Below are 72,089 nucleotides of genomic sequence, written 5' to 3' on the forward strand. Positions count from 1 at the left end.
TACGCAGGCCCTAACTTCAAGTGGGTTGCAGGCAAGAGAGCCGGGCCCTCCAATGCTCATGTGTGCCCCACGTATTTTTATGAATTTGTATTTTTTATTGTTATATGTATTTTTTACGAATATACAATACTTGGCATAATGTGAATTCAATTTGCTTGAAAATCCTCGTATATGCCTTCTTAGACCCTTGTCTGCAACAAAACATACAGATCTGAAGGCCTTCCCAAAGTTACAGAGAAATCGGGCCCTTGGTTGCAGGTGTGGGATGGAAAGTGGATAGAATGCTATTTCATAAGAACACTGTAATAGTTACAAGGGACTTTTGAAGCAATGTTAGCTAACAATGAAATGTCGTCTGGAAAAATCGCTACACTTTGATAACAGACTTCGTTTCGTGATAATTGGCAACATATATATATATATATATTGATCAACGTTTAGCGATATTCATGGTAACTGGTATGATTTCTTATGAAATGGTCAATCCTATTCTAATCCCATACCCGGGGGGCTCAGTGGTAGAGCGCTTACCTCTGTTGTGTGGGGACCGTGGTACGATTCCGGCCAAGTAAGTTTATGGTGGACAACATCGTGTTCGTGGGTTTGCTCGGGCTACTCCCACATTCTTATTCCACCAAATTCTTCCATCATCATTCATTTGCCTTAATCATCGTCTTCCTTAGCCTAAAGGCCGTAATCGTAGGATGTTAAAGATTTCATTTCTGATTCCTTACCCGAAACCCATTTCAAGCTTTCTCATCTCCACAATATTCAAATTTGAATGGGGGGCGCGCTGGCTCAGTGGTAGAGCGTTCACCTCATGTGCTAGGGGTCCCTGCTTCGATCCCAGCTCGCGCCGTGTGGACTTGTGGTGGACAAATACCGTGCTCGTGGGTTTTCTCGGGGTTCTCCCGTTTCCTCCCACTTTCTTCATTCCACCATTTCACTCATTTCTCATTATCACCGTCTCCTTTAGCCTAATTGGCATAAGCGTGGGACGTTAAACTTAAAGATTTCATTTCATTTTTTTTCAAATTTGAAATATAGAAGTCGGCTTCGCGTCACCCTGTAGTTGCACAGTAGGGGATTCGTATGGTAGAGTTTATAGTTAGAAATTTCTAAATCTTCATTCAAATAATTCACTTTCATTTCTGCAATTATACTCGGATCAAAACAAGATACGACTAGACATTTGGAGAATCAGATGTTGCTGCTGTCTATGTCGTGAATATTCCGCTTAGGCATCCACTGTACTCTTCTACTTCGGTTGACAAGCGTTTCTGGGCATGTGTTAGAAGGCGGCAACAGTGTAATGTTGTTGTCCCTTTAGAGAAACCTTTCACTTGTAACTACGACCACAACGTTTATGATTGGTTGCTCTCTCGGTAACCTTAATAATGTTTAATGAAGAATGTATTAACGGGAATTGGAGATTTCAGGATTGGAGGACAGATCATTAACAAGATCAGTTGAGTTGATTTTGAGTTTAACGTCTCTTTTCAGCAACGAGGCTATATGAGACGTGGACCTGATTAACGTGCAATCCGAACCACACCAAGCTCCCACCGGGAATCGAACCCGGGACTCCCATGCCAAAGGCGCGTATTAACAAGATCAGGTATGTAGATGATACAGTTATTATAGCTAAAACCGAAGGACGACTACAGGAGATGATCACAAAATATTTGACATTGGGAAGCTATATGGAATGGGAAAAAACATCGAGAAATCGAAAGTCATGAGAATATCCCGTGGAAATACACCCTTATGGGTCAGAGTAAAACAGAGGGAACTTAAAGAGTTCGAACATATCAAATATCTGGGAAGTATTTTGACGAAAGACGCGTATTGCACCAAACAGATCAGGCCAAGAATTGCTATAGCCAAAGAAGCATTCAACAAGAAAAATCACTCTTAACTAGCAGCCTTATTATTGGATTAAGAGTCTTCATCCCGGCAAAATTAAAATACCGCTAATTTTACAGTAATTATGTGATATCTTCAAATAGATAAAAGATAATTGAAATATGGAACAAGAGCGCCATAGACAATATTATTTTGCGTGAGGTACCGTTATCACAAGTCACCTAGCGGCTTTCCGTTTTCAGCTGTTTAGAAACGCAAAAATAAATGCCGATTTTCAAAATGGCTCGAAATCGAAAGCAGATAAGTGAGTCGTGATAACGGTTTCTCGTGTAAAATGATATTGTCTAGGGCGCTCTTGTTCCACATTTCGATTATCTTTTATCTATTTGAAGATATCACATAATTACTGTAAAATTAGCGGTATTTTAATTTTGCCGGGATGAAGATTCTTAAGGAAGACATTGCTTAACTGCTATATATGAGTATTGGATTTTATGGTTCTGAGACTTGGACATTACGAAAGTTAGAGAAGAAAGATTTCAAGAGCTTCGAAATGTGATGGAGGAAGATGGAAAAGATAAAATGGACAGAAAAAGTAACAAACGAAATTGTTTTAAAACGGATAAGAGAGAAGAGGACGCTTTAAGCAAGTATCCTTCGTAGAAAGGCCAATTGGAGTGGACACATCTTTCGAAAAAGATGTCTTTTTCATACCGCCGTGAAAGGAAGATGGAAGGAAAACGAGGAATAAGAAGAAGAACTACTTATCGATAATTTGAAAAATAAAAGAAAATATTTGGAGTTGAAAGAGGAAGCTGAAAATCGAGAAACATGAAAGAAACACTTCCAGGTCCAAACTGAAAATTAAGAAAGAAAAAAATAGTACCAGGACCTGCCAAATGGCAGAATAATAATAATAATAATTTTAATAGTCCCGTGACGTAGTTTCCACTTGATAACACAAATTTCCACCTCGTTTTGAACATTCAATTCTTTTCTAGTAATAAATATCTTGTTAGTTACGTAATTGATTCGCACAGTTAAGTTCTAATACTGACAATCTGAAGTTAGTGTAAGCATGATTGCAAATTGGTCACTCTCTAGATGGAAATTTAACTATTTCGCTGCCACCTTGATTTCAGTATCCCAACCCAATGTGCCACCTACACTTTTGCAACAAGCTAGCTACATGTAGCGAAAACTAAGCGCACTACAGAAAATGACTAGGCAAACACTGTGTGCCACCAGAATATAAAAGCTCTATACCTGCTAGAGGTCTGCATGGGCCGGAATTTATAATGTAAGGCCCGACCCGAGCCCGAATTACAGAAACGTAATCATTAACGCAAAATTGTATTTTTATTTACAGGAATTACAATTTTAATTTCGCAGTTGTGCTTTAAAAGTTCTACAGAAAGAATGGTCCAATAAATATCATTGTACAGTATCTTTACAAAGTTAGGCCCGAGAAGTATGATTGTATATTTAAAAATTTACTGCCCGGGCCGGGCCAGAAGTGATATATGCTTTGCAGGCCCGAGGGCTAGGACCCAGCGCGTGCAGACCTCTAATACCTGTGTGCCATTTTACAGAGAATGTTTAGAATAAAAACTATCTCTTGACGTCAATGGCACACAGCAATAGGTATGAATGACGTAATATGGCGTCAAGTGGTAGCGAACGAGTTAAAGATTATCTTAAGAGTCTTCATCCCAGCGAAATTAAAATACCGCTAATCTTACAATAATTATGTGATATCTTCAAATAGATAAAAGATAATCGAAATGTGGAACAAGAGCGCCCTAGACAATATTATTTTACATGAGAAACCGTTATCACGACTCACTTATCTGCTTTCGATTTCGAGCCATTTTGAAAATCGGCATTTATTTTCGCGTTTCTAAACAGCTGAAAACGGAAAGCCGCTAGGTGACTTGTGATAACGGTACCTCACGCAAAATAATATTGTCTAGGGCGCTCTTGTTCCATATTTCAATTATCTTTTATCTATTTGAAGATATCACATAATTACTGAAAAATTAGCGGTATTTTAATTTCGCCGGGATGAAGACTCTTAAATGTAAATCTTGCATATCTCATAAATACAAGTTTGAGTGGAAACTTCACACTCAGACATAAAGCCAACTAAGATGGTTTTCCACGTGATGATCCATCTATAACTTTTGAATATCTACTTCTTTTTGACTTCCGTAAGTTTAATTGTATTGTTCCATACTAATAATGACCAGATTATGTGGTTGTTATGTCTTCTTACGAGCTCATATGTTCACAGTTCTGTAAAGCTCACTCCGAAAAGCGGTGCGAAATTCCATACTTTTTCTTCCGAGAGCTTCCTGACAGTCTCGCTTGTCGAAAGTTGCCGAAAATTATCCTTATTCAGCTCCGTCGCTTCGTTTCGAACTTGGGTATTACATTAGACTGTTTCTTCTGCTGGGAGCGATGGCAGAGTGGTCGTATCTCCGACCACTCTTATGTGCTAAAGATAAGGACAGGACGGACTAGCCTTTATGGTGTTGAAATTAGTTTTTAAAAAATATCATCCCACGATTATGCTCTTTAGGGTAAAGGAGACAGATGACTAATGAAAGTGAATGCCTGTGAAATTAAATTTTTTGATGCTCTCGCACCGGACAACAAACCCGGGACCACGTGAACGAAAGACATACACGCCGCTATAGCAAGGCAACAAACAAGAGTTGGTCTCTTGAAGTTTCTTTCGAAATGCGGAGGGACAATGCAGCCCCTCCCTACTTTGGTGGTAGTATTACCAACCACGGTCACTATCTTACACCATTAATTGTGGCCCAAAAGTAGGTATACAGTCCCTCACTGTATTTTATATCATTTCTTATTTTTATCAAATAGGTAGACCTAGCTTCTTTATTATTTGTTCTTAACGTCATTTTACTTATAATTTAAACGCGGAATAGTCGAAGCGAGTAAATCGATAAACTAGAATGTTATGCTTGATCAATGCAGCAATGTATACCTACTTTTGGGCCACCCTGTAGATTCACCAAAAAAAAAAGCCTTGACACATGACTAGTGGCAACATTCACTGCGAGCTGTCAGAGACCTTCTCTTGATGGCTTCCCTATAGTTCCTAGACCAGCGAGGAAGGCTCTCTACGCTATTGTTGAGAGTTTAAACTTAAAAAGTTACTATTGCTTGCCTTATGTTTATACGGCTCATTACAAAATAGATTGCATATTAATAAAATAGAGCATACCTAATGATTAGGGACATTATTTTGAGTTTTAAGTATAAATACTTAATGGACTGTACGCCACTGGTTTCAAACACTAATGCTCTGTCAAAAGTGAATCCGCAGTGTAACTTGGAATTCGAATTATATGAGTTGAATCCTACCGAAAATCGAATCTAGCCTTACCGCACCACAAGTGAGAAAGTATGTCACTAGGGCCTGTAATATTCTAGTTACACCAATGGTGACCCCTGGATATTTTCCAGTTCAGCTCTTGTAGTTACGTCCCAGATCAAAATAACATTAAATACAGATTAAGAATCTGGGTACCGAGATTTCGAAATGTTGCGGTTAAAATCTATTGGGGAACTGGTTCTAGACTTCGTTTTTGGTTTAATCTGTAAACCATAATACACGCAAATACTTATGTTCAAAAAAATCAAATAAATGAAATGAAATGTTTTTTTACTTACCATGGTTACTCTGGCTAGGCTAAAGGAGACGATGATGATGAGATATGAATGAAAATGGTGGAATGAAGAAGGGAAGAAATGGTAGAACCCCAAGAAAACCCCCACCCCACCCAACACAAGTACATACTGATCATGTGTAAAGAATGTTTCTCGAGGTACATTGGAATGTACATGATAGGTACGTGAATAGAGCAATCATGTGAAATACACATGTAAGGAATAAGGTTACTTCCGCCCAAAAGTACGTGCATGACACATACCGAGGAATGTATCTATTATGTGTATATCACGTACCGTGTATGTACTTGACACATTTACTTGGCATTGGCATGTGCCAGGAATGTACTAGGCATGTCAGTAATGTTCCTTAGGGCAGTGCTATGCAACTGGGGGTGCGAGTACTTAAATACTAAAACCTTAACGCTTCATTTTTACGTTCGAATTTAGAAGCTTGTACTTTTAAAAAAAGCCAAGCAACTAACTCTGAAAATATATGCCCTCCTCCGGCATCTGTGTGGCAATTTAACTATCTATTAAAATACTACAGCAACATTTACGAGCAGAGAGCAGAGCAGAGATTTCTTGGCGGTTTTTGTGGTTGATTTAAGTACCGGGCTTGGGCCCTTGCCTGATTTTTTTTTTTTTTTTTTTAGTGCTAGCCATATGCTAGCTCCCTTTTAGAGGGCTACACCCTCTCTTAGGTGTGAGAAGTGAAGGTAACATGGTAAAGATGTAACGCATGGGTGGGCTAAGAGTAATTTATTTATTTATTTATTACTAGAACTACTACATTAAGATCGTTTCGATCATATAGAAATGGGCGTGAATGATGTGGCGAGGTGCATACACAGGATAACACGTGGGTGATGTTAGTTATACAAATGAGCTTATCTTCAGCCTAGGGGCTGCTCTAGGCAATGATGAAAACGAATGAGGCCCATGTTAGTAAATAATGGTAATCACTGTGCTGGAAATGAGGGGTGAATGAGAGGAAGATGTTCATGAATGACGTAATCAGCAATGATAAGTAAAGCGGGATCTAGTGGTGGGAGAGTATAATGATATAATGTGAAGAGAAGCGAAAGTGGAGGATGATAGTAACGATGAGGTGTTGGATGAAGTGCTAAGTAACGCATTGTATCCAGAAGTAAAGGATGACGAGTTTCGAAGCGCTTGGTGATATATGTGAGCCGCAGTTTTTCAATGTAGTACTGTAAGGTTGGAAAGGTAATTAGATTATACAGATCTTGTGTGGGACTAGGTAGCTTAATACGGAATGCTGTACGGAAAGCATGGCGTTCTAGGATGAAAAGCTTATTGTAGAATTTTGTCGGGGCAGCTAACCAAGCAGTAAATCCGTATGTGAGGACTGGTCGTAAGAATACTTTGTACGTATTTAGTATTGTGTGTGCTTTAAGGCCCCAAGTGGTACCAGTCAATCGTTTCAAGAGATTGAGTCTATTATAGGCTTTAGTGGTAACATTTTTCAAGTGTTGCGACCAGGTAAGGTGGCGGTCGTATGTTATTCCCAGATATGTAACAGTATTACTGAGTTGAATATGCACCCCATCAACCCGGAGAGAGAGTTTTCGTGGATTTCTACGGAATTTGGAAGTTTGTCTGGGTGGTAAGAAAACTATGGCCTGAGTTTTCGCTGCGTTAATAGTAAGCCTCCAGAGAGTACACCAGGTGTAGAAGCTTTCGATAGCAGTCTGTAAGATAGTATTGATCTGCTGGATAGTTGTTCCAACTGCTAGAAGGGCCGTGTCGTCCGCATATTGAAAGAGGTGTACTTTGTCTGGTAATCGAGGCATATCAGCTACATACAGAAGATATAGTAAAGGAGATAAAGCCGACCCTTGTGGTACTCCAGTGAATAGAAAGATAGGGTGTGATAAACTGCCACGTACGGAGATATAGGTGATACGGTTGGTAATGAAATTATATATGAGACGGATATATGAGATAGGAAGCTGGAATTTGATAAGTTTATATATGAGCCCAAGGTGCCAGACCTTGTCGAATGCTTTCTCCAAGTCAAATAACACTAAACAAGAAGGTTGAGCGGAATTATAATGTTGTGTGATGAGCGTTGTGAGTCGGAGTAGCTGATCGTTGATAGAGAAGGCTGGCCTAAAACCTGCTTGAGTGACTGGGAGTATGTTATGATCGGCGATGAAAATATGTAATCGTTTAACCAGAATGCGCTCTAAGATCTTACTGAAGGTGGAAGTAAGTTGGATAGGTCTATAGGATGCAATATTCTGCGGCGGTTTGTGTGGTTTAGGAAACATAAGCGTCTTTGATGTTTTCCAAGCTAAAGGAAAGTAGCCAGTGCGCAGTATGAATGTGTAAACATTCGCAAGAAGAAGCAGAAGTGAGATAGGACTTTCTTTGATATGGCGATATGTGACGTTATCGAGACCTGGTGCAGTATTTCGCTTATTATGAAGAACTTGTGAGATTTCCTGAACAGTGATGGGAGCAGAGACAGTAGCATTAGTAGGTAAGATATGAGTAATATTTGGTTGAAGTTGTGGCGATGAGGTGTTAAGTCTTTCTGCGGCGTGTGGTGCGTTGTCAGTTGACGGTGTGAAAATTTCTTGTAAGTGGTCTGCAAATGCATTCGCTTTATCTCGATCAGTAGTAATAGGTGTATCGTCTAATAAAATAGGGTAGGGTGTAGTAGTAAACTTCCCACACAGTGCATTAAAGCGAATCCAGAATTTTGTAGGATGCGATGTTTCGGAAAGATTGTTGCATGTCTTCACCCAGGAGCGAAGTTTATATGCTTTGACGTAGTTGTGCACTGTCCTTTGGAGTTGTTTGTGATGTCGGAGTGCTTCTGGATTGCGAGTGCGAAGATAGTCTCGATAGAACTGGCGTGAACGTTTGATCATAGTGATGTATTGAGGCGGAAGCTTAGGTTGATAGGGAACGGATTGAGTGGTTGGAATGTATAAGTTGCTGGCTTCTTGGATTGCAGAGGTAATGGTGTCTACAGTCTGATATAAATCATCGCTTGTGGTGGGTTCGGTTAGATCTCTGGTGAGGTCTGAAATATGTGTACGATATTGATCCCATTTAGCTCTATCATAACGCAAGCTCACTCGCAATGGTAACGAAGAACTAGTTGTAGTTAAATATGGTTTATAGACGAGCTTGATGGGTGCATGATCGCTGCCCAGAAGATCAAGGATTTCGACATTGCAGTGTGAGACAAGATTTGCTGAGGCGATGACTATGTCAGGCGTTGTGTTTGAGATGGGACGTGTAGCTTGCGGAAGATCAAGAATGATTCCAGTAGTGTGCGTCGTTATAAAGTTAACAAAATTGGTCCGGTCACCATCGCTGCGGCTATGCATATTGAAGTCAGCCATGATAATATATCTATTGAAGGTGTTGGAGATATATTGTACGAACTGCTCAGGTAAGGGATGGTTTGGTCTTATATATATAGTTGCCAGTGTGATTATGATATTTTTGCAATAAACAGTGGCAATCAGGTATTCGGGAACAGCTGTTGTAGTATAGTGATGTTGGCGAAAAGGGATGTGAGGAGAAATCCCTATGGCCACTCCTCCATTAGCTCGAAGTGTAGGTAGAGGGTTTGCAGAATGAAGCATGGTATATCGTGGTAAACGACAGGAGCGAGAGCTTGTAAGAAATGTTTCATTAAGTAGGAAGACTGTTACATGCTCTTCGAGAAGAAGCTGTTCAAATAAAATTTTGTTCTTTGGTAGTGACCGGATGTTGAGAAAGAGAAAGGTTAAAGCCATGATATTAATCGATAGTAGTAGCATGTGATTTATGGAAATGGACAGTATTGCCGGAATATGTTGCAGTAAAGTTGACATGGAAGGTTGTTTTTGCTGCTATAATGATTTGTTGTAGAATATGAGGCCGAATGAAAGGATGAATATTTTGCAGAGCGAGTGTCAGAAACGTGAGTAGCTGGTCCAATGAAACAGGAGCGTCAATTGGATGTGGAGTGGTTTGAACTGGTGTCGGTGGTCGCAAAGGAACGACGAGTTCAGGATGGTCCTGAATAGGGTCCGGCTTTGCCTTACACTTATAACTGTAGGCCGGATGCTGTTCATTACAAGTGGCGCATTTTGGTGGTAATTGCAAATTGTTACAAGTCCGGGTGCTATGTGGGCCAGCACAGTAGCCACATTTACTTATGTTTTTACAATCAGATGTCTGATGAGCATTGTAAACCTGGCATCGCTCACAGCGGATGGGCATAGGAACTGGTGTTCGTGATGGCTCTACTCGGTGTTTATGGTTATAAATGTAGGCTCCTGATGCCAATAGCTCATCAATGGTGTCTTGGTGGTTTGTGAGAACACGAACCATATAAGTAGGGCCTTGGTCGTTTCGAATTCGTAGAACTTTCGTAATAGTATGACCTTCTAGCTTGAGCTCCTCTTGGACCTCTTCATCTGTATAGGAGGGGTCAACCCCCCGAATCACAACAGATAACAACGGTGATCGTTTCGGTGGTGGAGGCTGTTTACGTGTGGAAGAGTTCAGTGCTTGAATCTTCGCGTTGGAACCAAAAGTGTCGATGGGGACTTTGTTTTTGATTGTAGTGAGAAGAGTCTGATCCGGTGTTTTTAATATGATACCATTCCTCGTATGGACTATTTGTGATATAGCTGCTCGAGGTAGGTACTTGCGAAGTTGGATGGCAACAAGCTTCGCATTGTTGAATTTCACGTCAAAATTTGTGAGCAACATTGAGTAAACTGAAGGTGAAGTAGAGCCGGCAGCATGATTTGAAGATGAAGCTGTGTCCATTGGAATTTGGCTAAGATCCGAATTAGACGCGAGATGTTGCTTTTTCGGAGGTGGAGATTGCTGAAGTCGTTCGGCATAACTGTCTGTCTGTTCTGGAGTATGTGGCGATCTGCTGCGGACAGAGCTAGAAGAGATGACTGAAGTTGCAGAGGCAACTGAGGCTTGAGAACCTCGCCGCTGCTGCTGAGATTTACTGATTGTGGAAGAAGCGTGACTTGGATCCCTGCGGGTCCTCAGCTTCGTGTTGCTCTCGGTGGGTCCAGCTAATACTTGCGGTAATCCTGTGTGCTTGCCTTTCATCGTTTTGCCTGATCCTAGCCGTGGGTCCGCCATCGAAAATCCGCCCCTGGGCTGATGCCCAAATGTCCAGTAAATCGAAAAACCAAAGAAATAGCAAGGTCGTCAACTTAGAATCAGGTACGTCTCTTTACCTCCGTGGAGGATTATAATCAATTCGACGGTTGTTTTCTCAACCTCAAAGAGGCAAGTAATCCAACCGTATATGAGAAGATCGCGACTAAAATAAATCAGTAGGGATGGAATAACTAAGTGACTTGGTTATTTTTCTTCGCCAGCTACGAATACCCTATTTTTTTACCTGGTTAGAGATTCCAGGTGGCCAGTTCGCCCTTGCCTGCCCTTTTTTTTTTTTTTTTAATGCTAGCCCGCAGGCTAGCTACCCTGTAGAGGGCTACACCCTCTTTAAGGGAAGGGTTGCATAGGAAGTATATGGATGTGGAGCGACGGGCGTTGGGCTATGAGACTTTATTTAACAATTACTACAGATATCAGGTCATTATGGTCTTTGCGACCATAATCATCAGTGAGGCAAAGGGTATACAAGACATAGAAAATATACACCATACATACATTATAGATTACAGAACAAGTTGATTAAAAGTATTTTAGTTGCAGAGATGATCATGAGGGATGAAATGAGTGCAGATGACGCCACAACACGTAGGGAATGTTAGCAGAACAAATGCGGGTTATCTTCTGCCTAGGGGCGACGCTAGGCCAATGAAGACGAGGGAGGCCCTGTTAGGTACAGAGGGTAATCACTGTGCTTGATGCGAGGGAAAAATATGAGGAAGATGGACATGCAATCGATGATCCTGCAATAGCTCTAGGTCGGGATGATTTGGCGGCAAGGTATAACAGTATAATGTAAACAGCAAATTTAGGGGGAGATGGTAATAGCGAGGGCGAGCAGATGAATTGGCAAGGTAGTGCATAGTGGCGAGGAGAAGTGGTTGCTGCTGCATATATCGGACAGTGATGAACTTGAGGCGAAGAGATTCGAGGTGGTAAAGTAATGTAGGGAAAGTAATGAGTGAATAGAGGTATCTAGTCGGACTGGGAAGAGAAATGCGATAGGCAATGCGGAAGGCATGACGTTCAAATGTTGCAAGTTTGTAGTAGTACGAGGTAGGAGCTGAGAGCCAAGCGGTGAAACCGTATGTAAGGACAGGACGGAGAAATGCTTTATACGTGTTGAGAACCATGGTTGAGGTGGGGCCCCAGGTAGTGCCAGTGAGGCGTTTAAGGAGATTCAGACGATTATATACTTTGGTTTTGATGTAATTAAGATGAGGAAGCCAGGTGAGATGGTGGTCAAAAACTATACCAAGGTAAGTAACAGTTTTGGATGGACGGATCGCTGTATCTTGAATTTTTAGAGAAAGAAGTGATGGATTTCTGTGGGTCTTGGAGCGTTTGCGTGGCGGCAGAAATACTATGGCCTGTGTTTTCGAAGCATTTATGGTGAGGTTCCATTTATGACACCAGTGCGAAAAACGATTCATAGATTCTTGTAAGATGAGGTTGATATGGTTGATGGTGCGACCAAGTGCAAGGAAGGCTGTATCATCTGCATACTGGAAAGTATACACGTCGTCTGGAAGAGAAGGAAAATCGGAAACAAATAGTAAATACAGCAAAGGGGACAGAGCTGAGCCTTGTGGGACACCAGAATTTAGGAAGATAGGATGTGATAGATGATTGTTGATATTAACATATGTGATACGGCATGCCAAGAAGTGAAAAATGAAGCGAATGTAAGACATGGGCAATTTAAGCTTGATGAGTTTGAAAATAAGTGCAAGGTGCCAGACTTTATCGAATGCTTTTTCTAGGTCGAACAGAACAAGGCAGGATGGACGAACGGAATTATAGTGATTTGTAATGAGAGTGGTTAGACGTTGAAGCTGATCGTGAATGGAATAAGATGGGCGGAATCCGGCTTGAAAAGAAGGAATGAGATTACGTGCGTGGAGGTATGGATGAAGTCTGTTGACAAGGATGCGCTCAAGAATTTTGCTGAAAGTGGAAGTAAGTTGTATAGGTCGGTAGGAAGAGACTGCGCTAGGAGGTTTGTTTGGTTTCGGAAACATGAGGGTTTTGGACATCTTCCATTCAGCGGGGAAAAAGCCAGTTCTGAGAATAAAAGTGTAAATAGAGGCTAGAAGAAGAAGTAGAGAAATAGGACTTTCTTTGATATGACGATATGTGATGGAATCAAAACCAGGAGCAGAGTTTCGTTTATGCTGCACGACTGTTGTGATGTCTGTAACAGTGATTGGAGCTGTGAGTTCATGCTGCGGCAAAATATGATTCAGATTTGGTTGAAGGATAGGATGTGCGGTGTTGACATGATCGACTGGATGAGCAAAAATGTGGTCATGACGGGATGGTGTGAAGATGTCTTGTAGATAGTCAGCAAAGGCGTTTGCTTTAGCTTGGTCAGATGGTGCGTGACTGTTGTCGATGATGAGAGGATATGGGGTTTTGCTGTACTTGCCACAGAGTGCGTTGAGACGTTTCCAATAACGTGAAGGGTGTGCATTGTCAGTAAGGTTATTACAGGCTTTGATCCATTGACGGCGTTTGTATGCTTGAATGTAGTTTTTGACTGAACGTTGCAGTTGATGGTGAAGTTGAAGAGCTTCGGGGTTTCGTGTTCTTATGTATTCCCGATAAGCTTGCCGGGAACGTTTGATGTGAGTGAGGTAATGCGGAGGTAATTTAGGCTGATAAGGGGTGGAGCTGGTGGTGGGAATGAACAGTTCTGATGCATGGGTGATTTCTGAAGTGATCGTTTCAATATGTGTGTAAAGCTCCTCTGATGAAGTGGGAGGGTTCAAATGAGCTACGGCAGTGGTAAGATAGTTGCGATAATGATCCCAATCAGCTTTCTCGAAACGTGGAGTTCGAATTGGCGGAGGTGCATCGTGAGGTCGAGCATTTCCCATATGATATGAGAGCTTGATCGGGGCATGATCACTACCGAGTAGGTCCAGAACTGTAAGGGTGATCTTAGCAGCAAGTGTATTTGAAGTGATAGCAATGTCAGGTGTGGTATTTGATACGGGTCTAGTAGGAGTCGGAGGAATGTGGAGAATGCCAGTGGTGTGAGTGGTTATATGATCTGAGAATTGTATGCGTTCAACAGGAGTGCGACTATGATAGTTTATGTCAGCGAGGATGATATAATTTTTATAGGTGTGAGAGATGTGACTAAAAAATGCGAGTGGAATAGGATGACCTGGGCGAACGTAAATAGTAGCGAAGGTGATCATGATAGACTTGAAATATAAGGTAGTGATTATATGCTCTGGGAGGTGAGGAATGGAACAAATGTGATTGCGATGAGGTATGTGATTTCGAAAACCTATTGCTACGCCTCCATTTGCCCGTAATGCTGGTGCTGTGTTGTCGTGACGCACAAGCGTATAACGAGGAATGCTACATGAGGTGGTTTTCGTAAGAAATGTCTCGTTCAACAAGAAGGCTGAGATGTGTTCTTCAAGTAAAAGTGCTTCAAATAAAGTTTTATTCTTGGGCAGAGAGCGGATATTAAGGAAGAGAAAGACTAAATCCATAATGTACAGAGTTAGACGGCTGTTTCTTGAGGAGATGTATGGAAATGGACGTAGTTGTTCGTATAAGTGGCGTAGAAGTTAACGTTGAAAACAGATTTAGCGGCCTTGGTGAGTTGCTGTAGAATGTGATTGCGCTGAAAGGGATGGATGTTCTGTAAAGCGAGAGTTAAAAATTGAAGGAGTTGTTGAATGGTAACTGGATCGGTAGTTTGTTGGCTGGGAGGAGGTGAAGAGTCTGGGATACGGAGTGGAACTACTAAATGTGGGTGTTGTTGGTCAGGTTGTGGTTTATTCTTGCACTTATAGCTGTAGGCCGGATGTTGGTCGTGGCAGGTTGGACATTCGGGTGGCCGTTCGAGATTCCGACAAGTGCGTGTTTGATGAGGGCCTGCACAATAACCACAAACTGGTGGATTCTTGCAACTAGCTGTGCTATGATCACTGTAAGTTTGGCAATTTTCGCAACGCACAGGAAGAGGAGCAGGCGAGCGTGAGGGTTCGACCCTGTGCCGACGATAATAGATGTAAGCGCCAGTTGTAAGCAATGAATCTATTGTATTTTGTGAGGCAGTGAGTACACGTACCATATATGTAGGACCAGCATTATTACGTATACGCATGACTTTATGGATGGTGTGACCTGCGAGTTGGAGTTCTTCTTGTATCTCATTGTCAGAATAGGATGGGTCGACCCCTCGGATGACGACAGATAGGAAAGGTGGACGTCTAGGTGGCGGTGGTTGCTTCTGACGTGCAGAAGAAAGAGTGGTAATGGTAGCATTTTTACCAAAGATTTCGAAAGATGCCTTGTTCCTAACTGTGATGGCAAACTGTGGATCTGTGGATTTTAGGATATAACCATTTCTAGTTTTGACTACTTCTGTGAGTGGTATACTTGGAAGATATTTCCGAAGTTGTAGGGTAATGAACTTTTCGTTACTGAATTTAGTGTCGAAATGCTGGAGAAGGAAGGAGTGAAGTATAGGTTTAGGAGGTTGGTTTGTGATCGAGTGTTGAAATTGAGGAGTAACGGTAGTGCTTCTGTCTCCGGTTTCCATGTCTGAAGGTTCTGAAGTATTGTCTCTGTGTGGTTTCTTGGCCTGATGGTGAGGTTGTTTAATAGTTTCTGAATAGAGTTGCTGCTGCCTTGGAGACCTGGATCTAGTGGACACATTTGAAGCAGTGGATGCAGTTGAACTGCCCGACTGCGATCGCTGTCTAGTGCCCTTATCCTTTCTTTTGACCACTGTCGTGGTCGAAGCGGACGGAGTGACGAAAACAGGGGGTAAGCCAGAATGGCGTCCATTCCCCAAGGATCCAGTAGGAGCATCTGAATCTCCCATCCCAAGAAACCAGTGTGCTGGAATACCGTAACGCAGTACAATGAATATATGAGTGATGAAGTGGGAGTTGATGAAGATAATGAAGGTGGGACAACCCGTTTGGATAGTTGTCCAGGGGGGGACAGGTCCCCTGACTCGATCTGTAAAACCAGCTGCCCTTGGCTTGATGAGTCTGGCAGACGGTTTTCGAGAAAGAGGCAGTGAGAAAAGCCCAGGATGAGGAAAAGGAAGGATATAACAAAACTCGTCACCATGCAAGTGGTGGCGCTTCAGAGCAGAACTCTGGGAAAGTATGCCCTTGCCTGATTTTTTTTTTTTTTTTTTTTTTTTTTTTTATAGGCTAGCCATGGGCTAGCTACCTTTCAGAGGGCTACACCCTCTTTTAGGGAAGGGTAGTGAAAGGTATAGGAGAAGTGAGGAATTTATGGATGGGCTATGGGGTTTTATTGATATTTTTATTTAATCATCTTTTATTTGAGGTCTTTATGATCTTTTCGATCATAAACATACAGCAAGGTAGAAGGAACTTTATATGTTTATATAACTGTTAACAAAACGAAAAAATATAGTTAATGTAAGAATACAAAACAAAACATGACAAAAAAGAAATAAACTATCAAATTTGAAAGTATATAACAACGGAAGAATATAGTGAAGAAATGAACTCATAACAATATGCAATAAAGGAAAACTAACGAAATTGGAATATAAACTAACGCATAATTTGAAATTTAAGCACTGATGGAGATGAGAGATGAAGTGAGGTGCACTGGACGCCACAACACATTATGAGGACTGTTAGAAGGACAAATGCAGTTATCTTCTGCCTAGGGGCTGCTCTAGGCTAATGAAGACGTGGTGAGCCCTGTTAGTAATGATGGAATCACTGTGCACAAAATGATGGAAAAATATGAGGGAGATGAACATGCAGGCGATAGTCGTCAAGGAGTTGTCGATCGAGGTGGTCTGGTGGTATGGTGTAGCAGTATAATGTAAACAGAAGATGAAGTGGGGTATAATGGTATCTAGCGGGAGCAGAGTGAAGTGCAAGGTGATGCATTGTGTCAAAGAGAAGAGGTTGATGATGTGTGTAACGTTGAGTGATGAACTTTAAACGGAGTGCTTCAAGGTGATAGCGGAGAGTAGGAAATGAGATCAAGGAATAGAGATCACGAGTCGGACTTGGCAGAGAGATTCGGAAGGCAATGCGAAAAGCATGTCGTTCAAGAATGGCTAGTTTGTCATAGTAGGAAGAAGAAGCGGAAATCCAAGCCGGAAAGCCGTACGTAAGAACTGGTCTAAGAAAGACTTTGTAGGTGTTCAATACAACATTGGCTTGAAGACCCCAGGTAGTACCGGTTAGGCGTTTGAGCAAGTTCAGTCGGTTGTAGGCTTTGGTTTTGACACTTTGGAGGTGCGGTTTCCAGGTGAGATGTTGATCGAAGATAATGCCTAAGTATGTGACAGTGCGAGTTGGAGTGATGATTGTATCGTGGACAGTGAGCGATAGGAGGGAGGGATTGCGATGAACTTTGGTACGTTTTCGAGGTGGAACAAAAGTGATGGCTTGAGTTTTGGAGGAATTTATTTTGAGCTTCCATAGAGAACACCAGTGAGTGAAACGATTTATAGCGGCTTGTAATGAAATATTTATGGCTTGGATGGTTTTGCCTAGAGCAAGAAAAGCAGTGTCGTCAGCATACTGGAAGAGGTGAACGTCGGGAGGCAGCTGCGGAAAATCTGCAACGAACAGAATGTATAAGAGAGGGGAAAGAGCAGAGCCTTGAGGGACCCCACACATAAGAAAAATAGGATGTGAAAGCTGCTCATTAATAGCAATGTATGAGATACGACATGCTAGAAACTGGTAAATAATGCGAACATAGGTTAGCGGAAACTTAAATTTGATGAGCTTGAATATGAGTGCTATGTGCCAAACCTTGTCAAATGCTTTTTCGAGATCAAAGAGAAGAAGAACGGAGGGCTGAATGGAGTTGTAATGATTGGTGATAAGAGTTGTGAGGCGGAGTAGTTGATCGTTGATTGAAAATGATGGTCGGAAACCGGCTTGGTGTGATGGGAGTAGTTGGCGGTCAAGTAAATAGGGATGTAGGCGTTTGACAAGTATTCGTTCGAATATTTTGCTAAATGTAGACGTTAACTGTATGGGGCGATAGGATGAGACATTCGATGGAGGCTTATTAGGTTTGGGGAACATGAGTGTTTTTGATACTTTCCAGTCGGTAGGAAAAAATCCTGTTCGGAGTATAAACGTATATATAAATGCCAAAAGTGTCAGTAGTGCTAGAGGACTTTCTTTAATGTGTCTGTAAGTAATAGAATCGAAGCCAGGTGCAGTGTTTCGTTTTCGCTGGATGACAGATGAGATTTCGGCAACTGTGATAGGGCTAGTGAGAACATGGTCGGGAAGTGTATGAGTGATGTTCGGTTGCAAAGATCTAGTGTTAAGATTGATTTGATCGACTGGATGAGGCATGTCTGGGTTGTCCGACTCGGATGGAGTGAAAATTCCCTGCAGATAGTCAGCAAAGGCGTTTGCTTTATCTGTGTCTGAATGAAGTGGAGTATCATGTAGTAGAAGAGGGTATGGGGTCCTGGTGTGTTTACCACAGAGTGTATTGAAGCGCTTCCAGTACAGAGTAGGATGAGCTGTGTCTGAAAGATGATTGCAGGTTTTCACCCACTGACGTAATTTATAAGCCGAAATGTAGTTATGAACTTGTCTTTGGAGTTGACGATGAAGGCGTAGAGCTTCCGGATTGCGGGTGCGCAAGAATTCTCGATATGACTGACGTGAGCGGCGAACAATAGCCAGATATTGTGGTGGAAGTTTCGGCCGATATGGAGTGGATTCAGACTGTGGAATATATAGAGAGGAAGCCTGTTGAATTACAGTGGTGATTGTATCAACCTGGTGTGTGAGTTCATCTTCTGTAGTTGGGGATTCGTAATCTGCCAATGAGTTTGATATATAGGAGCGATACGATGACCAATCAGCTTTATCGTAACGTGGTGATAGACGTGGTGAAGGTGATGCTGTAGGAGAAGTAAGGCGGGAATGATAAATGAGCTTGATGGGCGCATGGTCGCTCCCCATTAAGTCCAAAACAGTTACTGTACAACGGGTGATAATAGTGTTGGAGACCAATGCTATATCCGGTGTAGTATTACTGATGGGACGAGTTGGGGACGGGAGGTCCAGCAGAGTGCCGCTGGTATTGACTGTGATGAAGTCCTTAAAGTAATCGATTTCTGCTTGAGAACGGCTATGAAGATTGATGTCGGCAAGAATAATAAAATGTTTATATGATTGAGAGATATGTGAAAAGAACTCATGCGGAATGGGAAGGCCGGGGCGGATGTAGATTGTGGCTAGGGTAAGAGCGATGTTTCCGAGCTCTAACCTATAATCTTAGCATTCAAACCTTTGATTTACGGTTATTTGTGATTTCACGTTTATAACAAAGACAAATATTTTTAAAAGAGTGTAGTTTAAATAAATTACTGAAATAAATATTTTTCACAAAGTTTATCCTTTTAAATTATTGTTCAAAGGCCTTTGCCTTTAGTAAGCCTTCTCCGAAATACATGCAAATGAATTGTGCTGCCATCTTTGGAGCTCTTTTAAAATACACATATATGTTTCTCGACAATGAGATCTCAGAAACTACAGGCTCTAGAAAGATGACGTTTTCACTGATCGATTCCAAATTTCATGTAGATTGTCCAGTTCTAATTGAATATTTAAAAAACATGGGCACTATTTCTTTAGTACATTTTTACGGGTACATTGGAAGTGTTGAACTTTCAAAAAAATAAAATAAAACATCACATCCTAATCATTACACATTCCAACACCACACTGTTGTATATAGCGGTTGTATATGTCTCCGGCATTTGTTTCATAGCCAAATAATAATGGAAAAGGAAGGATAACCATTTCCTGAAGGATGTCTATATTATCAGGCTGAATTTCTTTAAGGAGTTAGTTTATACTTAAACTTACGTCTTCCCGAAAATTTTATTTAACGTCTAGTTTTAACGTACAGGTTTTGAACTAATTCTCTGCTGTGTAACGTCACAATATAACCATCAATGCTAATTTTATGAGGACAATTCTGCCAGTGGGGTTTAGAATGTTACAACCTAGAGAACGCATCAAACGTCAGAAAATTGCAAAATGACACACACATTACAATGTGGCTAAACTCAGAAAGTGGCTATAGAAGTGAAAAGCATATGGCTAAAAAGCCACTATTGGCTCTTTGGAAATTATGTGACTAACGACGTTCTCAAAATGGCCAGATCTCGTCACAAAGTGGCTAAATTGGCAACCCTAGTCGCAATACGAAGCAACTTACGCACAACCATGCCATGGTACATGGGGTATGTGCCATTCACATTCCTCACATTCCAGTGAAGCATGTAAAAGTACCTTTCAAGTGTCAGAAATTCCTCGAAAGGCACGTACCTAGCGACACGTGCTATGCATATGAAATGTACATTTTTCAAGTACCAGGTACGTAAACGGTACATATGGAACTTAAATGGCACGTTCCTAGAATGTACCTGGTTGGGTGGGACACACGGTATTTGTCCATCACAAAGTCACTTGGCGCGAGATGGGATCAAGCCAAGGACTCCATGCACCAGGTGTAAACACTCTACCACTAAGCCACTCAGAGGCCCTTCAAAAAAAAAGTAATAATATTTAAAACATACAATACAGTACTATTCTAATTACTTAAAGCAAGATGTTTATTTTACGTATTTATCAACCTTGATTATAGAAATAAAAAATAATGTAAGCACCATTACTAATACAATCTAACATAAAGAAAATAGGCCTACTACGCATTGTGTTGAACAAACAGACAATGAGTTATCAAATAACGCCTACAACCGTATCTGTGGCGCCCTAGCTCTATATCCCAGTGTATTAAGGTCTTTCGTTCACGCTATCATACATTTGTGGGCTATGAAACAGATCTCGTCGTAAGTAGGCTATGCCTAGTAAAAAAAATGTAGGATCACCAATGGAATAAAAGCCTTGCGAGGCAATTAAAGACAGAAAAAAAAAACTATTCATTAATTATATATCCATGTTTATTATAAGCATTTAAAAAAAAATAAGAAAAATGGAACATAATTTTGTGTGTAATGAGATGTGAAAGCCAAGGATCTTTTCTACCTACAGTAGATTCAAATTAAGCCTATTACAGATTTCCTCGTAATCCCATAGAATGCAGTATTTATAAAAATGTAGTTCGTGAAAGACCAATGGATGGCAGCACAGAAAATATTTGCACTGTGAATAAAGATCTAGATGTTCTGCTACAAATGATATAAATATATTAAGTGTGTCGGAGGTAAATTATTACTGTATCTGAAATTTAATTATAATGTGACGATTGTTCTAACCAAAAATCTGCTTCAGATTTAAAATATTTTCAACACTCACTGTACGCTAATGTTGATAGTGGACCTAGGTTGTGAGTACCGTCATCGAACGTAACTCTGGTTTCCCTTCAAATCGTATAAATCTTTCGCCTTTTACTAAAGATTTCCGTGGAGGGGAACAAAAGATGAGTCTATAACTAATTTTTTTGAGTGGCTCAGTTAGCACTGAGCCCTAAAAACTATTTCAACATAGTACTAAATAAATAGCGAATGTAGGTTGTGTCTTCCTCTGATTTTTCTTCAACTCATACGTAGAGGTCTGTGCGGATCCGCAACATCTCTGTCCGCATCCGCAGATACTGAGGTAGCAAATATATATAACTTACATATTCTATAATACACGTAGTTTTCTGAATCAAACGAAACAATATATTATATCAGTTTCCTAGTGATCAAATACCAACTACGATAAATAAATTGCAATATAAACCGTGCAGATACAAATTAGAAATTAATGAACGATTTATGTACTTACGCAAGATCTTCAAATGCAGATATCGGACCAAAATAATGCCACGTAGGTAATATCCCCTCAATCGACTAATTTTAGAACACGTCACTAAGTTTTTAAACTTCATCATTACTCATAAAAAAAAGGGGACATTTGTTCTAAACACAAAGGCGAAATAGAAATAATCGTTATTAAGAAATAAACATTAATCACAGGACCGCGAACACATCCAAATATCCCGAACTGACACTAGCAGCAGTAATTGCACTAAATTAAAAAAAAAAAATGTGACGAAACTAACAACGCAATACAATGCATTCTTTCACGACAAGCTCCTTCGCGGCTAAGCGGTTAGCGTACGCGCCTTTGGCGTGGGAGACCCGGGTTCAATTCCCGGCGGGAGCTCATGTGATTCGGATTCCACGTTAATCAGTAGGTCCACGTCTCATATAACCTCGCTGCTAAATGCGACGTTAAACTCAAAATCAACTCAAGCTTTCACGACTACGCTTTTACTGAAACTAGAAGTGAAAATAACTTCGAATACAAATACGAAGTCTATACCGTTAATTTGGGAAGAGGCAATAGCGGAAGTTTAGAATTTACTGCTTTTCTTTGCAGCCCCCCACTCATTGTTGGACACATTTAGGGTGGGAGAAACAACGCATTGGTTGTTCTTTCTTTCTTTACCAGAGGCCCAGAACATACATACATATACACATACACACAAGAAGAAAGAGAGAGAGAAACAATTGCTGTTATAAAACTCCAATCCCTCGGAATGTTCATTGAGATCCGTGCACCTCTCCGAAAAGAGAAATCTGTGGGGTCGCAAATGTGCATTCAGTATCTGCTGTACTTCAAAGGAAACAGTGAAGAAGATTTTTTTTTTTTTTTTTTTAAGAGTGAGGGAGAGAGAAAGATGAGCGTATGATGTGACTTGTTTACTATTTCGGTGACCTACGCGCTTCTCCAGTTTGTCACAAAAGGCAAAGATAATTCTGCTGACCAGTTTTCAGTTTATATAAGGGGATGTGGGGTTTTTAATTAGGGTTTTGGTTCCTGACCTCTCAGGGTAGAAAAACTTTATTTGAAGACATTTCTTCCTCTTCAAGGCGAATGGTCTGAAAATTTTCAGCTTTATCAGAGGGGTTTTGGCGGCAATTATTTTTTTCTTTTTTACGGCAAATAGCGGTACTTGAGGAGTAGCGATGGGGCCTGTCGTTTCTTTCTGTTTAGGTCAGAGATGTCATTAACCTACAAAACGGCTGCTAAAAATATTGAAAACAGCAATAAAAGGACACTCTCTCGTGTCATTTTTTGTCCTTTTGCTGTCACTGAGTCACAAGCTTCAAACACACTTGTATTTTGATTTTAGTATTTTTCAACTGGTATTAAAACTTTTAATTCAAAACGAACTTTTCTAGTGCTCTTTCCACCATTATCAGAAAATTCACAGCATTTTTTTAGGTAGAAAAATGTAGGAAAATTTATCCGCTATCCGCATAGAAAAGAGATATATATCCGCATCCGCGCAGACTTCTACTCAAAGGCTATAATTATTTCGGGTTTTACTGAAGATTTCAGTGGAGGGGAACAAAATTCGCGAGGCTCAGTTTGCATTGAGCCCAATAATAATATTTAACATAGTAGTTGAGTAAACATCGAATAGTTACGGATTTCCTTTGGATTATTTTTAATCTTAAGTAATGTCCTTTTAAAGAAAGGTGGTAATGAAGAAAACAGATCAGCAACGTCATTTTAGATATTGCTTGGGGGCAAGACAACTCGATGTAATACATACCGATATTTTTCATTGGCATCTTATTGGTTAAAATTTATATAAATCTCAATCTTTGTGGAGTAATTGTCCTTCCTGGAGTACCAAATAACGTCCAAAGGGAAACCCACTCACATAATATATTTCTTCACCACAAAGCCTACTTTATGCAAGCAGGGATCGAACCATTGACCCAACGTAGCAGAGGTAATCTCTCTATTGCAAACTCCTCTTGCAATATACTTAGAATCAGTGGTGGAGCAATAGGATGATCAAGCCTTCCCCTTGGAAGCACTAGCAATGTCTCTACTAACCAGTGGCGTAGGGAAGGTGGTGCCCAGAGCCCCCCCCCCCCAAAAAAAAAAGAGGTCCGACAATGTACTTTGGTACTTTGATATTCGTAATTTTTTATATATTTTTATGTTTATATATTTTTTGTTTGTAATTTTTCTATATGTAGCTATAACAGCACTTCCCCCCCCTCCCCAAACACACATCCTGGCTACGTTACTGCTACTAACTAAATTATTGAAAAACGTAATTCAAGTCGCTAAATACTCTGTGCTATCACATATTTTAAACTACTCTTAATGTAATAAAAAGCAGGATAATTCAAACATTGCCAAAATATGAGTTTATAACAACAGAAAATAAACGTAATGTTCGTTATGAAACTATATTCGAATTCTTTTGTTTATAAACATAGTATTTAGAAATTCGGGGCATAATGCAGTCGTTTTGACGTATGATTAGCGTCATCCTACAGGTCTGACTACTGCAGGAAACATGTTAATCGAACTCTTTAAACCTCTCTTTCTTCTCACTAGCTAAAGTGTCTGTTCTTCACACGGGAAGAATAATATTTGAATCCCTTTATGCTTTAGAATTTATTTCAATGAAACTCTAATTATAAAAATACAGAAGATGATCTACTTTTGGCATAAATGTTCGAAAACATTCTATCCGCATATAATACGCCTTTTGTCAAATTGATATGATTAAAAAAAAAAAAACAGCTTGAAGTGGGTACTAGCTGTCATCCAAAAGTCATTTCAAACGTGTCAGACGTTTTTCCGACCCCGGAAACTATGAATTAGACACAAATCTCAGTCTTTTTTTTTTTTTTTAACATTTTAATTTTCACCTTCCCCCACCCTCTGCTGATGGAATAGACTTGGACTTAAACGCAATTAGGACTGTCACTATTCATTCCTGCGAACTCAAAAACTGATTGCACACTAATATCTGCCATTTTTGCATTATTTTAAAATATCACTTGTTCCAAGTCTCAGCCCTTGGGATGTCTTTACTCCCACATTTTCTTTCTGATTGAAAGTCATGTCTATCAAGTTTGCTTAAAAGTTCTCCAAATATTCCGCTGGAATATACATTCATACACATACAGGGGCGCCCTAAGAAAATTTTCTACAGGGGGCCCCATCTCCATGGTTGCTATATTACGTCTGGTATTTCTAGTATTATGTTTACGTGGTTTGCTATATTACGCATACATTTTCGTGAGCCAGGGGGGCCCGGGCCCCACCCTTCCCTACCTTCCGGGTGCCCATGTACACATACATCCAAATATATATGTAGACCCTATATATGGATATAGATAGATAGATAGATAGATATAGATAGATATAGATATAGATAGATAGATATAGATATATAGACATAGATATAGATATAGATAGATATAGATATAGATATAGAAAGATGTAGATATATAGATATAGATAGATATAGATATAGGTAGATATAGATATAGATAGATATTGATAGATAGATATAGATAGATAGATATTTTATTGTTATGCTGTTGTCGTCATGATATGAAAGTTTGATCCTAATTCCTCTATTTGTGTTCCTTTTGTTGCAGATAGATCATGGCTGCTCCATTAGAAGTTTGTACCAAAGAGGAACAATCAGAGGCCGCAATCCGTCAAAAACTTTCGGCACAATACGGGAACAGTGTGTTGCTGCAACGAAGTGTCTACGAATGGATTGAAAAATTCAAAAATGGTCGCAGAAGTATTATGCACGAGGAAGGAGCCAGACAACCATTTACGGCCATAAATATTTCAACCCATTCGTACACACTTCGTTGCAGCAAGACACTGTGGGCCTTATGCAGAGTCATTTTGATACGTGATTAGTGCCATACTAAAGAGTTTGACTAACATATGTTTCTTGCAGTAATCTGACCTTTAGTGTGGGACTAATGATACGTCAAAACGACTCTGCATAAGGCGGTGTAATTTCAAATTGATTCAAATATGGAAGTGGTGAAATACCGTTAAATTCATTTTAATCAACTTGGTTTCAATATTCTGAAACCAAATATGAAATAATTGTTTTATAACAAGTTATGGTTATCATTTTATAGAAACTTACACTTACACCATATTTAGGATTCTGCTATAGCAAATTGGCAGCTGTTACAGAACAGATAATGATAGCTGTCATTTAAATCAGCGGAACATCAGCATAAAGTAATTATTTCATACATGATCTCAGGACTTTGAACTATGTTGGTTGATGTTCTGCTTGTATGTATCGCAAAGTTGTGAATTGTAGTTCGAATTGTAGTTGTTTAGTTACTTTCTAAATGTAGTGGGAAGTCAAAAGAAAAATATGATTTTGATAAAGGTTATAAATTAAAAGAAGATAAATGTACCAGAATAACAGATTTAATTTATTTTGAATAATCAGTGAACACATTAAGTATGACAAGAATACCAAACATTGTAAGTAAAAGTAAATGAGCATCAAATGCTAACCTGCTTTTGAAAAATACAATTTCGGGTTTACAATTCTGGACAATTTTTATATTGTAATTACATTTATGTTTATGGATTTTGAATTAAAACATTACAGTTACATTTAACATTAAAAGGGATAAAATTATCAAACTTTTCGATGTTGTAACCTTTTGAAACTGTGATGACAAGTTATGTCAATTATAGCACCTACATTTCCACGTCCAAATTCATACTTCGTTCGCTGAAATTGGCCACTAACGAACTCATAATTTATTTAAAAACAACAAAATATAAAAGATGAATATTAAATAACGTGTACATATCAAAAGATTTATAATTGCATCTTGTATTCTTAAGTTCACAATTGATAGTTTGTCTTGAATTCAGTTCTGATGAATTCAACGGAACGAAGTTTGAATCTGGTTGTGGCTCATGTTTATGTTTAGAATATAATATATAATCATATTCAAAACTAAAAGTGTTTCTTCCCCACAACTGTCGAATTTCTCTTATGTTCTTACTACATACTCTTTCATTAATGTCTTGTTCAGTGTTGGGAATAATTACTGTCACAATATCGGATACAATGTGTTTACATATGCCTCTTTATCGTGTCAGTTGTCAGGACAGATTCTGTGCAAACAAATCTAAATGGATAATGAATTCCAGGAATTTTTTGTATGCTCCTTTTAGGCAGAATCTTAAATTATATAACTAGATATCTGGAGAATTAGTTGGATCACAAATTGAGAACGGAAGCTATGATGTAGATTATGGTAGTATCTTACAATAAATATCTCGATTAGTAATCAGCGTATCTGTGTTTGGTCGTTGTGGTTATGGAACGTACTCATTAAATGACAAGATTTCTCAGATTGTAAGAGGTGGATGCTAATTAGTGTCACTGTTACAGTTTATATATTCTATCTGCTAATATTGGGCTTAGTTAACTCAAATCTAATATTCAATCTATTACCTTTTTAGAATATGAAAAAGAAAAACAGATCAAGAGCTTGAACTTCAGGTATGATTTAGTAGTAGTTGCTTTGTACCAGGACAGAATCATGGGTGGAGCTATGGAGGACATAGGAAACATCGCCCTCAATTTTTTGACAAAAAATAAAAATGCCACAGTAAGAAAATGGTCAAAAATAAGTTATTCATATTAATTCCACACTCGTGCCCCCCAGCAGACAATTCCTAACTCCGCCCATGTACAGAATCTATATTCTATGGAAAAAAGGTTTTAAGTTTTATATATTTAAGCATAACCATTCTTGATATTTTCGTGATTTGCTTTTTTTCTTTACTATAGAAAGCGAGTGCTTACGTTCTCGCAAATCCTTTACAGACCTTTTTATTAGGCAGTTAAATATGACCACATTTTCCATCATATGTTCCACGAAAGATTGAGCGTATACGATTAAAAGTTGAATGCAATTTACAGATTACATACAACATTAAAAGCAATTTCAATGTTCTATTCAACAGCGTTGTTTTAAATTTTGTTTGGGGGAGAGAAGACCTCGATGTGAGGAGATTTTAAAGTTTTTCATAAAAATTTATATATAAATATCAAGCTCGGAGGCAATTGTCCTCCCTGAAGCTCCAAATTTCTCCCCTGGCTCTATTTCCATTCAATATTGCGTCGAAGAAAACAAATAAAATGCAGTAGTCCTAGTTTTCCTACACATTATTATTATTATTATTATTATTATTATTATTATTATTATTATTATTATTATTATTATTATTATTATTATTATTATTATTATTATTATTATTATTGAAATGTTCACTTCCATCCATACTCATAGAACTATCCGAGTGGTAACTTTTACGTAACAAAATTAAAACTCATGAAAACTAATATTTATATGCTCAGAGCATGAAAATATAATAGTATCATTGTTTTAACACAAGAAAAATAAATTCAAAATAACATGATAGAGTGCATACTAGTGCACGTAATTTCTCTGAATAAAATGTTATTGCTTCACTTCGGAGATAGTAAAGTATATTCTATTTATGTATAAAATATATGGAATTATCTGATGAATAATTGAATGAAGAACAAAAGAACTATTAACAAATGAGCAACGAAAATTACTTTTTTGATATTCAATCGTGTATACGGAATTTATGTCAAAGTAGTGCATGATATAAATTAAAGAGTTTTTAAACTCGTCATTTTAAATAATTACCTGATACAATTGTGACAATTTTCATATTCAGTTACTTTTTAGATGTAGTTCAACTAAATGTATTCAGTACTGTTATTGACAATTATTATGAACAATTAAGATAATTTAATCTACTATTTTTTTTAACAGGCAGATTCAGACTTAATATCTTCGTTGAAGCGTTTATCTAATTCAAATTTATAACAAACTCAATGATGTAGAGAACTTGGTCTACGTTGCTGACTCAATATAATAACCTATCAAAATAAAAATGATTCAATCGTGTACATGACTCATTGAATGTCACTTTGAATATAAGATCGTCACTTGAAACTTATATTCAAGAAAAATTAGACACAAAATATGATGGAAAAGAAAGGTCATTTTCAACATGCCTTAGGGGGTAAAATTAAAACTGATTTCATGATGTTCAAACTATCTTTCAACTAACTGTGGGCTATACTTTCTTTCTTAAAGTCTAACCTGCAATTCGTAAGAATATATACAGTATTGCATTATTTTCAACGATTGGATTTACAATTTGACTACCGGCATTAATTCTGTGGGAGTGATACGCAAATTTAACTATTCTATTACGGAGAGAGTTTGCTGTCAATTAAAAGAAAAATGAAGAATATTTTAAAAAAAGAAAATAGTTCAACAAATGTTAACATGTTCTCAAACATTTTGGCTGTTTATATATGTAGTTCAGGGTTAGTGAATCGGACGTAGTTGAGCAACATTTCGCTTTCTTCGCAGACGTACGGCTTCCTATGGTGACACGCAACGTCATGCCAATTGACACCATCCTTGTAAAAGTTGTTGAGGATGGCAATGCAATTCTCTTGACCGCCATTTTGTTGAATAGCTTCCCTGTTGTCCGGCTGAGGTTTACCAAATCTACAAAATTAAAGATAAATAAATAAATAGATAGATAAATAAATAAACCTTTACCATTGATGAAAAACTTATAGGCCTATATTCATCTAAATAAAAATGATACATTAACATGTGAAATATCTATCAAGAATCGAAAGCTGTTTCTAAACATACAGAAAAAAAATACTAACAGTAAGGAAAAAACAGTAGTTAAAAGTGGATAGTTTTGGAGTTATAGGGTGCCAAAAACGTGAAAGAAATGAACTTTAAAAGTTCATAGCTCCACTACAACGGGACCTATCGTAGTCGGGTCAAGACATCACTGAGGAATTGGTGTGTGAACTATCCAAATATCCGTGTTTAAGAATGCTTCAGTACTTGCACGCACACCAATTTTTAGAGAGGTAGGTGGAGAGTGATCAAGTACTCCTAAACAGCCTCTCTAAAAATGATTTTTGCAAATATAGGACATTCTGAAAGATGAATATTTGGATAGTTCACATAATAGTTCCTTAATGATGTCTTGACCCGACTACGATCGGTTCTATAGTAGTGGACCCTATTTCGTTTTCGACACCTTACAACTACAAAATTATGAACCTCCGACAACAAGTCCATATGAACTTTTTTCTTATTTTAAGGTTGGTGTAAAAGGAGAAGTTTTGCCAATAGATGTCACTACAATCTTCGTATCTCTCTCATGTATTTTTACCTTTCACAAATATTCACGATTTCTCTTGTAAATTTCAACTTACAGACTTCAAACTTTGAGAGAAGGAACTTCATAACCTATCGAAGGCAACAATCCGTGTCGATTTTTTATTTGTAGTTTTCTTCATTGTTGAAATAGCTTGATTGTTGAAATGGGTATCCTAACCTTTAACAATCGAACTGTTTCAACAATGAAGAAAACTATAAATAAAAAATTAGCACGGATTGTTGCCTTCGATAGGTTATGAAGTTTCTCCTCTAGAAATTTGAAGTCTCTAGGTTGAAATTTGTAAGAGAAATTGTAAATTTTCGTGAAAGTTAAAAAATACGTGAGAGAGATATGAAGACCGTAGTGACATCTATCGGCAAAAGTTGTCCCTTTACACCAACCTTAATGTGAAGAATGTATTCACAAAATATTGTGACAATTTTCTGTAACCTTTTGTAGAAACATAAACAATACGAAGCGATTTACTTTGTCATAATGGCAGGTTATTTTCGTTCAGAACAGTGTTGTTAGTCCTATCACAATTATTTATTATTCAATACCACTCGCATTTGTTATTTGTCCAAAATATTCGAACATGAAATTGATCAAATTATTCTTTTTTTAAAAAAGTTACAAATAAATAAGATTTTTATGTGAGTTTTTTGTGAAGTTGTGTAATTCAAATTTATAACAAACTCAATGATGTAGAGAACTTGGCCTACGTTGCTGACTCAATATAATAACCTATCAAAATAAAAATGATTCAATCGTGTACATGACATAACATTTTGGTGTAACTTGTAATATAATACTTCTTCAATTTTCAAAGGTTCTTCAAGATCTTAGAGAGTCCTATTTTTAACACAGTGAAGAATAAATCCAAAATGTGAAGTGTTACAAACTTGTTTACTGAATCTCCATGACGACCTACTTATCTTGAATAGTTTTATTATCGATTTTACGATATTGATTGAAGAAAGATATAACGAGAAGGGTGTAATTGTGCCTCTAAAGGCAGTTATTCCCGTCTGGTCATTGTGTGACGTACGAGCACGCCTTTACGATCGTAGAAGGGACAGAGGTAAAAGATGCAGCAAAGGAGGCGTAATGACGAGAAGGAAGAATGGAACAAAACAAGAGTTGGCAATGTACGAGTAATTATACATCCGTGAGTACTGTTGCTTACGAAATGAGAGATGTATCGTCTCATTTCGAAAATGAGCCAAGAAATACATTTTCAAATTCGAAAAAAGGGACGACAAGTATGAGAATTTTCGTCTTGTTTTCGGGACAAAAAATTTTTCGAGTCTAGTGGATAAAACTAGTTTACCAAAGGCTTAAACCTCCAACACCGTTTTAGTGTTGCACAATTCATAGTGCAAAAACTATGAATTAATGAAAGGATTGTACGAGCACAATGAGGAGCATTTATCAACGTTTAAACATACACAATTCATTATACAATGTACTTCAAGAATAAATGGTCTTATATCACACCCTTCGTGGAACTCTCGCCGCATCGAATGATTCTGATAATTTGTAGATAAAATTAAGAAAGAAATCAGAACATAACTTTTTGTATAAAAATTTACAAAACGAGTCGAGGAAAGCTTTACGAGAATCAAGACAAAACGTGATAAGACTTTTACAAATTATATATTCTTAACTTATTTCTGGTTTTGTCCCGTAAGTAACAATATAATCAGAGAAGAGACAGAGATAACAAAATGTATAGCAAATAACAAGAAATGAGGAGGTAGAAGAGCAGAATAAAATACATGTTGGCAGTGTATGAGTTGCCACGGATCTACGAAAGGCATATCGACGTTCTTGTTTGCCCGTCAACCCTGTCTTTATGAACGCCACACTTTTTGCTCCTTTTCCTTTCTGTATGATTTGCTGAGAATAGGAGCGGTAAAGGATTACGTCACAGAGCATCCAGTTAGAAATGCCTCCTTTAAGAGCTAAGGATATAAATATCAGATAAGTTACTGCTGCTACAACCGAGTAAGCAAGCACGTCTCCAGTAAGCCTAAGTTTGACCTTAATTTTTCTTGATATGCTTAACCTTAGGGATTGTCTGTATATAGCTTTCCCAAGTGTAAATTTTAAGTCATGCCTCGTGTTTTGATAGTCTTGATGTATAAACCTGTATACGATTAGATCAGCGATATGAGAATAAAGGCTGCGCAGAAACCGTGCGCCTTAGACAGTTCTCACCGGTCAGAGATTCTTTCTGCGTATGCCTTTGCCAAATGTAAATTTTATGCTTGACATGTAAAATCAATTTAAAAATATTCTAAGGCTAGCCTTATATGACGTAATATTGTCAAATCTGAAGCAAGTTTGCAATCGAGGAACTAGCAAGTTTGCTATTGAATTGGTTCGACCTGCAGCTTTGTAAATGCAAGCTTGTGCAAGCCTACAGACTTAGTGTTAAAGGTTTGAGTAAGGCTATTGAAAGTGTGGAATGCTATTAGGGACAATGCATGAAATGTATAACATTATTGTACGTTCGTAACTGTTCCACCCCAAAAGCAGATTCTACCCGTTTGTCTAGTAGAATAGGCATATAGTGGTTAGTTGGTTTATTAGCTCTTATTCAATAAACTTTTATGTAAAAGAAGAAGAAGAAGAAGAAGAATGTTGAGTTTTACCTCCCATTCAGCAGCGAGGCTATATGACGTGGACCTACTGATTAACGTGGAATCCGAACCACATGAGCTCCCGCCGGGAATCGAACCAGGGTCTCCTGCGCCAAAGGCGCGTAGGCTAACCGCTTAGCCACGGAGGAGCTCTAAGAAGAATGAAAAATTAAATGAAATATTTAAGTTTTACGTCCCACGATTATTCAGATTAGGCTAAAGGAGACGGTGACGATAAGAAATGAGTGAAATGGTGGAATGAAGAAAGTGGGAGAAAACGGGAGGACCCCGAGAAATTCCACGAGCACGGTGTTTGTCCACCACAAAGTCCACACGGCGCGAACTGGGATCGAACCATTGACCCCAAGCACCGGAGGTGAACACAAGAATAAGAATATGATGATAACTCACCCTCCGGAATGACTCCAGTCGTTGCGAGTGCGGTCGCTTGCTGGTGGCAGCTTCTTAAGAACTCCAGTCCAGAACCATCCATTCTCTCGCACAGGTTGCAAATCAGGGCGGTCACATCCTTTGAAGTCACACAATCTTCCGCTAGTCCAAATGTATTTCTGGTTGCCTACAAATTAATGAAAACATTGTATTATTTATTCCTATTCTATTATACTGATAATTTAAACTAAATAACAAGGTAAATGTTTCATCGAGTCTGAATAGCAAGAGTCTCAGGTTCGACTCTCTGCGAGAGTAGCTACTTGTCTTGAATAGAAAGCTGACCTTAGGTATACCATTATAGGATAACATAGTGGTATTTGTTTTCTAAAACGAAAATTAAGTTATGTTTGTTATACAGATTGGGAGATAAACCACTACAAACAAAAAAAAAAAAAGAAAGAAAGAAAAGAAAAGGAAATGAATTACTTATCTATCAACTACGAAACTATGAAATTATAACATGTTATATCATAAGGTTAAAGGTTAACTTACCCAAATTAAATATTCAAAGTGCTTTCTATCAAATACATAATGGATAAACATTTTCTGTTCAACGTGTTTTTAGGAAGAATCTCCCAACAACATACTACTGTACTTCTTTATAGGATTATTTTGATATTTTAATATTTCTGATGTTTTTAGTTGCTTTCATTTAGTGTGTAAATCGTATCATTATCAAGCAGTGTTGCCAAGACATTAACACAAAACGTCGCTAAACTAGAGATGAACTCACTCCAATTTTGGATTTAATAAAAAAAAGTCGCTAAAACTTGGAGCCATATTTCCGTCACAATTAACACTGTAAAGTGCTTCTTCCACTACACAATTTTTAGAAATGCATAAAAATTAAGTCTAATAAACAAATTATAACTGACATTCAGGTTTGTGAAACTACTCGGCTTACTTGTGCCTTTTGAAGGAAACCCTGCAAACCAGAGATTGAAGGTTGAGGTTCTCCGTTAGAGGGCTGTAGCAGAGAGCAAAACGGGATTGTGAAAGGGTGGACACGATGTATAACTCTCACCCAACCTTTCGTCGCTTGCGCTGATTAAAACAAACAAGAAAAAAAGAGAATGAAAAAAAACAAGTATGAAAACTCTTTCGAACAGTCCTTCATTACAAGCGGCCGCAGTGTCAGTGATAAAATGGCTCATCTTTGGTGCGCCGGGTCCGTGGTTCGATTTCTGCTCACGCCAAGTGAACTTTATGGTGGACAAACACCGTGTGTGGTGGGGGATGTTCTTTGGGTTCTCCCACTTCCTTCATCCCACCATTTCATTCATTTTTCATCTTCACCATCTCATTTAGCTTAGTCTGCATAACAGTGGGACGTAAAAATGAAAGTCCTTGATTACAGAAGGACAAGATGTTCATAGTCCAAAGCTCACTGGATTTACAAGGAAGTCGCCAAAATGGCCTATCAGTTGATGTATGACTCATCTTCAGACATTGGCGCGGGAGATCCGGGTTCGATTCCCGGCGGGAGCTCATGTGGTTCGGATTCCACGTTAATCAGTAGATCCACGTCTCATATAGCCTCGCTGCTGAACGGGACGTAAAACTCAAAATCAATCAATCATCTTCAGACATTGTTTATTCTTTTTGTACATGACTTACCTTTTTTTTTCAACACCCAATGATCAGAAGTATTATTTACAACTTACCTTCTACAATACGTTGCTTAACAAATTCATTCTCTGGAAGAGTTTCTAAACTGACGAGGTCCATGCACATCTTCCGGCAGACATTTCTGGCTCCCAGCCAATCCTGTTCTTCGCGGGTAGCAGGGTCCCTCCACGAATAGAAATATCCATGGCCGTTAAACCTTTCGTGGATTTTGCCTGCAAGAGATAAACATGTGTGTATATACTATTTGATAATGCTCTTAACAATTGCTTTGAGTAATTTATTTATAACACCATTATTAAGAGTGTCGAGAACCAGCGCCATATTTCTCATTGATTTATAAGGGGAATGCATTTTCTTTTTTCTTTGAAACGAACAGAAAATTTAATATTTTAATTCTCCTGATTTCTTCCTCAATTATATTCCCTTGTTTTGTAAATTGAGCCCGCGTAACATAGTCGCTAACATTCTCGCCTTCGCTGCGATCGGTCCCGGTTTCGATTCCCTGTGGGGGCACTCGGTCGAAAAAGTGTAAAAAGCTTTTTCAGGCCACCATTCCTGAATTATGTTTTCCTGAGCTTTCCTCATTCACACCAGGTAAATGCAAATGGATTGTACGTAACTTGTAGATCCCAGACCGCTTCCTTCCTTCTCTTTTCCTCGAATAGTGTGATCAATCACCCAGGGACGTCATCCCTAATACGTAATAGGCTAACATGGCCATAGATGCCGAAAGCCCAGAAATCTAACTGCTAAACTCCTGGTTTTGTCAAATACATTTGTGTTATAGATCCATTTAATAATACTATTCAAAATTAAGATTAATTTATAAATATTAAAATTATACGTCACAGAAATAGAAGGTTGATTAGAATTAGAAAATAAATTTCTGGGATTTCGATGTCCCTCCACTATCACACTATACGAGGAAAAGGGAAGGAAGCGGCCTGGGACCTGTATGTTAGGTACTGTCCCAGCATTTGTCTAATGTAATTGAGGAAAATCCAGGAAAACCTCAGTCAAGATGGCTCTTATACTTTTTCAATCGAGTGTCCGCACCGGGAATCGAACCCAGGACCGCTTGCACCAAAGACTAAATAAAAGGTGGAATAGTAGCAGAAAATACGCATAACCTTTTATGGTCGCGCATAATATTAAAGAAATTGAAAATAAAACCTATGAAAGTAAAATTCTGTCAGTTGCATTGATTGTATGGACGTAAAAGTTGATCGCTGACGCTATCGCAAGAGAAGATACTAGAAACTTTCGAAAACAGTTTGGGTGAGGGTGCAATAAGAAAGAAAAACAAGCTGAAGGGTATAGATAGTAACACACAGTGGAACTCCACATTAAATGCAATTCGCAGAATATCGTAGGCCAAATAAAGTCGAGATATCTAAGACGTACGGGATACATCTTTTGCATGGAATATACTCAAAGAGTGCATGTATCTAATCGGAAAACCTATAGGAAAGATATCTTTGGTTAAATGGGTAGAGGAGCAAGATATAGAATAATATAAAGCAAGATTTTAAAAGCGTGTGTAATAAAAATCCAGCATAGATTAGCTCGCAATAGAATAAAATCCAATGAAGACGCTTTAGTTTCTACAGCAATTTAGATTTTACCCGATACATTTCATTCTTACCACGCAGCCTTTAACAATGAACTAGCATGAGTGCTCATTCTTTTCACGGACTGGTAATATGTAACATGCAACGTAGCAGAGTAGTTAGGATTGTCTACTTTTAGGGGCTTCTGAGATAATCTATACTTTTTTAACCTCCCAAAACGTGTGTCCCTGAATCCTCCACATGGCTTTGTACACGATTAGATATGGTAAAGATTTACCTATATACAAAATGTGGTGATTCTAGGTGACTCCTTCCTATGTGAAAAATCCGGACAAGCATATATATACGTTTTTTTATACATTGGTAAGGAGCAAACTACATTTTGAGATAGACTGTACAGTCCGCAGCAAAAAAAAAAAAAAAAACTGCAACATGAGCAAATAAATTTATTGTGAAACTACGCCTATCAGCCTAGGGAATAAACATAACGTCTAAGTGGCACGAATCAGGCCAGGAGAAACCTCGGCGTCCTGCCCTTCACACTTATTTTGGAGCAAAAGACTTCGTCGTTTCACAATAAACTTACATGTTCATGTTGCAGGGTTTTTTTTTTTTTTTTTTTTTTTTTTTTTTTTTTTTTTGCTGCGGACTGTACCAGTCAGGGTGTGTAACAATGCTCAAGTTCTAAACTTAATGTAACACAACTATCTCGTGATGTTGTTGGCGTTTAGTAAACTGTCTGCCTTAGAAAAAGTTGGGAAGTACTGCTTTAAGTCATAGTTAGATATAATCCGTAACATTGTTTCCTGTACACTTTAGATGCAGGGGTGCAGCTAGAAATTTTTGTTGGGGGAAGTCCAATCTTTGGGAGATCTAATACTACAAGCTACTATTACCAAGAATGGGTATTATTCTGCGTCCGAAAAGACGACAAGTAATTGTAAAATTCTTCCATCAATATTTCTATCAAAATAAATAAATAAATAAATAAATAAAATAAATAAAATAGAACTAATTTATTTTATAAGAGAAAGAGTACAAATGAAGTGCAAGATCAAATTGTCTTGCTAAATTAATCATTTCCCTGTTAAACAAATATAGATTTATTGAAAAACTGTACAAATATATCTTGAGTTAGGAAGCTTTGTGTGTGTGGGGGGGGGACTGACCGATGCACCCTTGTGGGTGCGCCCTTACTTAGATGCATTTTAAAGCTACAGACTTAGTATATTCATAACCAAAAATCATGCTAATACTTACATGGGTTGGAAAGTAAGTAATTAGAGAAAATAGATATTTTAAAACTTTAAAAATTCCATCATTTCTACATATCATTGTGATGGCGTATCTAACAGACCAACGAGAGATCCTGTAGATATTCTGTATATTTGTACACTTTCTCAATAAAATGAAATTTTGTTTACATGGAAATGATTGAAGTACCATGGAAATTTGATCTTGCTGTACATTTATCTGTACTCTTATAAAAACAATCTAGTTCTATGATATCTATCTGAAAATATAGTCGAAAGTATTTTACAATTACTTTTCGTCGTTTCAGATGATGAATATTACCCGTTCAATTCTACGTAAATATAGTGGTTTGTAGTACTGGACCCCCCTCAAAAAACGCTTGGCCCCCTTCCAACAAAAAAATCTGGGTTTGCGCCTACAGATATACCTACTTAAAAGCACCCGTAGGCGTACAATTTCTCTTTCATCACTGTAGGCAGGCCTGTATTTAGGTAAGTGCTATTCTGTGCTCGAGCACAGGGTGACAAAATTTAGGGGGCGGCAAAATTTTTGATTCTTTTTTTTTTAAATTCACAATAAATTAATATTTAAAACTAGCAACCCGCAGAATCCCGCGCAAGCGCGAGAAAAATAGGTTAATATGTTTAATTTGCTCAAATTACAGTATTTACCAATTAGCTAGCTTACCTGATTATATTTAAAAAGTTATCCTCTCCCACGCCATTCGCTCTCACCCCAAAGGAGTGAGGATGAATTTGAACATCCATGAAAACTAATACCGTTAAACTCAGCGACCTCGAAAACTATGAATTCAACGCTAATATATATTTTTTAAATCTCGCTCTCTCCCTGGGAGTGGAGTATGACCTATTGGATTAAAACTGTCACTACTCATCTTAGCTAGCTTAAAAATTATGAATTCAACTCTAATATTAGTCTTTTCGGGCGGCAAATTTTGTGGGGGGCGCCAAATTTTTTAGAGCACAGGGACGCACAATATATAAATACGGGCCTGACTGTAGGTATTGTTATGTGTGAGATCACAGTTGTGAAAAACAGGAATTTATGTACTTACGTCGAGCACATTCTTGTGGCACGGGCGGCTCGAGAATCCTGCTTTCAACCCAACCAAAGGCTAGGAATAAGGACAAGGCGGCAACCAGTCGCATCATGGTCTAAAATAAAGAGAGAAGATAAATATACAGTATATTTAAAAAAAAAATGCATTTTGATGTTTAAGGATACTTCATGGCCCCGTCCTTCACATCGCCTGTTTATTTCAAGAGTGACATAAATCAAAATTCCTAACTTTTCAGAAGCGCTTGAGTTTTAAAACGCGGTGACAACGACTTGGCGCAAGAACGACTCAAGCGCTCTCTAGCGTCCAGTTTTGTAAGCACATCTGTGAAATTTTTGCCAGAGATAGACATCAAGATTAGCTTTCATTTTCTGCCCATAAGTCAATAAAGACGATTTTTATCACTCTTGAAATAAACAGGCGACATGTATTATTTATATTATTATTATTATTATTATTATTATTATTATTATTATTATTATTATTATTATTATTATTATTATTATTATTATTATTATATTACAGAATGTTGCTGAAATCAAATAATTTTCGATGTACTTACTAAAGTAATTTCAGCTGTATATAAAACCGAGTCTACCTTGGATCAGTGACGACGCCAGAGGGACTTAAAGGGGTTAAACCTGTCCCTCCCCCGACTCCCCACTGCCTCTAGACATATTATGTTGTAGGTCAAGTAATACGTATAAAACTACCCTTTTTGATATACCAAAAACTAGCTCCCCCTAAAAATTTTTTTTACTCCTCCGTTTGCCCCCCTTCCCCCCAAGAAATGAAAGCTGGAGTCGTCACTGTCTTGGATTCTCTGGAACATAGATTATACAATATATACAATAGAGCGCTCGTCACTGGTGGGTGAGACCTCTGGTTCCATGCCAGTTCGCACCAAGTGGGTTTTGTGGTCAACAAACACCGTAATTGCAAATTTAGAAATGCGAAAGGAGTGATCATGAATGATTATCGTCTAAGAGAGTTACAATATTAACTAATTGAGAATGAAGCTTTACTTCTAATGCGTTCGTACAAATAGTTTCAACTTGAAGGCAAACATACTAGTCTAATATTCGTAGTATAGCATTATTATATATATCCTAACAGTACTTTTCTTTCAGCTGTGTACTGATCCAAGCAAAATCACTACGATCAAAACTATTCTGTTCTGTTCCTATTTTGATACTAGCCCTCTTGACTTCACTTATTCAAGAGATCTCCCTCATGGCTATATAGTTTGCGTACGCTCCTTTGGCGCGGGAGACATAGGTTCAATTCCCAGTGAAAGTTCAGGTTATTCGGATCCTACATTAAACTGTAGACCTACGTCTTATACAGCCGTTCTGCTGAAAGAGTCACTGAATTCTAATCCAACCAAGAAATCAAGCAATAAACTAGGTCTCACTTTAAGTAATAGTAAAAACTTATCCTCCAAATACTTTCTAGAATAATCTTGGTAGATTCCGTCTCATATAGGCTCATTACTGAGAAAGAACGTTCAACCCTAACTAATTAGTCAGTATAATCCAGTGGCAGATCCAGAGGGGTCGTTTAGATATCCTATCACCTCCTGGATAGTGACCGTACGCTCGAAATATTGAGTTTTATATGCTATATTAATCATAATGAAATGCCAAATAGCTGAACTTAGAAAAATGTAGCGTTTAGAGAAGTGCGGTTGGTTCCATCGCCCTCCCACAGGAACCGCCACTAGTATAATAACCCAGTAAAAATTCTGACTTCGTGACATTACAGCAAGTTACAGAACATTCAATCAGAGAAAAAATAATTGACTTGTAAAGTAAATATTTGGGTAACGGATCCCTAATTATACAGTTCTTGTGTCCGTTGTGGGAGCCGGGATGGCACAGTGCTAGTGTTCACTTCTGATGCATGGGGTCCGTGGTTCGATTCCAGCTCCCAGCAAGTGGGTTTTGTGGTAGGGTAACATTATGTGTGGGTTTTCTCGAGGTTCTCCAGTTTCTTGCTTCTTTATTCATCCCACCATATTATTCATTTCTCGGATCTCCCTCGTGGCTAAGTGGCTAGCCTACACACCTTTGGTACGAGAGACCCGGATTCGATTCCCAGTGGGAGCTCATGTGGTTCGGATCTCACGTTAAGTTGTAGGTCCACGTCTTATATAGCCTGGCTGCTGAAATTGACGCTAAACTGAAAATCAAATAATTCATTTCTCAGCATCAACGTTTTACCAAACATAAGAGTAGTGCGTAAAACTGCATTTCATTGTATTTCATTTTGTATTCGTTTTACGTAATTCTCAACCTACTGTCTGACTGTCTCCCAATTCCTAATTTGCCATAACCCGTTATGAACAACAGGGAAAATGAACTGGATATCCTATTCCTGCTTTAGTAACTCGATAATAATTTATCTTCTCGTCTCGAAAACGAGATGAGAAGAACATTTTTAAATTCGAGATGAGATGATTAGTTTCCTAGGCAATCCTAGTTCACCCAAGTCTTAGATCTGACACATTGCTTTAGTGTCACATAATTCATAGTATAAACACATTGAAGAGCATTTATCAACATTACAAAAAAAAAAAAAAAGATGTCATTACACAATATAGTCGTATAATAAATATAGTTTAAATGTTTTATCCTATGTTTCGTGGACCTCTCGTGACCAAAACCGTAGCTACAGATGTTGGCGCCCGAGGCGAAGTAGAATTCGACGCCCCTAACCCATCTCACTTTTTTTTTTAACATATAAGAGAAACAGCTTTTCTTGTTGTTATGTTACGCTGAACTTTTATCTAGCTTCGATAGACCATTGCAATAGCCAAAAGCGATCATTATGTGTTCTTTAACAAATAAGAGTGTTTTCAAGAGGTTTATTTTGAACTTTTTGTTAAACTTGACAAAACTACCTTTTGTTGAAAATTTTTACCAAATCTATTGCTTTGCAAATCCACAATGTTGATTTAATACTTTTTCGGAGCGAGTCAGTTACTCATTTTCAACACTTTTTCTTTCTTTTTGCTCGTTCGGCGCCCTCTTTCTATTAGCGCCCGGGGCAACCGCCCGCTCCCCCCCCTCTACCTACGGCTCTGCTCGTGGCATAGAATGAGCTTGATAACTTATACATGAATTAAAAAAAAAAAAGAATCAGGGCTTAAATTTTTTAGGCCTATATAAATTTACAAAACTAGAGAAGACTAGACAAGGAAAGCTTTTCGACAATCGAAACAAATCGAAAATCTAGAATCAAAATGAAACGACACTTCTACAAAATTTTCGAGACAAGACAACTTTATTTATCGTCTCATCTCGTCTCGTAGACAACACAACTTACTGATCCCACCTAGTTACGTTTGGCAAATGGGCTAGAACCTGACTTCGGTCAGAACACGACATAAACACTCACAACACATATACTATACATAAACGGCTTCAAGAAAACTAAACTTGGTTTTAGTGTCATGAGTGGCGGCTCTTAAAAAATGAAATCTTTAAGTTTTAAGTCCCACGTTATGCCAAAGGAGACGGTGATCATGAGAAATGAGTGAAATGGTGGAATGAACAAAGTGGGAAAAAACGGGAGAACCTCGAGAAAACCCGCGAGCATAGCGTTTGTCCAACACAAAGTCCACACGGCGCGAGCTGGGATCGAACCAGGGACCCCAAGCACCGGAAGTGAACGCTCTACCACTGAGCCACCGCGGGGTTCTCCCGTTTCCTCCCACTTGCTTCGTTCCAACAATTTCATTCATTTATCATCATCACCGTCTCCTTTAGCCTAGCCGGAATAACAGTGGGACGTAAACTTAAAGATTTTTTCCTTATTTCCATTATTTTACTTAAGCTCCCTTGTGTACTCGTCTTTGGCGAAGGACATTTTGTTTCCCGGTTATTGTTTAAAAAATATAAGAATATTTTAGGTGAAATATCTGGCAATCGGAGACGCCACATTTTGCCTTAGAAATTTGCAATAATTTCTTTGTCTAAAAGCAGACACACTTCAATTGATTAAATGACGAAAAAAAAAAAAAAAAAAAAAAAAGACGACATGCGCAGAAGCTTCAGTAGTGGAAACGACTTCATTTGTTCCGTCTAAGAACAGTTTTAGGACATGCACGAGACCACGAGATGTTAGAGCAAAAGTATTTAATAACTTAAATTGTTTTACGATTAATCTAGAAATAACAAACAATATTCTTATGTTTTCTTTCTTATACAGGGTGTTTCAAAACGATACCAACAACATTTGGGAGGTGATTCCTGACACCAAGATAAGACTAAAAGTATAGACTAACCTGGATGCTGAAATGCTTCCTCTCAGAGTTATAGGCTGCCGAAAACATGAAAAAAAACTGTAAAATTCCATAGCTCCAAAACTATGGGACCTACCTTAATCCAGTCAAGACTACACTTAGGAACTAATATGTACTCTATCAAGAAATACATGTTTCAGAGTCTTAAAGCTCTCATGCAACAATTTTTATAGAGGAAGTTTGGCAACGGGCATATAATTTGAAGTACTCACCAACTACCTCTATAAAAATCGTTGCGGAAGTATCACAGGATTCTGAAACTCGGATATTTGGATAGAGCATATATTAGACCCTAAGTGAAGTCTTGACCCGACTACGGTAGGTCAAATAGTTTTGGAGCTATGGACTTTTAAAGTTCTTTTTTTTTTTTTTTTTCATGTTTTCGGCAGCTTATAACTCTAAAAGCAAGCATTTGTGCATTGAGATTGGTCTATACTTTTTGTGTTATCTTGGTGTCAGGAATCACTTCGCAAACGTTGTCGGTGTTGTTTTAAAACACCCTGTAACATAATACACATTCAGTTGCTAGTATTAAAAACTTCAAACATCTTTAAATAGCAAGTAGCAAATGCAGGATAATTGTTCAAAAATACTGAAATATCCGTTGTGGTTTTTAAAAAAATCTAAAATTTACAGTGCTTTCTCAGCGAAATTACCTAAATTCTTAAGAGTGTAGGAGCTAACATGATTCAGATACCACGTTAAACTGTTGAACCACGTTTCGTATAGCCTCGCTCCTAAGAGGGACACTAAACTCTGATCCAAACTACCAAATCTATTATTTTACCTTAAACAATAGTGAAACGAGGCTAAATGTTCAAGAGAATTAAGTTTAGTTAATAAAATTAGGAGAGATTGTTATAAAAACCAACTCACCTGTGGTTTCTTCGGAACTGACGACCGTCTGTCGTTCAGACAATGTTTATATATTCTTCTTCAACAGGTGGAGAAATATGTCACAACAACGCTACAGGTTATTCTTGTGTTGGTAATTCCTGGTTCATATGAGCAAAATACGTGTTTATTTCGGTGTTTCACTGGAAGAGAAACGTTTATCTGATTTTCTGTTTGAAAAGGAAAAAAAAAATCACTTTCACTCTTTCCAAAGACAAACATATCCTTGTTTATGGAAGGCCCAAATATAGATACAATCTTTATGCATAGTACATGTGTTTCAATGTAGTCCATGGTTTAAAAAGATGTGAAATATAGTATAAGTATTGTTGCTAGGAGTAGCATAGATTGCTTGTTAGGATTTTTAAATACCAGAGAATGTGTAGTAAATGTTGCTGGTTGTAAATTTTATCTTTAAAAATCACCTTTCCGATCAATGACGAACCCAGGGGCTTGCATGACGGGAAAGTTTCTCCCGAAAGATTGGTCACTTTTATTAAAAAAAAAAAAAAAAAAAAAAATCTACAGGTCTAGCTGTGGCATTTGGCTGGCAAAATCATAAAAAGTATCAATCATGTGTTCGAATCGAATCCCGCTGTAAATGTAGGTACAGTAACGGATTCAGAATTTTCTTGAACGAGAAGCACAGATCTGTGAATAAACCAGATACAGTTTTCCGACATATTATATATCTCCAACATATATTTATTTATTTACGAACACAGGGTGCATCGTAGCTCAGTGGTACTGCGCTTACCTCTGATGCTTGGAACCCTTGGTCCGATCCCCGATCAAGTATGTTTGTGATGGACAAGATAGTGACCGTGGGTTTTCTCGGGGTGCTTCCGTTTCCTCCCACATCTCATTCCACCAATTCTTCCATCCTCATTCACTTGCCTTAATAATCCGTCTCCCTTAGCCTAACAGGGATAATCTGGGACGATAAACTAAAAGATTTCGTTTCTTTTATTTACGAACATAATTTCAGATACAGCTGAACGCCCGTTTACACTGGAATGTATGGGAGAATGATAATAATAATAATAATAATAATAATAATAATAATAATAATAATAATAATAATAATAATAATAATAATAATAATAATAATAATAATAATAATAATAATAATAATAATAATATCTAAAGTAATAATAAGAAATGTTAACAAAAGCGAACTACCAGTAAAATGTCGTCGCAGTGCAGAGTTACTGTACAGTATATGCATCTTTATTGAACCTGAGAATTTGACTTTCAAGTTGCAGTGTCCGCAAAATTTGATATTTATACACAAACTTATTTTTGCTTAATAATAAATACATTTATTTGGTCATTTTTAAAAAATATTATTGTTCAGCGCCTAACAGGCTCGTATCCATTTTTTTGAGAGGGGTCTAAAGTTTAGGATAGCCCAATAATACAAGGCAATATGTTTATGTAATATCGAACAGATGTCATTCCACAGCGGAAAAAATGATAAGTAATTTTTAACCATTAACATAATATTCTCACGAAAAATGATAAAATTAGGTTGCTTTTATCAGAAAGGAAATAGTAGAGGTGATGAGTAAGGTCAAATCTTTTAGTCTATATCAAGTATTTTTCTGTTAAATAATTATAGTTTTATTAAGAACTAGTTGAATATACCCATGCTTCGCACGGGGGCTTATTTGGAAGTCAACTCCTGTGGGAGTATCACCATTGATCTCAGCGACCGCGAAAACTATTGATTTGATACTAATATCGGTCATTTTGGATTAGTTTTATATGTCTCGGTATCTCACTCCTTCATCCCCTGGTGACCCCCGGCCCGGAGCCGAATAGCGTGAATTTGGAAGTTAATGCGATCGGAGTTTCATCATTGATTTCAGCGACTGCGAAAACTCTGAATTCGACACTAATATCGGTCATTTTCTACTACTTTTACATGTCCCGGTAAACGTCCTCCTGAGACTCCCCTGGTTCGAATTTTGACAAAAAAGTTTAACTCTGGTCTGGAGCCTGGACTAAGGTATTCGTGATTAAAATTTAGTAACTCTCGGTCAATTTGTCTGGTTCCCAAGCCGGTTCCTGTAAACACCCACCTCTGAGATCCCCCTGGTTCGAAATTTTTTTTTAAAAAAAAAGTGCTTCGTCTTTGATCTGGGATGTGAGCAAGGTACCCCTGACCAAAATTTGGTAACTCTCGGTCCACTCGTCTGGTCCCCAGGCCGCACACAGACAGACAGACAAACACACAAACAAACTCTTTATTTTGTTTATATTAGATTAGATAGAAGTGTACAAATGTTTGTCAAGTTATGAAGTTTAGGGTGGTCCGAAACTCGTGGACCACCCTGTAGGTCCCCCCCCCCTTCCGGTGCTTAGTTTCGTTATACTCTCAAAGGAAAAATATTTTGAATAGACTACAGAAGAGATGTATTCCTTTTCCACCTTTCCAAAGTCGAAATTAAGAAATGGAGTGAAAATAAGTTGTATTTATTTTTTATCTGAATATGTTCAATATAAAAATTCTACTTAAAATGAAGAAATGATCGTTCGGTTCTCTGTTCTAAGAGATCTGTTGCTGATGGCAACTCGGAAGAACATATAGACTTAGTAATTACATTATTAAATGTTGTGCCGCTCAGCTTCTGTATCAGCTTCTGTAGAGTAACAATTCTGGTAATGAAATGGGATCTTTCCGTTTAACGTCCCACGGTTATGCCTTTTTAGTCTAAGGGAGACGGATGATTAAGGCAACTGAATGATGATGATGATGATGAAGATTTGGTGGAATTAGAATGTGGGAGGGAACGGGAGTACTCCGAGAAAACCCACCAACATGATGTTGTGCACCACAAACTTACTTGGTCGGGAATCGAACGAGGGACCCGACAAACAAGAAGTGCTCTCTATCACTGAGCCACCGTGGCCGCATAACTAAAAGTCAAATCGTGAGATTAACATTTAACTCTTGACAAGCAGTGGTATGAATTTCTCAGGCGTAACAATAGCGTTGAAACATTCAGTGGACTCAAAATTTGTGAATTTTACGTTGCAATTCCAAGCATTAATCATACGATTGAAAAGGCGTTTTCTCTAGTAAACTTCAAAAAAAAAAACTTTGAGTTTTACGTCCCACGGTTATGCCGGTTAGGCTAAAGGAGACGGGGATGATGAGCAATGAATGAAATGGTGGAATGAAGAAAGTGGGAGGAAACGGGAGAACCCCGAGGAAACCCACGCACACGGTGTTTGTCCACCACAAAGTTCACTTGGCGGGGGCTGGGATTGAATCCGAGACCCCAAGCACCAGAGGTGAACGCTCTACCACTGAGCCACCGCGGCCCTTTCTAGTAAACTTCAGTAGACGAATGAAGGAGATCGCATATTATTACGAACCATTGCAAAAAAATGTAATTTTAAACACGCGACTTGTGAAGAATTTTACAGATATTTATTGTAAGAACATAGTACATTCATTCTGTCAAAAATGAGGAAAATGGGCATGTATAGACTAATTCTGTTGTCGTGGCCAATACAGTTCAAAATTATAAACACAATTATAATGTAAGCTATCTTTAAAAAAAGCCCTGTCTTTTAAGTGAAAAGTCAAGCATTTACTGAAAGAATATCCGATATATGATAATTTTGATATAATATGAAATTAAATCTTTCAGTTTTACGTTTATAGGGTTGCAGGGTGACCCAAAAGTAGGTATACACCCCTGCACTGATCAAGTATAACATTCTAGCTTATAGGTTTATTTGCTTCGGCAGTTCCGAGCTTAAGATATAAGTAAAAAGACATTAAGAATAAATAAAAGAAACTAAGTCTACTTGATGGATAACAATAAGAAATTATATAAAAAGGAAAGAAATGATCAGTACGGGATTGTATATCTACTTTTGGGCCACCCTGTATAGGGTTCAGTTTTATGGGGTTATACAATATAGGATAATGAAATCTATAAGTTTTATGACCCATAGTTATGCCGGCTACGCTAAAGAAGGCGATGATGATGAGAAATGAATTAAATCGTGGAATGAAGAAAGTGGGAACAAACGGAAAAATCAAGGACTCCATTCGAGCTGAGATCGAATCAAGATCCCCATGCACCAGAGGTGAACGCTCTACCACTGAGCCACCGCTACCTGAGCAGTATAAGATAAAAGGGAATCATTAAAGGAAGAAGGTGAAGTGAAACGAGATAATATCGAGAAAACTCACAACACGGCGTTTGCCCACCACAAAGTCCACTTGGCACGAGCTCGGATCGAAGCCAGAACCCCAACACACCAGAGATGAACCCTTTACCACTGAGCGATAATTTGTACATGGTAACAATATTTAGAAATCTAATGATTGTCATGGATTGAAAACAGAGAACTCGTGTTAGTATTCAGGCCAAAATATTTTGTCTCCGCGAATTCTGTCGAAGTATTTGACACTTAAAATGTATAAAACGATAATTATACTTGTTGTAAGGTGCGAAACATGGTCGCTTAGTTTCAAAGAAGAACGTAAACTGAAATTATTTGAAAATAAAATCCTAAGGCAAATACTCAGACCCAATAGGACAGGAACTTGGAATGGCGGAAGCTTCATAACGAGAAACTATGTAATTTATATGGATTACCTAACATCGTTAGGGTCATCAAGTTTAGAAGGCTCAGGTGGGCAGGTCATGTAGCCAAAATGGAAGAAAGTAGGAACGCTTTCAAAGTTCTAACTGGAAGTTTAATCGGAAAACGACCATTAGGAAGACCTAGGCGTAGATGAGAAGACAATATTAAGACAGATTTCGCAGAAATAGGAATACAAAGTAGAAACTAGATTCAGTTGGCTAAGGACAGAAGTCAATGGAGTGTTTTTACGAATGTGGCTTTGAACTTCCTGGCTGCATAGGCCATGGGGATACTTAGTTAATAATTTTCATGAAATCGTTTGAAAGTTATAATTTTACACCAATCATTTCCCTACGACTATAGTTTTATTGAAGAAGTGTACAAATGTATATTGAATTGGGAAGTTTGGGGGAGGGGGTCCGAATCACGTAGATTCCCCAGTGGGTGCGCTCCTGTGCAGTGGTATATGATTAGTTAGTTTCAGAAAGTTGCTGTCATTATAAATAAAACTAATTTTTCGATAGGAAATAAAAGAGATTCTATTTATTCATTTCCAAATATATTAGTATAAACAAAATTCAATCACTGTGACATTTTATGGAGAATTTACTTTGCAAATTACAATCATAAATATAACAGAGTAAATAATATATATATATATAACACAAGCTAATAAAATAATCAAAGACTAATCAAACTGAATTTTAGCTTTCAGAAGAGTTCTTTTGAGAAAGAGGGAGACCATACAAGAAAAAAAATGAAATCTTTGAGTTTTACGTCCCACGGTTATGCCAGTTAGGCTAAAGGAGACGGTGAAGATGAGAAATGAATGAAATGGTGGAATGAAGAAAGTGGGAGGAAACGGGAGAGCCCCGACAAAACCAACGCATACGGTGTTTGTCCACCACAAAGTTCACTTGGCGGGGGCTGGGACCATAGAAGGGTGGAAAGTGGTTGTTCTTCAGAAGGCAGTGGCGGATCTTGCCCGGGGCCGGGGGGTTTACGCCCCCATTTTTTTAGTGACAAAAATAATTTGAGTTATTATTTATATATTTTTGAAAGTTTATAAGAAACTCATGATATACCGTACCTTTCATAGTGTGGGTTCTGACTGCCCACTCCCCCAATTTTACCTTTTAGATCCGCCACTGTTAGGCGGACAATTTCCTTCCTCGATAACTTTGTTTTTAAAATTCATTGACATTTAAAACGTTTAAGCACAGCCCTGAAACTGCTTTGTGAAAATAATTTGCCGTTATCGATTTTTAATCATAAAGCTTTGAACTGTTTTTCTCATTTTGTAGCTTTTTTCTTTTAAATATATATTCTCATGGAAGGAAAGACACAGTTTCTCGTCTTTTAAAACATAATGAGTATTCTCGCTCTCGTTTTCAATGCTTCTTGAGCATTGTTTAATGCTGATGTATTTTAGTACGATCCTTTGTCATATATTGTATGTTCGTTAGTCAAATATCCGCTTCATCTTTTTTTTTTTTGGGGGGGGGGTTAAATGTACAGGGCACGAAATCATCCATCATCTTTATTTTGTATTTGTTTATTTATTTATTTGTTCCTTTTGTATTGTTTCAGATGTAACGGAAATAAGGTTTTGCACCTCAGCATTAGCAGCATTATAGTTTGGGGAAATAACTGCGTTACTTAAAAAAGTCTAACTCGTAGGCGTTTCTAGAGGACTACTCTTACAAACATGGCTGACAAGGTGTAAGTCTACCATACGTCCCGTAAAAAACAGGACAGACCCGAATGTCCCGCGTCCCCGTAAACTTAGTTGGGACAGGCAAATGTTCCGTATTTTAGCCCTGTCTCATTTTTGCTCTCACTATCAGCTTTTATTGAAAAGTGAAAAATCCAAACAAATTTTGACAATAGCTGGCTACCCTGTTAATAGTAAATGATTAATAAGCTGTGACGAAGTATATGAAACATAATGCTTTAGTATGTTATAAATTTTTCACAATGAAGATGCAAAACAGGAAAGATAATTTCTTGAGTCTAAAAGCTAATTCTCTGTTGAAGGATATGTATGAATCAAACAAACCAGCTTAGGATAGAATTTATTCTATGTTCACACATTCTACATTGTATAGTATGATTATCTTATTTCATGGGGAAAACAATTTTCAGATCTTAGCACACTGTCTTGGTGTACTTTGAAATCAGAGCTTGAATGATCAAATGTAGGTAGTATGCAAATTGATAGTACATCATCTTCGACGAGTTTTCAATTGTTGAAGACACTATAACAGAAGAATTAAATAACTGGAATAGCTCAAATATCAAAGCACACGTTGGGTAGCTGTGTTCAGTACCCTCAAGAAAAGATTTATAAATGTAAGTCCTCCCAAAAAATTATCGAGTTTGTCTTTGCATTCCAGGATCAAATGCAGGAAGAGAACATTTAATTTCTAAACTGAACTATTTCTGGTCAAGCGAGCATTATCAATCAGCGCCGTAACTTAGATTTTTTCTGGGGGGGGGAAGCATTAATACGCGTATTTGGGCCCCCTAGTAAAAGTTGTTTTTCTAATTATTGGACCCCTTTTTCCCTCTTTCTCTTACTTTTTATGGGCCTCCGGAGCAGGGGCGTCATTTAGGAGGGCAGGGAGGGGCAATTGTCCCCCCTTGAGTTTGAGATTTATATAAATTTTATCAATATAATAATAGTAAGTCAGTGAAAAACGCGAAATTTTACTTATGTCAAGGGGTCTTGCACCCCAAGCAAAATCTGAAATGATGCTCCTGCTCTGGAGCCTGTGGACGTTAGTTACGCCCTTGGGCCCGTTCCATACATGACAAATTAATTAAGAGGACAATATTGACAAATCTAAAGCCATACGAATAAATAATGTTTCTAGGACCCGTTATAGTAGACTTTTTTTTTTTTTTTTACTGAAATGGGCCCACAACTCATTTTATTTTATTTACCTTTTGTGTGCTGTTTGTTTATATAATGTAGTGAACCTGTTTGATGGTTCATTTATAATTCCATGTTCGTATCGTATATGGAGTAAGAAAATTTTGTCTTAAAATGTCCGTCCCCCTCGAATGTCGGGGAGCTTCCCTGGGAGCAGTTGCTCCCTTGTCCCCCACAAGTTACAGCCCTGTTATCAATCCACCATTGCAAATGCTTTAATTCTGAAGCAAAATTCAATTCTTATTCCTGTTAGTAAAATACATTGAGATATGGTGCAACTATATCTAAGTTTTCTTGAGTGTTGGCATGAATATTTGGTACAACAACATGCAAATGTTCAGTGTTTAACGAGAGAAAATTATATTTCGTACAGTATATGTGTAAAATTTCATGTACTAATTTTCTTTGTGTGAAAACCCTATTACTATTATCATTATTTGTAATAACAATAGTTAATTTTCTTGGGTCATTCTAGAATGTGCACTATTGTGTTTATGTAAGACATTGTAGGTTCACGATTTTCTTCAATAACATATTATCTGGGTAGCGTATTCAAATGATAAAAATCTCATGAAAATGCAAAACACTCATGGGAGTTTTCCAGAAACATAAATTTTCCTGAGAACAGATCGTACTGCAGATTAATCATTACTTCTTTTTATCCATTTAAATAATACCGTGAAAATGTTTCCCAAGAATGTATTGTTTTGAAACGTTTGGGGGTTGGGGGGTTGGAGGTGTCCCGTATTCTCATGAAAAAAAAATGGCAGGTTTAACAAAGTGAGACTTACAACGGAGTAGCAATCATAAATTGTGCTCTTTTTTTTTTTTAAAAAAAAACTATACTATGCAACAACTTTTTTCTACAGCTACTTGCTACTGCTTTTGCCCATCAACATTTAGTACCTTTTGCATGATGGTGCAAGATTACACGTTGTATCGAATTCCTTACACGAGATTTTCAACATGCGGGTCATTTCAGGTCGATTCCCCGATTGGTTTCATAGTAGACAATCTTGTCCGCTTGCAGTCCAAATCTTAATCCATATAACTATTTTCTGTGGAAATAACTCACGAAAAATATTTTTCGGGAAACACCCAAAAATTTGACGGAGCTCAGAAAACTTATTGTTCAGGTGTGCAATGAAATTACGGGAAGCATGTGTCGTCACGTTATCAATAACATCCATAGTCACTTAAATGAAACTGCGGCCATGTCGAACCATTTCTGTGTCAGAACATTTCTCTACAGCATAGATAGTCTTTCTTTTGACGCTAGTTTCATTGCAATATTCTTACTCATAAAAATTTTATCAAAACACAAATGATGGATCATTTCGTGCGCTTTCTGTTTCATTCGTTACTTGGATTACTTGTTAGAGGAAATACTCGTAAATCGAAATAAGCAGGGGTGTCCACAAAGGGGAGCTATGACGCAAACAGCGTCATTGAAATATTTGGGGGAAGGGGAGGGTAAAAATCTATACAAGTAGGTTTGAGGGGGTGTAAAAATTAATCGAAAAGATTTTTTTCATGGAAGAACACCTACGGATAGACAATTGGGAGGTTGCGTCATGGACATAAGGGGGGCCACCACTGAAATAAGTACCACTGTACAGTAGGTAACAGAAATGCACAATTGACTAGCAATTCATATAGAGAAGGAGAGTAACAAGAAAACCTACAAATGTTTAATTTCACAATAGATACGACAAATAAACAAATATATATATAAAAAAAATATGAAAACTCAGTTTAACGTTTCATGATTATGCCCTGTAGGCTAAGGGGGGGGCCACGATTAAGGCAAGTGAATGATTATGAAAAAAGTGGTGGAATGATAAAGTGGGAGGAAACGGGAGTACTCCGAGAGAATCCACCAATACGATGTTGTGCACCACAAATTCATTTGGCCGGGTCTCGAAACAGGGACCCCATGTACCAGAGGTAAGAGATCCAGCACTGAGCCACCGAGCTCCCCATGAACAAATATTACAGTATAAAAGAAGTAACATAAAATTTAAATAAGTGAATTTCGATCCCAGTTTTTATAATTACTTTAGTATCCACCAAAACTTACCACGATAATTATTTCAATAAATTACACTATTTTTTGTTACTTTTAAACTTTGTATTTCCTCAATACTTATCATTCATTTCACAGAAATTAAAAATGCACTTCAATCAACTATGACTTCCTCACTTATTAAAGTCGCTCACATTAATATTCGGTTTTTATTAGGAATTGCCAAAAACAGATTGGATTTGGATAATAAAAAGTCAAGTAAACATAATTTATGAAGCAAAAGATACCTGGATATATATTGAACGCTGAAAGAATGAAAAAAAATGTGACACAAAATGCTAATCAATGCTTAGTAACCGGATGTGAAACAGATAATGGGCCAAAAATACCTCCCATTAATATTCGGTTTCGATAACACCAACGGTGTTTACTCGTTTGTATACTATATAGAGCGATGGTATGGCGACAAGTAGTGGCGTATTTAGGGGGCTTCCGGGCGTAAGCCCCCCCCCCCGAAATCTTACTTACTATAGCAAAATATATGAAATATCTTGCAGAATTTTCATATTTTCAGGCAAAGTCCCCCCCCCCCCGAAACAAAATCGTAAATACGCCACTGGTGACATGTACTGCAGATGACAGCAGAAGAGAGGTCATGGCAGAGGTGCATAAGCAGCACTGAACGTTGTGAATCAAACAGGTTACATGGACTGTGGCGAATATGGATAGAAAAGGTAAAAACACAAGTCTCAAGCATTGGCAATTGATGATCTGTCATCATGCAAAAGGGCGTAAGTACGCTAAAATAGCCGAAATATTACGCATTCCCAAGAGTACCGTTAGAGACATTGTCAGGATATATAAAAATGAAAATAGAATAGAATCCATACCACAAATTGGACAGCCCAGGAGATTATCAGATAGTGACAAACGTGCTTTTCTTCGCAAAATTAAGAACAATCCCAGGCTAAGTGCAGTGAGTATTGCGGCATCGATAAACTCCGAGTTAGGCAAGAACGTTATCGCAGAAACAGTCAGCAGAGTCTTGAGATATTCCGAGTTTCATGGTAGGGTACCAAGTAAGAATCTTTTCTTCTATTAATACCTTTAACTCTAGTGAATCAGTAATCAATTTGTTACCCAGATGAAACTGAGATCCAGGCATGGGCTGGTCCAGGTAACATGTCCCTGTGCGCCCTCCGAAATATCACATTATAAATACACGTTTTTTTCACAATAAATTTCTACAGTCGAACCCGTGAAAGGTGCAGCGCGTCCTTTACATAAAAGGCACTGTGAAACATCACATTACAGATAAGGGGTTTTACTTGTTCTTATGTGTATCGGTTTTGTATCAAGGTAACCAAAAAAAAGTTCTGTCGCTTTTTCACCCACCACCTTCGGACATCGATATGTCACCTAAGACGTACCTGGAAGATCAAAAATAGTCCCCATCAGCGTCGACGACCTTCTGCCAACGTTCTGGAAGGCTATGGATTCCATCACGGTAGAACTTGGTGGGGTATCAAGTGTATTTTGCACCTCTACTAGGGATTTAAACTAGCGTACTCTAAGATGATTGTCCAAGGAATGGAACAGGTGATAATCGGACACTGCAATGTCCGGGGAGTATGGTGTATGCAATACTGTTTCCCATCAAAGGCGTAGAATGGTGTCCCGGGGTCATCCTAGCCACGTGGGGCTTAGTGTTGTCCTGTAACAGGAAAACCCCTTTGCGATTCACAAGTGTTGGCTCCAGAGTTTTGAGCCCTATTGAACGGCTCAACTGCTAACAGTACAAAGTTGCATTGATGCTTTGACCAGCTAGTAGCAGTTCCCGCTGCACGATGCAGCGAGCAGTCCATCAAACACACAGGAGGACCTTCTTCTGTTGCAGTGCTGGTTTCGGCTCTTTTGGAACCGATTCGTGGGTTGCTAACCAATGATGACGGTACCGTGGAGCTTCGAACAGGACCCACTTCTCATGACATGTCAACACACTGTCCAGAAATGGTTCATTTCCTCAGACGAGACAGTAAAGGAACACAGGTGTCTGCTCGCATTGATTTCTGGCCCGGAGTCAAATCATGCGGGACCCGTCGACCCAACTTGTAGTGCTTCCCAAGTTGATGGAAGTGCTGCCAAATGATTTATCCACTCACACTGAATTGAAGTCACAGTTCCTCACATGTCTGGCCACTGTTCGCCTCAATTGCTGCCTGAAGATCTTCATTTTGTACATGTGCTGGTCTTCCGGCACGTGGTATATCTTCGAGTGTTTCGTCGCCGTCCTTAAACTTGTTAAACCACCGCTGTACTCTCTGCGTAGTTACGACATCCTTACCAAAGGCCTGACATATCTTCTGCCTCACTGCAGGGCGTTTGACCCCAGTTTGAAGTCGTATAGTACACACGCCCTTATGATGCTCTGTAGTGATGAGCAAATGCAAAACCAAGACCAAGACCGAGGTGGTCTTGGTCTTGCACATCCAGTCTTAGTCTTGGTCTTGCATGCAAGAGTCTTGCAAGTCTTGCATTTAAGAAATCTCAATCTTTTCATAGGTAAATTTTACTATGGATATAAGTGATAATAAACTCTACAATGCGCCAATAGTAACGGAAATACAACGCAAGTTTCTAAATGTAATATATTTTAACTTCGTGTAAGTATAATGATAGTGTACAACATAGGTGATGACCTATATTTCTTTTAATGAGTGCCTACGCTTCACTACTTATAAGATATGCCTAAATCACAACGTTTCGTAATCTGTTTATATTTTTTTAAACAGATCCAACACTCCACTGGTTCCCAAACTGTGGAGGCTACCCCCGAAACGGATGAAAGAAAATCAAGACGGCACAGATTATTGAAATATCATGAACTGCAAAATTATTTTTACACTCTAAAGGCGTCAGAGTTTTCTTTTCAACCACGATTAGCTAATCCTTGTATTACACAAACTTCCAATTAAGTATTGAGATTTTGTTTTACAGGTTCTAATATGTACTCTATGGGGCAGAAACATTGACATTACGGAAAAGCGATAAAAAAAATTGCAGGCTTTGGAAATATGGGCATGGAGAAAAAAGGGAGAGAATTAGCTGTGTTGAACGGAAAACAAATGAGGTGTTAGAAATATTAGCAGTAGGGGAAAAAAGAACAATTTTAGATATTGTTAAGAGGAGGAAGAGAAACTGATTAGGATATTGGCTGAGGAGGAACTGTATTATGAGGGACGTGCTAGAGGGTATTGTGGAAGGAAAGAGAGGGAGAGAGCGAAGTAGACTAGTTGAAAGAAGTTATTAAAACAAAATAATTGCTACAACAGAATAATTGCTATATCAAGACGAAGAGACTAGCTGACGACCACCGAACATTGAAGCTTCTCAATTGCAGCAAGTAACCTGCCAATAATGGCAGAATAGCTATGATGATGATGATATGTTTAGCAATATTGACCAAAAAAAAGAGAGAAAATTAAAATAATAATTATTATAATCAAACCTCTTAATATTGTAGAATAATTTGAGTGAAAACTGAAAACGACTCAACTTGTGTAAACTAAATTTATATAAATACTTTTGATCTGTATTAGAAATACAAAATAACGGCATCAAAACTCGAAGTTATTTAAGTCTCACTTGTGAATATGGATTACTAGCATCAAGTACCCAGTTCGTTTGGTTAAACCAAAATAATAATAATAATAATAATAATAATAATAATAATAATAATAATAATAATAATAATAATAATAATAATAATAATAATAATAATAATATATCGTTAGTCATTCACTTTTTACTATTAGTAAAGCGCTCTCTGATATCGGTCATTTTCGATTATTTTTATATTTCTCTCCCCTCCTCCTCCCCAAGTTACGGGGCCGAATTTGAATTTAAACGGCATCAGCAGTGTCCCAAAAACTATGGATTCGGCACTAATATCGATCATTTTCAATAAACTTATATATCTCCTCGGAATGCATCAGAAATGCCATTTTTTTTTATCTCAATGACCTTTAAGACCATGAGTTCGACATTGATAATGGTCATTTTCGATAATTTTTATATATCTCGTTCCTCCTCCAAGTTGCGGTGCTGAGTTCACATTTAAACGGGATCGGAAGTATCACTGTTCACCTTAGCGACGCCGAAAACTATGGATTCGACACATTCCCAGGCCCAACCCTCATCTATGTTGAAAATTTGATCCAGATCTGTCGGGTGACACAAGAGATTAGGAGTCACAATGTAACGTACGTTTACAATAGAGATGAAAAGTACGATAATTAAAATTTATATGTATGATATTTCTCCACAGAGGAGTTTCCAACCCTGCATGTCTGCTGATAGCTGAGCACGAGGGCCGACTCCGCCATTCCTGTTGAATCGTGGTAGCTGTGTACATCACCAAATTGAGGAAAGGATGAATGGACTGCACGTATACCAAAATTACTTTGTTTCGGGAATTAGTAACATATTTTCTTCGAAGAGAGTATTTTTGCGAGTATTTAGTTTCTTCTTTACGTTCGGTATTATTAACGTTTCGTGGCGAATTATGTTGCATTTTTCTTTTTTTCCGAATTTGATTAAAACCGAGAGAATGAGGGAGTTGTCGAGCAAGGTGTATGCCTGAACGAGTGATTGGTAAGTGTTATTTTATTTTCTTTAAATTTTGATTCAGTTGTATTTTTTTTCTTTTTTTTTCTGTCTGTCCAATGTTGTGTTGTTTTTGTGATTAGTTGGGTAGACTGGATTGAATGGAGGAGCGTGTGCGTGTGTGTGTGACACTCGCGGAACGAGGTATTTCTCTTTTTCTTTTTTTTTCCCTTGGGCTGTTGAATAGCTGGTACGTTGGTCGCGGTTTATGTTAAGACGTGCTATCGGAATATTTCATTCAGTATCTTTTGTGCATAAGTGTTATTTGAGGCCCATTCATTCTTTCTCCAATTTAATTTTTTTTTAAAAAAGAAATCTTACCACTCGGAAAGTATCACCAATGAATAAAAATTTTTCTTGATTTAAAGAAATCTTGTATTTTGTTAAGAAAATAAAATTGTTGTTAGATTTTTGTTAATTTTGAAATCCTAGTTTCTTTAAAAAAAAAAAAAAAATAAAAATCCAATACTCTCATCAAACTTCAATGATCTACACAAGCTCCAACCTGTAATCTCTCTTCCCGTTTCTGATTCCTTGTTGTATTCTTGTTTCTGAGGTGCGGGTTTAGATCAACCTTACTCAGGAATGGGGGTACCACTTGGATTAGATTGGGGGAGGGAGGTTACAAGGTAAGTTCAACAGGAATGCTTAATTTGGAATAATTATCCAAATTGATGGGAGCATTGGATAGAAAGGTGATACTAGAAGTTCTTAAATATAGGGTGGTTCATTTGTATAAAAGAAAAATTAAATTAAATCATTAGTATATCAGTTTGTATTGATGAGTGGTGATTTCTCGGTCATTAAAAACAGTGAATGTCGGTCACTTCTCTGTGGGAAATGAATATCAAAAGAAAGTAATAAGGCTAATGTATACTAGGCACGATATTAGGATAAATGACTTTGTATAGTATATTTGTAAAGTCATTCCTTATTTTCGAGATAGTGAAGCGTACGTTTGTAATTTGGTGGTTATTAAATATTCCCCCCCCCCTCTTGAAAAAGGATTTTAAAAAAAAAAATTTTTTCTCTTCTTTTTTGAATTTGTTAGTACGTATTATTGAATGCCGATCGATTGAGAATCCTAAGAGTGTAGAGTGTAATTATTTAATGTATTTTTGTGTATCTAGTAGAGTAAGTAGTGTGAGTAGAAAATTAAATTTATATTTATTGTTTGCCTATATTGTTTTGTGTAATGAAATGGAATCGCGAGACGAATCAGTATATATAAATATGCCCGATGATGTTTTTACTGTAGATCAAACGGGATATTCATATTTGAGTAGTATACCTTCAGGTTCGTCGGTACCTTTTCGAAGTACTGAAAGAAGTCTGCATAGTGAGAGTAATAGAATGTTCGGATTTAACTCGCAAATGGCGACAAGGGGATCTAGCGATATGCTTGAAACGCCTACGGTATGCGGAATTAGTGATTTTAACCCTTGTTATACTGGAAATCCTCCATTGTGGCAGGAGAATTCGTGGCAGAGTAATCAAAATTTTGGAAATATGAATAATTTTGGATATCGTATGCCTAGTTTTAGTAATCCAACTCCTAGAAGACTATCTGTACACTTTGATGAGAGTAGTATAGTTAATCCTCAGATTAGAATAGGAGCTGTTCCACAAGTCCCAGAACAAAGTAGATTTCCTAGATTTCCATTGGAAGTTGGTCCTTCTAATAGGATAGATCAACGTACTATTAATAGGTCAATGTCAGATCAGGGACATGTATATGAAGGGAATATAGGAAATAGGGAATTTCCTAATAGATACGAAAATGAATCAGTTCGCCAGGTTCAAAGTAGAGACGATAATGTAGAAATATCATCATTAGGTTGTGTAGGAAATTCTGTACCTTGGTCTAGATTGGATGAAAAGCAGGTTATTAATTATAATTTTAAGAAAATTTCTGGAATTTTGGATGGCCGATTCCGTGAATTTAGTAATGTAAATGGGCATAATAGTTTTATTGTTTTTGATTTCTTGCTGCGAATCCAGGAGATCCTAAGTGATTCCTATTATCCTTTAGGTATGGTTTTAATGGCTTCATCAGTAAAGTGCAGTGGAGAATTTTTAAAAGAAATGCAAACTGCTATGTTATCGAATATTCCCTGGGAGAATTTGAAAGATCGTTTAATGACGAAATTTGTTACGCCTGTAGTGAGGAGTTCGTTAATTGCGGACCGAATTTATAGAAAAATGGGAGTTCATGAATTAGTAGAACACTATATTGATTCTGTAGTAAATGCTTCGAAATTATTAAATTTTACGAGATCTGAGATGGAATTAATGTCCATAATTGTAAATGGTTTAAATCCTGCGATTAAATTTAAATGCTTAGGCAACACTATTCCGAGTAGTTTGGAGGAATTGCGTAGGAAAGTATTTGAATATCAACAGTATAAGTGTTCTAAAGTTGAATATAGTAGGTTAGCAAGTAAAGAAAATAAAGATAAAAAATATGTAAGTAATTATAGCTCCCATAATTTGAAAGAGAGTCGCGCTGATAATAAGTTTGATGTAACTCACAAGGGAAGGACTCCAAGTGATGGTTGTGTAAATACAGGTAAACAAAGAAATAAATATGAAAATAAGTTTAGGAATAAAAATTGGAAAGAAAGTAATGTACAGTCGGGAACAAATAGGCGGAATTTTGGGTTTGGTGATTCCAATGCTATAAAAGTGGTACCATCTGTTGCTCAAAATAAAACGGCACCCTTGGTGAGTGGTCGTGTGAATGGGGTGAATGTGAAAATATATATTGATACAGGCAGCTCTTTTAATTTTGTCTCTGGCGAATTGTTAGAAAAACTTAAAATAAATCCGAACCAATCGAAAGAAGTTCAACTTTTTGAAGTGGCTACTGCTGCTGGTAAATTAGTTTCGAACAAAGAAATTACGTTGAACATTGAGGTGGCAGGAGTTAAACAAGCAGTGTGTTTTCGTGTGGTGGATCCGTTCCCGTGTAGTATTTTGCTAGGCATTCCATATTTGAAAGCTTTACAAGCAAAAGTAGATTTGGTCAATGACATACTTTGGTTACGCGATGGATTGCGACGAACATCTATACAATGGTTAACAGAGGGAACCTCGACTTCAGTTCATTTTTCATATAATGGACGAAGTGATTTAACTCGAGGAGACCAGCTGTCCGCATATATTTATATGTGTTTATGTCCTTCTCAAAATAAGGGAACACAGTTCTACCGAAATTTAGTTTTTAAAAATTTATTAGAAACCAGTGTTCAGTGTAATCGGTCATTGGAGGAAATAGAGGAAAAATTATTGACTATACCTAGCAGTAGTGATAGGTCAGGAGAGTTGTCAGGCCATTCTAGGAAGACTACTAAAAATATTTATAGTCCGCAAGTATCAGCGGAGAGTGATAGAACATATGACCGAATGCGATCTCCATTGCAATCGAAGATGAGATTGACATCGGATGATGTGGTTGGCCAGTGTACACCATCAGTAGGAAAAATCTTGTCTGGTGATCGAGATGTCCAGTCACGAAATTATAGTAATGAGTTTAAATTAGAACTAGTGAATCCGGTGGAGGATTACTTGTCGATTAATAGAACGGGATTGAGATCCGGTGAATTAGATGGCCATTCACAAATAGAATCTAGTATGTTGAACTTAGAAGGAAGTGATATATATAGACAGGGACGGAATGAAGAAGTTAACCCTAAATTGATGGAAAATCAATTTCGAATTTTTACTCAGGGGTTTACATCAGGTGATAGTGGTGGCCAGTCTCATATTAATAATGATAAACCTAGACCCTGAAGTTCAGCAATTTGTTGACGACCTAAGAGCTAATTATTCTGATGTTATTACATCAAAAATAGGATGTTTGAGAGATTATGAATGTAAAATATATTTGAAAGATCAAAAGCCATTTCGACATAATCCCTTTCCGATTCCTAAACAAAAACAAAAAATTTTTGATGACCTTATAAAGAAATTAATAGATGAAGGTATTATTGAGGAAACTGATTGTTCCGAATATGGCAGCAGTTGTTTCTTAGTTAAGAATCGGGATGGCAGTCATAGACTTGTTGGTAATTATACTCAAGCGAATTCTATGATCTTAGGGGATGTTTTTCCGACTCCTAATATGGAAGAATGTTTGGCTAGTTTAGCTGGTTGCCGTTTCTTTTCCAGACTGGACTTGTCCAAAGCATACCACCAAATTCGCATTAGTGAAGAGTCTAGGTCGATTACAACAATCGTTACTCCTAAGGGATGTTATAGATTTATCCGTGTACCAATGGGAATAAAGACTGGTAGTAATTTATTAGCTCGAGCTATGACCAAAATCTTAGGAGATTTAGAAAATGAAGGAGTAAAGATATTTTATGATGACATATTGTGTGCTCATTCAGATTTTGAACAACATAGAAGGGTAGTTCAAAAGGTATTAAATCGTTTAAGAAAACATGGGTTAACAATCTCACAGGAAAAATCTTATTTTTGTAAAAAGAAAATTATGTATCTAGGATTCTTAGTCGACGGTGATTCAATTCAAATTGATCCAACTCGAATCCTGGCAATTAAAAATATGCCTCCTCCTAAAAATAGAAAAGGTTTAATGAGATTCTTAGGGGTAATAAATTTTTTGGCTAAGTTTTTGCCAAATGTACAAGATATATTGGCTCCTCTTACTGATTTGAGATCACCTAAGAAACCCTTTAAATGGGAAAGGGAACAACAAAGAGCCTTTGAAGAGATAAAAGAGTTATTATCTACACATGCTATCTTAAAGACACCTGATTTAAGTAAGCCTTTTTTCGTCTATGTCGATGGGTGTGGTAAAAGTATAGGTGGATGGATAGGTCAATTAGATGCAAATAATAACGTAAGACCTGTGGCATATTATTCAAAAAAATTAAGTGAACCAGATCGACATCGGTCAATATACGAGATAGAGTTTATTAGTTTGGTGAAAACCATTACTCGTTTTAAACATTATTTAGTTAATCATTTTGTAGTCTATACGGACAATAAATCTTTAAGTTGGATATTAGGAAACCCTAAAAGACTATTAAAGTATGGACCATTAGTTGAACAACTGTGTAGTTTTGATTTTACTATTCACCATATTAGATCAGGTGATAATAAGTTAGCTGATTTATTATCACGTCTTTATGATCCCGTAGACTATGATCTAACAGAATCAGGTTTGGGAAGTAAAATTAGAGAAAGTAATTTAGCTATGGTAAATATTTGGAAACATCCATTCGCTCATAAACCAATTTCAGAATCACAAAGATCCGATCCAGAATTGAATCAAATCATTAAGAAAATTGAATCAGGCCAAGTAGTAGAGAATTACTTAATTAGTGATAAATTGCTAGTAAAGAAAACTAAAGCGGTTTCAAACCCTTATAAAATTGTAGTTCCTGACAGTTTGAAAAGAGGTATTATGGAATACTATCATAATGAACAGCTAACAGGTGGACATTCAGGAATTCGGAGAACACTAGCTAAAATACTTAAAAGGTATACTTGGTCGAAAGTAATTGAGGAGGTAAATGAGTTTGTAAAATCTTGTGAAATCTGTCAAAAGGTAAAAGAGTGTAATAAAAGGAAAATGGGTGAATTAGGATCCAAAGTCATTAGTCGTATAGATCAGAACTGGATGTGCGATCTAGCTGGTCCTTTGCCACGATCTAAAGGCTTTAAATATCTTTTGATTTGTGTAGATAACGCATCTCGTTTCGTTATGTTAGAAAAATTATCAAATTTAAATGCTAGAATAGTTGTTAATAAACTGTATGAATTATTTTGTAAATATGCGTTTCCAGAGACGTTGTCAACGGATAACGCAAGTATATTTACATCAGAAACCTTCAAGAGTTTTATGTATAGTGTTGGTATTAAACATATCAGGCTTTCGCCTTATCACGCTGAGGCGAATATATCTGAAAGATTCATTAAAACATTAAAGGCGACGCTTAGGGCTTATTATTCAGAACGACAAACTGATTGGGCGAAGAATATTTACGAGTTACAATATAGCTTAAATATTTGTGAACATTCGGGTTTGAAGGCAGCACCTAATGAATTGTATTATGGTCGACCGTTTAACACCCCTTTAGAAAATCATTGGTGCGTGTCCGATCAGGATGTAAACAAAAAAGATCAAGCTCAGATTTGGAAATTAGCAATAGAAAATATGAAAAGATCATGGCAAACTCGTAAGAAAATATTTGAAAAACAAAGGCAACCTGTATATGTTAATGTAGGAGATTTAATATTAGTTAAATCACATGTAAAGAGTTCCCTTAGTGATAAGACAACTAAAGGCCTGGCGAATAAATGGATAGGGCCCTATACTATTGAGAGGTTTCTTACGAAGAATACTATTTTAGCAGTGAATCCAAATAACGAAAAGGAGTATAAGAGAGCTCATGTATCGGAAATAAAGAAATATTTTGCCAGAAGGAATCAAGATGGATCAATAAATAATGTGGGGAATGACTAAAAGACTAGAAGAAAATAGAATAGACTAATTTAGATTAGATAAGATTAATTTACTTATGTTGTTATTAATGACTTGTCTTATATTTCCAGTGGGATTCAAATCTTATCAGAATGTCCTAGGTAACTCGGTATTGACAGAAGCTTGGCCAAGCAGAACTCTAATTAGAGAAATTATAATGGACCATGGTGACATTTAATTAAAGATTATGTAGATTGTCTAAATTTTGTAAATTTATGATATATTCATGTGTAAAAATTAAAGATTGAATAGATTGGAATTTGTAAAAATTTGCATTTTTCCTGAATTTGAGAGATATTGAGAATTTTTAATTTTTAAGTAGTTTATTAAATAGTAAATTCAATAATTGAATTAGAGTAAATTAATTAAAGAATAATTTAAAATTTATATATATATATTTGAGAAAAGTATTTGTTCAGTTAAAGAATTAAACTTAGAGATTGATTAATAAGAGTAAAAAAAAAAAAATTGTTTCAATTTTTTTTTTTTCTCACACAGGCGGTCAATTGTAACGTACGTTTACAATAGAGATGAAAAGTACGATAATTAAAATTTATATGTATGATATTTCTCCACAGAGGAGTTTCCAACCCTGCATGTCTGCTGATAGCTGAGCACGAGGGCCGACTCCGCCATTCCTGTTGAATCGTGGTAGCTGTGTACATCACCAAATTGAGGAAAGGATGAATGGACTGCACGTATACCAAAATTACTTTGTTTCGGGAATTAGTAACATATTTTCTTCGAAGAGAGTATTTTTGCGAGTATTTAGTTTCTTCTTTACGTTCGGTATTATTAACGTTTCGTGGCGAATTATGTTGCATTTTTCTTTTTTTCCGAATTTGATTAAAACCGAGAGAATGAGGGAGTTGTCGAGCAAGGTGTATGCCTGAACGAGTGATTGGTAAGTGTTATTTTATTTTCTTTAAATTTTGATTCAGTTGTATTTTTTTTCTTTTTTTTTCTGTCTGTCCAATGTTGTGTTGTTTTTGTGATTAGTTGGGTAGACTGGATTGAATGGAGGAGCGTGTGCGTGTGTGTGTGACACTCGCGGAACGAGGTATTTCTCTTTTTCTTTTTTTTTCCCTTGGGCTGTTGAATAGCTGGTACGTTGGTCGCGGTTTATGTTAAGACGTGCTATCGGAATATTTCATTCAGTATCTTTTGTGCATAAGTGTTATTTGAGGCCCATTCATTCTTTCTCCAATTTAATTTTTTTTTAAAAAAGAAATCTTACCACTCGGAAAGTATCACCAATGAATAAAAATTTTTCTTGATTTAAAGAAATCTTGTATTTTGTTAAGAAAATAAAATTGTTGTTAGATTTTTGTTAATTTTGAAATCCTAGTTTCTTTAAAAAAAAAAAAAAAATAAAAATCCAATACTCTCATCAAACTTCAATGATCTACACAAGCTCCAACCTGTAATCTCTCTTCCCGTTTCTGATTCCTTGTTGTATTCTTGTTTCTGAGGTGCGGGTTTAGATCAACCTTACTCAGGAATGGGGGTACCACTTGGATTAGATTGGGGGAGGGAGGTTACAACAAGAATAGTCTCTTTCAATTTTATAATATAGATTTATTGTAGTATAATATCACTCAGTCCTCGATGTGCCGTATACCTGAGGAGGCTAAAAGTTATATTGATAAACAATTATTCAACGTACCGCTCATGAAATCAAACTTGAGGTCACATGCACTAAGTTTTTGTCAATGTCATGAAAATATTATTTTGATATTAATTTTATGAGCACACTTTAAAAATTTTCAACTGATGCTTGAGTCCGGAGCCAAGGCCATACCCATGTAGTCGACACCTATAGTGTACGGTATTACCGATGTTCAATACTACATTTCTCCTTAGTTTTGGAAGAGGAACACCACTATATATGGTTTGAAATGAAATGAAGTATATAGTTTAACGTCCCTCGCTTATGCGCCAAGGGTAAGGGAGAAATGACTGAAATGGCGGAATGAAGAAAGTAGGAGGAAACGGAAAAACGCCGAGAAAATCCACGCACATAGTGTTTGTTCACCAAAACTCACATGGCGCAAGGTGACACCTGTGTGGCTTGAAAACGAGCAATATCTACAGAAAACAGCTATATGCTACAGGAGCAGATTGATTCACACGGATTGCATAAACTACTTGAAACACATTCACTCCAGCAGCATATTTTTTGAAGCCAAGAAATCCATCCCTTTTTTTTTTTTTTTTTTTTTTACATTCTATAAAAACAATCAAGTAATGCCGGTACTTGTGCAAGACTCTTGCGCAAGAGTCTTGGTCTTGGTCTTGGTCTTGGTCTTGCATCGGGATTCCTGGTCTTGGTCTTGGTCTTGGTCTTGCATGCAAGACTCTTGCAAAAACCGCAAGACCAAGACTCTTGCGCTCATCACTAATGCTCTGTGGAGGTCCCATGTTCACTCTGTTCTTACGCAAGTTCAGTGGTGTGGTGTAACTGAACTGCCACAACCAGGCAGTATGTTGGCTATACCCACACCAACAACTGACTTTCGCCTTTTCTCCATTCGCATTAAACTCACGATGTGAGGGCCAATTGAACACAGATCTCCACAAAAAGCAACAGAACTTTCTTTGTTACCTTTATATAATAAATTCATATAGTGGCTGTTGGTAAGGAACCTGTGAAGGATACAGTGGACCCTTTATATAAGGCGCCCTGCGAAACATCATATTATAAATGTTTATTATTATTTTTCTTTAATTGAGTATACCAGTTCTGCATTATAGATCCATACAGTTGCTAGTGACAGAGAACAGGTAAAGAACATGATCACTTAAAAAAAAAACACCTGGAATAAAGCTATCTATAAAACAAAACATTGTGAGAAATCAAGAATAGTGTGAACAATCAAACCTGTGATACATTCATGAAATCTACGTTGACACACTAGACTCTGTTTCTTATATGATATTGATATATCCGAGCATATTGATTGTCCCGTGTGTTTTAGAACAGTGTTCGGATAATCATTGCCTATTGTTCACTAGTAAAAAGATTTTGACAGTTTTGCTATTGGCATTACTAAAACAATGTTGGTGATTATATATTTGCATGGATGCCGTTTTGGTGGACTTGTCCACCGCCCTCGATAGTATCCCTTCCCGGCAAGGGCAAAATTACAGAGAAATCGGCGCCCTTGCTTCCCGGGCCTACTAAAATTCCGAGTCTGAAGTTAGAGCGGAGAAAGGACTGGGGTGAATATGAAATTTACGATTTCTAATGTTTCATCCCAAAATCCTTTTACCTATTTTATTCAAGGGATCGATAATAGAGTTACTACATTACAGTATTTAAAGAAAATATTTTTAAATTTTACTATATATATATATATATATATATATATATATATATATATATATATATATATATTACTTGACAAATTTCCTGTTGGGCCAACTAATTTTTTTCAATGAATCCCCCATTCCGCGTCGTTGAGTTAACGAAAAAACTGAATACGGTCATAAGAAGTTTATTTCATTCGCGTTTACTGTTGAATGTATTGTGCTTTCTTGGGAATTGAACATCGCAATAATATCAATATTTATAATTATAATGAATCTTGAGTTGAAACAATTCCCCGTCCTAAATCCAGAAAAAAGAGAGAACTAAAAAAAAAAAAAAAAAAAAAAGCTAAAACAACTCCTGGCGCAACAGCCTACTAATGGGTTTTTGAATTTGTGGTGACGTGTGGTCAGACGTCGGCTTTCCTCGTTAGCTTTCTTCTAGACCAGAGTTTGTTAGTTCTTTGTTTAAAGTAGCTCATAAATTGTCCTCACGACTAGGTGGACGCCGAATTGTCAGCAACGTCTGGTGAGTACAAACGGTCACCCATTTTTGTCACCGAACTCCTTTGTGGCTAAGCGGTTAGCGTACGTGCCTTTGGCGTGGGAGACCGGGGTTCGATTCCCGGCGGGAGCTCATGTCGTTCGGATTCCACGTTAATCAGTAGGTCCCGTCTCATATAGCCTCGCTGTTGAAAGGAACGTTAAACTCTAAATCAACTCAACTCATCTTTGTCCTCTCCGAAAAGAGGACATTTCCCCGTTATCCTTTTAAAAAATATATGAATAAGTTCTAGGGTCCGTAAAAGAAGACAGTTTGATTCAAAGAGGTTAACTGGAAACAATCAACATTATGTCAAGTCTGTAAATTGTAACAGTGTTTTACATTTTATAATCGGAAGATTTTGTGGTAAGGATTCGGCTTGCGCCATACCGCCATTTCTCTGGTTTTTCGGTAATCAAGACATATCGTCATTGAAAAGTAGATGCTAGGCCTATATACCTTTAATAAATCCATTTTTATGCACAGTAATTGGCGAATAGCTTTGCATGTTAAAGATTTAATTTCTTATTTAAAAACGTTGACAACACAGACATTTCTGTTACTTTTCCTGTTTTGTTTCTACAATGAGGTGTCTACAAAGAAGTTCGCCCCTTGCTCCCACACAAGAACTCGTGTTGATTGTGTTGGTTGCAGATAAGGGTCACATCACAGAAAGGAATGTATCATGGGCACTATCCAAACAAAAAGTAGTATATTGAGGCAACTTGTTTAAACTGAAATCGGAAAGTATTGTTATGAGTTCGTCGGGATTTATTTTGTGTCTGCAATAATAAAGAAATACATAACAGTCTGATATTTACAAGGGAAAAATATAGTTTATGTAATCAACACATCTGTTGTTTTCATTAAAAAGTATTTTTGCATCTTTCTCAGTGTTGCCACAGTCCTAGCTCTGGAGTGGGCTGAAAAATAGTACCAAATTGAAACCAAAAGGGCTGAATTCATTATTTTATACCAGTGGCTTCGTAAGACGAAACTAAAATAGGTTAAGTTCTAGAACACTCGCCCCCATCGTCCAAGAGTCCAAATCAAGAAAGTGCTCTTTTTAAAAATACCTAAACAAAAGGACTCCGAACAACCGTGGAAAGAGGTGAAACTTTTCTCGCACGTAGGAAATATAACAGAGGCCACATATTAAAAGGGAAAACAGTTATCTTCTTTACGTATTGTAAGGAAAATAAAAACTTGGTATTATGGTCATATATGAGAGAAAATATATAACGAGGCCACATATGAAACGAGGAACAAATGAATCATCTCCGAGTTCGTGTGTAACCAGTGCATTATAATAAAATATTACGAATTACGAATTTTCCACACAAAATTTCTAGCGTTATGCGGTGCAACGTCAAAATGAACGTGCAACAGCATTTTTTAAGAGTCCAATGCAGAATGACAAGTATTTGTTAAATAGTGCTGAATAGGGTAGAATTGTACCAACTTTTTCACAAAAGGGGCTGAAAATGCCAGCGTGGTACCAAGGGGCACGGGAATGACAAAAAGGGCTGAATTTGGTACAATTGTACCAAGTGTGGCAACACTGATCTTTCTAATAATTGGATAACACTGTGAATACGTGTGCTTGATTGGGTGTGTGAGTGTATCCCTAATATTTAGATCTTTGTGGGGATTGCTTTTGTTACTTAATGGAAGTTAAATATTTTCAATATGGAGTTTTTAGTAAAATGGGAAATTCATTTATCAGGAAGTTAATCCTCATGACATGAACTTCGCTGCATTTCCTGATTATCTTACTAGAGCACAATGGGAGGCCACATTTCCTTCCCGGGGTCTGGAATACCCCTCACTCTAGTGGGGGTTCAGGAGTTGTTCCGCGAGAAACTGTTTTAAAAATGTTCGTATAAAAACTCGGTTTTTGAGCATTTTCGTGTATATTTTCTTTATAATATAACATAAGGGGATATTGTTTCTATTTTTCCAAAAAAATTGGGGGGGGAGCAAAGCCTCTCCATGCTCCCTTTTCCCGTAATTACGGAGTTCTCCCATGGTTTTGAGTCATTATGTGAATAGAAATGCAATATTTTAGGTAACATACCCTCACTGTATTTCAATATTTAGTTAGCCGTTATGTCGAGACAAGATTGTAATAAAACATATTATCACCTCTGCTTTTTTTCCCACTTCGAACACTAGGTGGAGCAATTGGAACGAAAGTTGCAGGATTCATAGATATTCAGCAAGGGCGCCCATCAAGGGGGCCAAGGTGGGGCGCTCGTCCCCTTTAAGAGGAAATCGTACTTGGGAATATCGAAAGCCCAATAGAATTTTTACATTAGTTATAGGAAAATTTGAAACTATATTTGAAACATCGCTTATATTTGCCCTCCCTTGGAAACCACAACATGGGCGCCCTTGATCTTCAGCCTACAATTGAACTTCGAAAGAATTTACATTTTTCAATTTTACATACAGAGAAGGGACAGAGACCATGACCCTAAAGAATTGTCCAAACTGGATAAACTTTACAAATTTTAATCTGTGTAATGTCCTGAGTACAGTAACGTCCTGAGAGTTAATTTTTTACTATTTCAATTTGAAGGGAATAGAGGGGGAATATTCACTTACAGGATTTTTTTTTTTTATGGAATATCACTCTGCTTCCTTCAAATTGGAATAGAAAAAATTAAAATTTATTTCTGTTTTCAGAAAGTTACACGAATTGAAATTTGTTTTATTCCATTTGCATAATGTTTTAGGATCATGCCTCCTGTCCCCCCTTGGTATGAGCATTTTTTTTTTATCGTAGGCTGAAGAGCTATGGATCTTGGAAATTTCGTTTCAATCGCTCAACTCCTAGACTAGACCCAAGAGCCAAATTCCTACAGATTATTATTATTATTATTATTATTATTATTATTATTATTATTATTATTATTATTATTATTATTATTATTATTATTATTATTATTATTACTTAATGGTTTTTAGTTTCTGTGACAGATTGAAAGAGATTTACGCTTAAAATAAAACTAACGAAGACAAACCAAGAAAACATGAAATGCTTCTCATTATTTTAAATCTTTCTTAAAATTTCGAAGAACCTGCGAAAACCTACTTGGTAATATGCACATGGGTCGTTCAAAGCACAAAGGGACTCATATCCAAGTAGCAGAGTTATAAGAGAAAAAAAAAAAGAGATAAAGTTTGTATGCTCCGTTTAAATACTTGGAAAAGTGAACAATGCTTGTTACATTATAAGAATGGAAATGAAATGAAATCTTGCAGTTTAACGTGTCACTTTTTTTCTTACCCTTTAGTTTAAGGGAGATGGGTGATTAAAGCAAATAAATGATGATGGAATAATTAGTGGAATGAGAATTTGGGAGGAAACGGGAGTACTCGGAGAAAACCTACGAACACGATGTTGTCCACCACGAACTTACTTAGCTCCGGATGCAGGCCCGTATCCAGGGGGCGTCTAGGGGGGGCCAGTCCCCCCTAAATTTTGGCTGCCCCCCTAAAATTTTCACGGTAGACTGACAAATGAACTATAATATGGTGATGAACTATAATATGGTTGCATCGGCCCCCCCCCTAACTTCAGCCGGCCCCCTACATTTTTGAGCTGGCTATAGGCCTGTCGGGATGGAACCAGGAACGCCATCCACGCGAGATAAGCACTCTACCACTGAACCAGTGTGTGCCACTCTCCCAATTACAAGAATTAGTCACAATACCTGGTCATCAATCTTTCAAGTACTAAAAGGAGTTTGAAATAAATCTTATAAATAAAAAAATAATGTCCGAAATGACCAAAATTGGACTTGAATCTCTTGCGCACAAAA

The 72,089-nt window shown here is 37.5% G+C and overlaps 1 protein-coding gene and 1 non-coding gene across 2 annotated transcripts; one reads left to right on the plus strand and one right to left on the minus strand.

The window, feature by feature from the left end:
• The first annotated feature begins 21,125 nt into the window (after positions 1–21,125).
• LOC145693754 (U5 spliceosomal RNA) lies at positions 21,126–21,245 on the plus strand. The gene has a single exon (XR_014132831.1). It is a non-coding gene; the product is annotated as a U5 spliceosomal RNA (small nuclear RNA).
• A 4,736-nt stretch (positions 21,246–25,981) lies between these two features.
• LOC145693681 (L-selectin-like) lies at positions 25,982–43,670 on the minus strand. Its single transcript, XM_081769928.1, has 5 exons — positions 43,644–43,670; positions 38,459–38,558; positions 34,594–34,770; positions 32,888–33,053; positions 25,982–29,152 (listed from the first exon to the last, which is right to left on the minus strand). Exons 2-5 carry the CDS (start codon positions 38,553–38,555, stop codon positions 28,948–28,950), a joined length of 645 nt encoding a protein of 214 aa, XP_081626054.1. The 5' UTR covers positions 38,556–38,558; positions 43,644–43,670; the 3' UTR covers positions 25,982–28,947.
• Positions 43,671–72,089: the final 28,419 nt, after the last annotated feature.

The sequence above is a fragment of the Thermobia domestica genome, chromosome 8 (genome assembly GCF_964235325.1).
Source record: "Thermobia domestica chromosome 8, izTheDome1.hap1.1, whole genome shotgun sequence".
In the NCBI taxonomy this organism is placed as follows: domain Eukaryota; kingdom Metazoa; phylum Arthropoda; class Insecta; order Zygentoma; family Lepismatidae; genus Thermobia; species Thermobia domestica.

What these genes read in the sequence shown, in the direction of transcription:
- LOC145693681 (XM_081769928.1), bottom strand. Translation starts at nt 38,555, where the DNA reads ATGATGCGACTGGTTGCCGCCTTGTCCTTATTCCTAGCCTTTGGTTGG. An exon ending in TAAGCAACGTATTGTAGAAG is followed by an intron (nt 33,054 to 34,593) that starts GTAAGTTGTAAA and finishes ATTAATTTGTAG; the next exon opens with GCAACCAGAAATACATTTGG. An exon ending in GACTGGAGTCATTCCGGAGG is followed by an intron (nt 29,153 to 32,887) that starts GTGAGTTATCAT and finishes TTAATTTTGTAG; the next exon opens with ATTTGGTAAACCTCAGCCGG.